Here is a 72,089-nt window from a genome sequence, read left to right as displayed (position 1 = left end):
GTATGTTCACATGATAGGATATTGTGAAGCTACTGAATCTGATTTACTCAAATAAAATTTGCACAAGAGGGTAATGAATTAAGTGAGAAAAAAACAGGATAAATTTATGACAGCATCTGCTAAGTGTTAACCAAAACCCACTCTATCCTCTTTTCTGGTAACACAGCTAGAATATATTTGTAGTTAGGTAGGTTCAGGTAACTAAGCTCTAATGGAATATTTGTAAAAATTATTTTCTTATCCCAAAAGACCCCCCAAGAAAGATGATCTGTGCTTTTTCCCCTTCCACTGAGTAGACAGAGGTGACCATGGTGACTTTAGAATGGACTAGCTGATGATGGAGAAATTTGCCCCTGAATGACCACTCTTCCTACACCCCAAACACACACATGCAGTCACTCAGGACTCTGAGCAAAAAAATATATTTTACAGCTGTTGTTACAGACTTACGTTTTGCTTTTTTAGGTAGCACGGGTTTTTCTAAAACTTACCAAGGGTACAGATGGGGAGATAACTTTAAGAGCAATAACACAATTCTCCTGTATTCTTTCCATATTTGCTTATGGAAAGGAGAATGCTGCTCATGTATTTTTTGAAGTCCCCTGGAGTTGTCTTCACCAGTGTCCTGTACGTAAGCTGTTGCTTCAGCTATAGTGGCATCATCCGTTTAGGCCCTTTTTGGAGCTCTGGGCATCTTCAAAGTGCATTGCCATGGCTACCAGGTACCCTCATCTCTCTTAGAGCATCTTTGAGGTTCAAGAGAGTGAGGAAAACTGAAATGATATTCAGGTACAATCTTTTTATTTTATTCTTTCAGCCTCAGCACTGCAAATAAACCAAAACATGGTTTACTGTTTCAAAGATGGTATCTTTGGTACACTGAGATGTTTCTTTATTAAGGATTTAATTTTGCCAGACAATTATTTTAATCAAATTAGCTGCTCAGTTAATATAGTGTGGTGATTTTATTGAAACATATCCAAGACTTCATTATTTCTACTTGGAATTAAAATGATTATTTAAAAAAATAGCAGTACTAAAAGTCTTTTTAATGAAGTAGAGTGAGAAAATTTCATTGTGCCCATTTTATTCTTCACATAATTAACATCTATGTTTTATCACATTTGATCTTTATAATCAAATTTGGCTATATTGCAATATGAATTGCATACTATTCCTAATGATAATCTGTCTAATACTTTTTAGAATTTATCATTTTTATTATAACCTGAATAATCATATTCTTAAGCAGCACAATTATTCTTAGGGTACACATTTTATAGAGAACTGAGGTCAAATAATTTTTTCTCAACCAAGCCTATGTAATTTTGGTAAAGTCAAGCTATGATCTGTATTAAGCTGGCTCCCAAGGGGAAGCAGTTAGCATACTTGGAATAGGGTGATTCACAGAGAGGTTAATTATTAAAGGGGCTTTTTACAAAGACATGGGCATAGATAGTGCAGGAACTGGAACTGTTACTTCCTCTAGACCTGGAGGGGTAAGAAGAGGGTTCCAGTTACTGGAGCCTGGAAGGAGAGATTCCTGAGGAGTGAGCTGCCTTGAGAGAATCAGTAACCTTCAGAGAAGGGAACCTGTCTGCTCTCAGAGGGAAGGTGATGGGAAATAAATACACGAACCTCATCTTCTCCCTCCATCTGATCTCCTGCCAAGTTCGTCTTTGACCAAACCCAACCAAAAGCCAGGGGAAACTTTCATATGGTTCATATAATTCAGCCCACTGAGGTGGGAGGAGCAGGGCATCTGCTACCAGACCCCAGGCTCCATCTGACCAGAAGCTGGTCCTTCTCCCTTCACAGCAGAGAAGATCTTGTCCTGTTGGCTATCAAGGCTTAAGTGATGATTCAGAAAGTCTCTGTTTCGGTCCTTCCCCCCTCAGGTCTTACTGCACAGCCATTGGTAGAAGAGGAGATGAAGCCTAAACTGCTGGCCCCTGAGGGTTCTGCTGAATCCAGTGTTATAAGTAATACTAAGTAACCAGAGATTGAAAAGAACTTTGTACTGTGTATTTGTTATTTTTTGGCAGCTCAGCTTCTAAATATCCTTGCTATACACAAGGTCTAAGTCAAATATATGCTTCCACCAGACTTCACATCTGGAGAAGGATACACACACACACACACACACACACACACAGAGTCATAGGAGAAATTACTTGAAGCCACAGCAGTGGAGTCAAGAGTCCTACCGCAGTTGCCGTGGCTATGAAATGATGTTCACTGCCGGTGGATGACAAGTGGGGACAGCACAGCAGCTGTACCTTAACCAGACAGTTGCAATGGCATGACCTTGACTTTCCTCTCTGCTACCCAGAAGACTCCCTTAATTTCTGTTACTTCTTTGCTGATTCCGTGTGATATCTGGTATCCTGTTCATAAATTCATTTTCTACTTAAACTAGCAAAATTATCTTTCTGTTATTTTCAACAAAAACTCCAGTGGGAAAAAATCCTCTCAATGCAAGCATTATTCTTCAAACTGCAGGTCGAAACCAGTCGTGAAATAATAGGTAGCCAGCAACAGTTAAAAAAAGAATTAGAATGTAATAGATGAGAAAATATAATGCATCACTTCTATTAAATTTAAGTATTTTTTCATTAGAACTTTGGGGGTTTTGTATGTGTTTGTTACTGTCTGTATATATGTGCTGAACTAAATGTAAAATCAATTTTTTAACATGGGAAATGGTCAAAGAAGTTTGAAAATCATTATTCTAGAGTATATTACAAGATTCTGGTTGTCCTTTTTTTTCAGCCATGATAGGTGAAGGAATTCATGGCCTCACTACAATGTAAACAGAACATCAATCATTTTTGAATTAGTGTTCACCACGAGCCAAATTGAAGTCTTAGATTGTGTGCTTTAAAAAAAAGTTGTATCCTATGCTTTTATGTGGCATGGTAAATCTGTCTCCAGCATCAAAAGCTTTGAAAGTAGGGCTTACCTGGTAGCGCAGTGGTTGAGAGTCCGCCTGCCGATGCAGGGGACGCGGCTTCGTGCCCCGGTCCGGGAGGATCCCACGTGCCGCGGAGCGGCTGGGCCCGTGAGCCATGGCCGCTGAGCCTGCGCGTCCAGAGCCTGTGCTCCGCAACAGGAGAGGCCACAGCAGTGAGAGGCCCGTGTACCGCAAAAACAAACAAACAAACAAAAAAACCAAAAAAAGAGTGGATGGTGGTAAAGAGCAGGAGTTTTTCTTTTTTTTGTAAAAAGATCATAGAGAATTATCTGCTTTGTAAGAGACTTGTAGTGATTTATCTTGCAATTCAAAGAAAAGAAAAAACGTAGATCCTGTCTTCTGATCTTGAGACCCAAGTGTATGACTTCACCAAATTTCAGGGGATACTGTGTTCTCAGGTTCAGTTAAGACAAACCAGTACAGTAAGTACTCTCTGAAAGATGAAGATGTTTGTGGAGTTTGCTGATAATGGATCTATATTGGCCAAGGCACAGTAAAAAACTTTCCAAAGGGGTGGTTGAGTCAGAAGCAAGAATATACAGAACTTAATTGGGAACAGAGGTGTGGATAAGATCTAATGACCAGGGATTATGATGTAGGTGTTAATGGATAAAATTAGTGAGGCTGCTGTGGAGTCGTTTCAACAGCTCACTTGAAAGAGAGTGAGCCCCAGCCCTTGACCAGGGTTAAGTAAAAATAGGTATAAAATTTAAGGAGTATCTTTCTGTCAGGTTCATGCACATACGGAGCTGGCACTTGCACTGCCCTGAGAGTGAGTGCTTCCTTAAATTTTATGCTCTAGATTCCAACTCTTTCTTCACCCTAGTCTTTGTCAACGTGACTTCAGAAGAATTATCGCGCTTGACCTGCAACTGGGGTACTATTTGTCACAGTGGTTACAGTCTCTGCACACAAATGTTAGCTACATTATGAACAAGTACAACAATCTGTGTATTTATCGTCTGTTTCGTGCCACTGATCTTTTTGTGTGTGCTAGTATTCCACTGTTTTGGCTTCTATAGATCCATGGGGTGGTGCAAGTGATTTCCTGTCATTATTCTTCAAAACTGTTTGTGGCGAGGCTGATTCTTCTCAATCCCAATTATCTTTCAGATGGTTTTGCCAAGTCCTAAGTGCGATACCACTGAGGGTATTGACTGGGATCACGATGAATTTGTAAACAATTTCATAGAGAATGTTTACCTTGCCAAGCCTGCCCATCAAACATGACTTCCCCAAAACATGGAAAATGGTTTTCCATTATTTAGGTGGGTGTTTTCTGCCTTTAGTAAAGTTTGGTAATACGCTTCATATGGGTCCTGAACATTTCTAGTTGAATTGATCTCTAGACATTTTATGTATTTTATTGCTCCTATGATGGAATAATTTTTCTATCATATTCTGAACATTTTTGGCTTCTATATAATAATAAGCATTATTGCTGCTTAATTGTACCACTTCTCCTTACTGAACCATGTTATCCATATTAATAACGTGTCGATAGATTTTCTTGTAATTTCTCAACAGATAATAACTTATATATATATATATATAAAGGATAATAATTATTGTCTCTTTCCAATATTTGTACCAATGATTCAATTTCATTTTCTTTGTGCCCTGGACAGAATATCTAGTAAGATGCTCAACAGTAATGGCAATAGAATGCATTCTGCCTTTCTCTTGATTTTATGTGAATACTTCTGTTTATCTAAGTTATGTATCTCTGTGTCTTAATTTCCTCATCTGTAAAATGAAGGTAATAGTACCTAATACACAAAGTTAAAGGAAGATTAAGTGAGATAATTATAAATTATTATTATTTACACATAAATTGCTAAAAGTGTGTCTTGGCCTCTTTGGAATTCAAATAGTAGAGATATCTAAAAGTGCAGAACAAAGCTTCAAAGAAATGGAAACTATGTTGGAACAGATCATAGCTTTGGAGAATAGATTTAGGAGACCTGGAGGAAAATCCAAGGCAGATATGGGGGAGTTCTTCTTCCTTTTTCTTTGAAACTTTACATGTTTCATTAAAAAAAGTTTTAATATGAAACATTTAAAATATATAGAGAAGTAGAGAGAATAGCAATAACTTCTATGTTCCTATATCACCCAATGCCTACTGTTATTAACATCTTTCCATTCTTAGCACAGTATTGTAAATCAATTGTACTTCAATTTTAACAAATACATAAAACTGAAAAGCAGAAAAACAAAACAAACAGCTTTCCATTCTTGAGAAACAGTCTCATCTTTATCTTCAGAGACATAGAGAATTTGTCATGAAGCAAAAGCTGATTTTTTTTTTTCCACCTCGTGAAATTTTAGTTAAATTTGGCTTTTGTGTCTAGGCTCAGAAATCAATTGAGCTGGTTTTCAAGGAGGTTAATTTTAGACACGTCTAGTGTTTCATCTTCCAGTCACTAACTCACTGACTCAAGCTGAGTTTTCTGCTTTTCCTCCTTGTCTGCACAGGGGCCCGGTGCAGATGTAGCAACTTTTTCCCTCAGTGTCCTTCTCTATGAAATAGTTGTAGTAGAACTTGGCTCTAAGGCCAGCTAGGTAACATTCTCCTGCCTCAGGACTCCTCAGAGACCGTTATATATAATCACCAAGTGTCACAGGCATGACATGAATGATTATGCAAAACTCTATGCCCAATTTCCAAGTGGCTCCATGATTTGATAAAATGATGTGGCCATTTGTGAAATGCAAGCAAATGAGAGGAAATGGAGGGTATAGGATTTCAGAAGTGACAGAGTTGTTCTTTACGGAGTATCTAGTGTGTGTTAGATAGTGTGTCTGAACAACAAGACCATATCCCTGTCCTCCTGCAGCTGACAGTCAAACTGGTAAGTAACACTCAAAAACTTTCTGTTCTCTATTTCTATGCTTAACTGTAATACACTACAAACAGGAATTAATTTCATCACTGGACATATTTGGGCACAGTAAAAATGAATTCTCAAGACTTATAAGCTATATTAAATAGAGACATAAATACAAAAGTATTTCATTCATAGAAAGATATAATTCTTGTCTCTGTGTAACACTTTCCTTTTTAATAGTCAAATTCAGGGCAAATGAAAGGAAGTATAACTTTGTATAGCTAGGAGAAATTTGAATACCAAACCTATTAAAAACTGAAAATAATAATAATATGTCTAAAAAGATTTTAATAAATTCACTGATATTTGTTCCTAATAACTTCAGGAAAATATTTTAGTATACTTTTTTTTACTTTAACTTTAGAAAAGCAATTTTTGTTGGACTTTAAATGCCTTTAGGTGATTCTAAATCTAAGATGAAAAATGATGATGAAAGATAAAGGAACTACCAGCCATGTTTACATTCTTAGAATGGTTTTCTTGTACACAGATGTTTTTAATTTCTGAGAATAATTCCCTTGAAATCATGTAGAAAAGATACATTTAACACTTTTTATTTCATATAGGTCATTATGCAAAAATCTATTTATCAGAGAGGCCAGTTTTAGTGAGTCAAGAACATGTGAAGATATAACCAGCTATTGAAACTTTTAAATTGATGTTTAAATTACTAAAGTATTCTAAATAGTATTTTAAAATAAAAAGTATATTATAATATGCAGACATAACTCTTAAAGCTAAAGCTACTCTTTTTTCCCTAGAGATAACTTCTATTTTAAGTATGGCATTCCAGAATTTTTTCCATGCATTTATACTACATGAATTTACACATAGAAATATTTTGTGTATATATGTTGCATATGCTTTACATAAATGATGTCATATTTTAGATGTTATTCAGCAACTTCCTTTTGCTTTTTACTGAAATATATCCTAGTGCTCTTTCCAAGTCGGTATCTAGAGAATCAACTCATTTTTAAAATTACAGCATCATACTCTATGATATGGAAATGCTAAGTCTAGAATCTTTGTTCTTTCTAGATCCTTTAAAGCTTCTGTAGCTACTGATGATAATTTAGGGTAGAGCCATCTTAAAAAAGAAAAAAACTTCACTTAGCACTGAATATTGATTTTTCTCTTCCATGGTTGTATTTGACAAGCTTGTTAGCCATTCTTCATCTTTTAAAGGCATTACTTTATTTCTGGTGAAACAAAATCAAAATGTTCCCAATAATTAATCATCTAAGGTAGGAGTAACTTTTCTCTGGAGTAAAAGCAGCAGAGCTTTTAGGATCTTAAGACTATGCTGTTGCCAGTTAAGTAAATGCAGAAATAGTTTTTATATGACCACAGAACTTTTCTCTCTGTCTGTCAAAGTCCAATCTTTCTAGAGTAGAAACAAAGCAGTTCTTTGCAAGGAGGCCAACTAAAATTACACACAAATGCAGAATGATTGGGTTGCCTGGTATTTTCTGTAATTTAATCTGAGCATCAGATCAGGGTGGCCTCCAAAGCTGTCCCAGTGCTGGTCATCTGTGAAGGGTGATGTCAGAAGTGTCGTTTTTCTTATCTCTTTCTCTCACGTGCTATGCATTCTTAGGCTTTTTCTCGTTCTCTTTCCCTCTCCCTTCTGTTACTGACGGAATACATACTTTAAAGAAAAAGATTGCTGTACATTTCCTAGTTTACAACCTACCTTCTGCACTTAACCATCAGATCATATGTTTACTCAGAAATGTGATGGAGATTCCTTAGAAAACCATTTAACCATTTATTTTATCAGCTCAATTCTCTTCGCTTTGGAACTTTTGGGAGTAATAGTAGCTAACATCAGTTTAGCGTTCTCTATGTGCCAAGTGGTGTCACTGTGACCCCACGAACAGATTGTGACATTATCCATAAATTATAGATTAAACAAATGAAGCACAGATTGGTTAAATAGCTTGTTTAAGGCCACACAGCTAATAAGTGGTAAAGATAGTATTTAAATTCATATTTTGTTTTTCTCGGAGACCACATATGCAAACTTTGCATTTTATGACTCTACATGGGATAAAACTAATGGATGGAGTTACAGTTTCATAGAGACATTCCTTGGAAACATAGATGCATAAATCTGTATTTTTTTTTCCTACATGGAAGGGCAATATAATACACATACAAATTTTTATGAAAATATTCTCCTAGACTCTCGCCAGTTTAACAACCCAGGAATGCCTTTCTCAAAGACGTGGGAGCCTTCTCTAGAACGTGTAATCACCAGGAAAGGTAGAGTCCCCATCTCCCAGTCCCTACAGGGGAGTAGGGGCCGAAGTTCGATATTTGCAAACACACATGGCCTCCACACTGAATTATGTCCTTCAGTACTTTCCCATTAGCTCACCTCAGCATTTAAAGTTCCTCCTGCCTTTTGTTTCAGCAGAGTTAAGTTCAACCTCTCTCCCCTGTTGCAGTCATCTTGACTCGTTGCAATCTCAACTGTCTTGAATAAAGTCTTCTTGTCTGTTTAATTCGATCTGGTACAATTTTCCTTGACACCTGAAGAAACTTCTTTTTGAGAGGAGATGGAACAAAATGTGGATTAAAGTCTTCTGCTCTCTTCTGTCATCCACTGAGTAATCTATGAAACATCAGCAAATCCACTGGCCCATGCACAGTGCCTCTTGGCCTATACCTCTATTACTCATTTTTCCACCCAAATCTTAAATTTGAGGCTGGCGGATGTTCCAAACAAGTGCCTATAAAAGGTATTCTGGTGTGATTAGCAGTAGAATCAGAGGTTTCAGGTCCATCAAATATTCTAGTCTCTGGATTTCCCTTTTCTCTGCAGTTGGCTAGAGTAAAAAAAAAGTAGTCAACTGTCTTCTGTGTAATATTCATTGCTGTTCATGCTGCCTGTCTTACCATAGGCTTTTTACATCCTTCACTTTCTAAATCCATATAGTTTCCCTGACAGTTGGAGAGAGTATGATAAAATGATCCTGTGGTTACTGCTGTAGATTACAGAGGCTGGTCATAAGAGCTATCATATAATAAAAACTAATTCTGTGCCAGCCAAGTGCTAACCACTTTACACAAATTAACATATTTAATCCTTACAAAACCATGTGAAGTAAATACTATCACTTCCCTCATGTAACAGATGATGAAACGGAGGTAATAGAAGGTAAATAACTTGCTTGGAATTATAGAGTTAGAAAATGGTCCTTTTGTGTCCACCAAGATCTTTCTTTATCCAGCGTTCTTACAAAGAACCACTGCATTTCAAATCCTGGCTTGTCAGTTATGAAAGTTTTGGGGGAGGTATTTATCCCTCTTAGTCTCAGTTTCTTCATCTTTAAATGTACATAAGAAATGCCATTAGCATTTTGTTAGCTTTAAAGGAGTCATACATATTAAGTTTCTAGTACAGTAATCAACCAAAATAAACATTAATGGTAGCATTTAACTTTTCAGTATTTTGGTTTATTTAACACATTTATTCCAAAATACTACAATATTTTCCCTATATTAGAGGTCCAAAAACTGTACACTCATATTATTATTCACCCGACTCTTATTAACCAGAATGGGCTTTACCATGCCAAATCTATAAAAAACTGTCTTAATATTTGAGTTAACAAGCCATGTAGAAAACTGGAACTAAGAATTTTTTAAAATAAACTACTTTTTTTGAGAAGGCAGTCAGGTGAAGCCTGGGATGCTTCAGAGGGGAGATTGGGACAGAAAGTCAGATACAATCCACCAGGCAACAAAATTCAGTGGACCTGATTCCAGTGTTTGTGATTCCTGTCTTCCTGAATGCAAATGGGAAACTTCCCACATTAATTGATGAAGGGATTCCTTCTGGTATGGCTGAATTCCCCATTATTGGGCTTGACGTTAACTCAAACTGGAAGCTTCAGATATTTTAAGAACTAGGGAAATGTTTGTTCTCTTACCAAATGTCAAGCCTCTTGCTGATATGTGAATTCCAGTTTTTCAAAGCATACTTTTCCTCCTCCTTTCTCAATGTAGTCATTCCAAAGAATGTACTTTTGGTTTTCAGTGCTGCGAAAATGCCATCCTGAAGGAAATGGAGACGTTATTTCAAATAGCATGAATATTACATCAGAACAACATTGCACAAAATGGGCTTTTCTCGAAGCTTTCTTTTCATTTGCTTAGGAGCTGAATATATGCTTGATTTTTTTTTTTTTTACATCTGCAAGTGACTTCAATAATTAAATGTCTTTTCTTTGAACCTGTGATGCGGGATGTAGTTGAAACTCTGCTGCTGTTAAGTAGCACTCTATTTGCCTGTATCTGATCATTGAAAGAAGGAGGTTCACTGATCCGATGCCATCTGTTTCCTTGTCTGTTATTCAAAAATATTGTACATAGATGGGTTTGAAAATGTCTTTAAGTGCCTTCAAAACACACATACAGCTGTTTAAAATAACCTGCAACACACACACACACACACGCACGCACGCGCGCACGCACGCACACACGCACGCACACACGCACGCACACACGCACACACACACGCACACACGCGCACACACACGCGCGCGCGCGCACACACACACACGCGCACACACACACACACGCACGCACACACATACAGTAAGGAGAAGTGAGGACAGAATCTATTTTACTATCTTTATATCACATTCTATTGCCCGCATCTACTCTACAAGACCTTTGCTTTCTGAGAACTTTGGTCTCAAGACATTAACTTAATGTTTGTGTACACACATATTCATAATTATGTACATTTGCATACATATATGTAGACATACATTTGTGTATGTATAATGTGTTTATATATGATTTATATATTCATACATGTTTGTACATAGACCTAATTTTTCAAATGTGTGAATTAAAGTGTTTCCTTTTATTCATAAAAGTAACACATGTTCGAATGTACAATTAGGAAAACTATGTTATTTGTTAGTTAACAACATACTCTGGAATCTGGTTGACTACATCTAGAGTGACCTTCACTAGCTGTGTGACTTTGAGAAAGTCACTTCACCTCTCTCAGCCTTAATTTCCTCATTAAAATGCAAATAATAACAGGACCTATCAAATATGGTTGTTGGGAAGAGACATTGTAATTAGATTACCAATAAAAGCATAATATTCAATGAATGTTAGCTGTTTAAAAAAATTACCCTTATTCATAGACAGCTATGAGTTGCCCACATTCATAGACAGCTACTGTTAATATCTGGGTAGAGATATAGTTATAGCTGTCAATACAAACATAGATATATAGTGATAGATTATTTCAACTGTATGTCCTTAAATTTTGCATTTGTTTGTTTGGCATCCATTCATCACAGGCTCAATTATATTAACTATATTTTCTTATTTTCTGTATTCTTGAGATTCTGGCATTTGTGGTCTCCCTGACTGGGGAGAGTCTGCCCCTCCCGGTGCTAGCCAATTCTTAGAGATAGCAAAAGGCTAAACCCAGAGCATGCCTTTCATATGCAAACTAACCAATAATTTGATGCTAAGCTCCACTTTTATAATAATTTCTATACCTCTGTTTGTGCAAGTTCAAGCTGAGTGACCTGGAAATTGTTTCAGAGGTTGAGCATCAGAGGACTTTTTCCGTCAGGTGTGTGTATGCACGAGTGTGCACTTTTTAATAAAACTCCCTTAATAAGTTAGGCTGCTTCAGAACTATTGCCATCTAGATACTTTTAAGAGGGTAACAAACCAGGGTTGTTGTATGTATAGGCTTGGAAGATAGTAACAGGCCTTAGAAGTATAAAATTCCACTTTTAATACAAATTTATTATTATTATTTTGGATAGGTTATAGCAGGAGACATTTAACCTAGTGCTATTGCAGAAAGGAGGCCATAAAGCATCATTTTACTTTGGAGAAGGTCTCCCATAACATACTGTATGTATGCTGATCTGGGTAGGAAATTTTGACACTTGTCACCCCAGTGACTGTAGTCAGCCTGAGCCTGCAGGGGCCATCTTGTCTGGGTCCTGCACTGGGGACCCATCATTGGTGCCTGGAAGCTGATGAAGGGATCATTCCCCAAAGAACCGTGAGATCATGTCTTTTTTGCAGGCATGATTATCTGGAAATGGTGAAGCGGGAAGTACACACAGAGTTTTATTTTGCCACTAGAATTTAAATATGCTAAATGTTTGTGTGTTTTTTTAAATCATAAAAGAAAGTCTATTTTTTTCTAAGTTTGGAATTCCTTTGCTTACTTTATACTTTGTTTCAAGATGAGTAACACATCAACTCATACAGTTAGGAAGTAATTTTGCAGCATTTTAATGATTCATACTTTTGTTTCTCTTATCTCTGTTTTTATCATCTACTTCTCCTCCATTCATTGAACCTTTGGTTAAAGCATAGATCACAGGTTCTACCAAGACTGGGAAAAAGGTGTAATTCAAAACACCTTGCAGAGAGATTTGCAACAATGATCACCCATAGATTCAGTTTATTCCCATAGGTAACAAGGGGTGCTTTAGCAAAGTAGAAAAAGAAATGTATTTCATATTACTTATTAATAACTTCCTTCTTCCACAAAGTATTTAAGGGAGCATATACATGAACACATATACTAAAACATAGCTAAGAATACAGAATCAGACTGAGAGTAGAAATGAAGATCTGGGAAAGAAGCACATACCTGGCAGCCTTAAATTTCACATGACTGCTGCAGGCAACTTCAGATTTATTTTTGAAGAAATGGAAACACTACTGTCTAAGTCCCATTAACACAGAAGAAGGAACATACCAGTTCATCAGATGCTGTAAATTTTAAAATCAGTCTGACTCACTGAAGAAAAAATTCCTCAAAACAATTAGCCTTCTGGCTGAAGCTGGATTGACAAGATAGCGTGCACGGTGCAGGGACGTTTTGGAATTAGCAACTTGGAGGTTTTGTCATTAGGCTGGCAAATTTTTCACACACATCACTGATGCATTTTGGTATTGTTCTTAAAGAACGTAATAATAGCATAACAACACCATCACCACTAACAGTAGCCCTTTCATAACAATTACTGTACCAATACATTATTCTAAGCACTTTACATTTTTTAAATTTGTCAAACTCTGTCACTGACCCTATGATATAAGTATGATTTAGAATCCCTGTTTTATGGATAAGAAAACTGAGGCACAGAAAGGTCAAGTATGTTGCAGGAGCAATCACTCAGTGAGTGACAGACCTGAGATCTCAGTTATTATTTATCATGTCCATAATTTACAGAACCACTCTCTGGAACATGCTTGACTTTTACAGAATGGAGATGAAAGAGAAGATGAAAATGTACGTTATTGTTTACATTATTGTAGTCACTACCTTGTAGAAAACAAATTGAGGGAAGAAAAGTGAAGGTAAAGCCATTGTCACTCAGCTTGGGCACCACAGAGCACAGGTTGTAGGGTCTATAATTGTTGGGACCAGTTAGCATTGTTTTATTTTCTAAACTGCCTGGAAGGGGATTGTATCGAGTGAAGAAACCAGTGTGTATAGAGCATCCCCAGGGAAGGAAAAATTCAAATTGCATTCCTGGCTGTGAGTAAGCAGCATCTTCCTCATGGATACAGTAACATGTACCATCTATGACTTTGTGTCCTAAGTGTAGTGTGGCCCAATCTTTTGTCCACAGGTGAGCATTAGATCTGTTACAGCAGTGGTGAGACAGTGGGAAATTATAATATGGGACAAGAAAGTGTGTTTGTAACAGAATACTGAGGATTATTTTATTAACTAGCTTGCAGGTAGCTCTTTAAAATGAAACTAGGTCCATAATAAAGAGCATTGGGCTTTCTGCTTAATTAAGGCAATAGATTTGCCCCTCTTAGAGAAATGAGGTTGTGGGTTACTGCCCTTATTACTCTGCCACTGAACAGATTATATAAATTATACATAATGCCTCACATTTAGTTTTCAGCTTTCATTTTTTTCCTATCTTTTAATACTCTCCTATTTAGAATATACATGAGTTTCTGGAATGTAATATCACCACTAAATACTCATGATTTTGTCTTTTTATCCTGTAATTGTAAGAGAAGTTTAAAAAGGCAGGAAATATCTGGTAAGAAATTTTGTAAGTTGTATATTTTTAATGCAATGCTTTAATTTTGATTTTACAGAAAAAAGGTATATGACAGTATGAATTAAAAAGTATAAAACAGGTAAAGTAAGACTGGGGGGAAAAGAACAAGCAAGTATGCCTCTGGTAAATGTTAATGTTGCTATAATTGAGCACAATTAGCTCTTACCTCCTGTAGCTAAGGCAAAAATGGAAACGTAATTACTTATAGAACTTATGTTCTTGTTTCCATAGCAACTTATGTATATCTCTTGCATTTAATTTATTGCATTGCTTTAGAATTAGCTTTCTGAGACTCTGGTTCCCACTAGACAGAGTTCCTTGAGGTCAGACACTCTGCTTACCCAAAATAGTGGCGCCAAAAAAAATCCCTACGTTTTTACCCTCACAAACTGAAACTCATTGTCCGGAAAGACAGAAATAATCCAAGTTTTCACAGCAACACAGATTTTTCATTTACTAAATCTGAAGGGGAATTTCTCGCTTGGGATATCACGAGAGGTCCATTGGGTAGTACATCAGAGAGTGTCCTCAACAAGTTTTATAGCAAATAAGGAAGTGAAATCCAAATATCTATTTCCTGTGGTGAAGTCTGATTAATTTGAGAGCCTAATATTGAAGCACCCATCAGTGTAGTGACCTTACCAGGAGCACGCTTAGGAGTTGCACACACGTAGACTTCCGGCAGTTTTAGTTAATTCAAAGGTGAAACTGTGTATCTAGAGAATTGTGGGTTTTGTATTTACACATGTGTTCCATGGACCCTGAGGGACTGCAGGACTTCAGAATTCACTAAGGAGTAAGGAAGAGATGGAAGCTTTTGATGTTCTAGATCACAAATTATTTTTTAACCAGAAGGCGTCCTCTTCAATCTGACTAGCATATTGTTTCTGTATAAACATAACTACACAAAAGTGCATTGCTAAACAAACATACAAACAAATAAGTTTTGAAGATAATGGGCCTAGATAACTAGATGAATGCTGTGCACCTTGCATGAGTCTCAAACCTGTCTGGTCAATCTGTTCACCTGGGGTTCTTTCCATAACCACAAGTATGAAGGTCCTGACCTTTAGAAATTCTGATCTATTAAGTACAGGGTAGAGCACAGAAATCTGTCCTAAAAAAAAAAAAAAAAAGATTCTGTGATCACTCAGCTTAGAACCCACTGCTTCTACCGTTTCCTAATACATAGTCTTTCTGTAAAACTATGGAAATAGTTGTAAATACAATGTCAAAACTATGGAAATAGTTGCTGGTACACAGCAAATTTAAATTTTGCTTTTTAGAATTTTATGGAATGTTTTTTAGAATATTTTTGATTTATGGTTGGTTGAATCCAAGGATGCAGAACCCTGGTGATAGAGGGCTGACTGCATATTCTATCTTTAATACCCGATGACATAGATATATTATAATTCCAGTAACTTAATGATAAGGAAGTTGACCTTTATAGAAGCTAACAAATAAATAGCAGGCTGGGACTTGAACCCTTGCAGTGACTTAAAAACTCTTTGATCAACTCATAGGGCAAAAATAAACACCTGAATTGAACCCTTTCATTACTGCTGTCTTTGGAAAATGTAAATGAAAATGCCTAAGCTGTTGTAGATGCCCCTAGAGTAATGCTCTGAACAATAGCAGTAATGGGTTGAGAAGGATCTGCTGTGTTTTTTAAAACGGTAATTCTGCAATGTCTATGTAATACTGAGCAGTCCAGTCCTTCACTGAATGATGTTTATTGTTTGATTTTTTTTTTTTAGCACTTTGGAGAAATAGAATTTCTATTCCTGAAAACCATCTGATGTCAAGTTTCTTTAAAATAAACTTAAAATTAATCTTCTTTTGGCTTTTGATCTTAAGTTTTAAAATGCCCTTGGAATGAAAATAGGACAACTTTGAGTACATGAGACGCATAATCAATTGAATCTAACCTGGCTTTTTAATTGTCCTTCTCAAAAGGGAGAACCAATTTAATCATTCAAAGTGGGCCAATTTTGTGTTGAGACAACCTTTAATCTTTAAAGAATTGAAAATAGGGCACTGATGAACGAATAACGCAGTGTATTAGTGTAAGACCAGTTATAAAGCAGGTGCATATGCAGAGGATCTCTCGGATCAAGTGAATCAATGGGGAAACATAAATAAACATAAATGTCTGTAGAAGACATTTAATAAATATTTGTTGGATGATGAATTATTTATCTTATAAGCATGACTCAGCTATGTGGTTTCAAAATTTTCTGTACAAAGTCATACTATTAACATAGTACAATTACTCACTTGGCCCTTCATGATATAACGGAGATGGGAAAAATTGGACATAGTTAGGGTAAAACAATTGAAAAAAAATAAAGGAATACAAACAGAGATTTTAAAGGAAGCAGATATGTTTGGTAAGTTAAGTCAAACATCATATTCGCTAAATATGAAAAGCTGTTACCTGTCTGGGTGGTGGTCGGTTTCCCCAAAGTGTGCAGTACAGGGGTGAGTTAGTAGCATAGGAAGGATTGAGTAGTGGAAGCATCCTCTTCATCAGTGCTCATGAGAGCCTTGCAAATGATGAACTTATTGGATTTTCTGACTAGAAGGAGATCTACCAAAGTGATTTGGGATGTTTGGAGAGTTGGTAAACATGATGTTTCAATCACCGCCTATTTATCCCATCAGTGAGGGAGGGATTCCTCCACTAGAGTTATGGGGATGGCTGAACACATGACACCAGACACTGGATGGATGAGATCACAGCAGGTTATTAATCACAAACACTCACAGCCTGGGGGAGGAGGACACCCCAGCCGGGCAGGACCACATTGGGCTGCACTTGGGAATAGAGCAATCAACAAGGGGCTGGAGGAGATGGGCTCTGGACCATCAAAAAGGTGAGGTGACCCCTGGTTCCCACTCGAGGATGTGATTGGCTTGTTTGAATAATTCCCAGCTAGCAGCAAACTGAAACCCACTACAGTACTCTTGGATTAAGCAGGAACTGCTCTAGGTCCCTCTGATAAGGAGGGTTGTTTAGCTAGGAGACCTTATCCTCAGGAGCAAGTAAGGAGCAGTTGGGCCATTCAGTGCCCTCTCAATTTCACCAGATATCAAGGTAGCACTCGACATTGAGCCTTAATTTTAGGCCTTATGCCACATGATGATGCAAGACATTATCAAGGAATGAACATTTTATTCCACAGTTTTACTAATACAGGTGAATTGCAAAGTGGCCTCAGTTGGATAGGAAACATTCCTTTTTCCCTTTGAACAGAGGTGAGGTGAAGGGAAATAAAAATAGTTTTTGGCATCCTGCACCCAAAAGACACAACTGACAAACATGGGCCTGGACAAAACAGGCAACATGTTTCTTCTGATATCTTCCTTGTCTGCTGTGTCATTCCTTTATTCTCATAGACAAGTGATCCTAACTACAAGAGTGACAAGAACTCAGAATTATTTTTGCTGTGGAGTTTAGACGATAGTTAAACTATTGGAGATAGGTCCAATCTCAACAAAGCAGAGGAAGAAGTAACCTTTAGCTTTCCTCTGTGTCCCATCGCTGGACCCCTTTGACCCGTTCATCTTCTTCAACTGTTTCCCCTGTGTTTTCACGCTATTTCTCTGGTTTACTTTGGCCCCCTAGAAGGGCTAGCTTTAATCAGATGTTTGTCTTTCATCCAAATGTCATTCCATTCTTTATGCTCATCAGAACTTGGATTTTCTTGGGTCAGCATCTTCCATTTATGTGCTGTGGTGTACGGAGAGTGAGATTTTGAACATCTACATCTGGACTTGCGTACTAAGTCCGCTATTCACTGTGTCAACTTAAGCGACTTCATTCGTTTCTCTGGCCATGCGTGCTTTCATTTGTCAAACTCATTAGTTAAACTGTGATCTCTAAGGTACCTTGTAGTTTTTTCATCTCAGGCTTCTGAATCTATGTGTCAGAAGTCTGGCTCTCAGGCGTGGTTTAAAATAAACGAAAAGCCTGGTTCCTGTGGTTCCTGTTCTGTAAGAGTGAATATAAGAGGTTTCCTTCCTGAGCTGAGGCTTACTCCAGTTTTGAAGTCTATGTGCTGGAGGTGTATATCTGCTTCTGCTGACTACCTGGCCCTCATCTTCGAATTCATTCCTTGGATCTTCCACTCTGCCTTTAATGAACACCTGGCTTTGGTTTTTCTTCTGGAATTCTTCTTCCCCCTGCCCCCAATGCCCACTCATTTAAAAAAAAAATTATCTTTCCTCCTGGCTCAGGTGTCTCATTCAGGAACTTAATTGGAGCCCATGTTAGGAAGGGCAACTGTATTAACTGGTTGCTTGGAGGAAAGGCTCTAATTAAACCTTGTAGGCATGAATAGATCTTGAATGGGATGTCATTTGAAGTAACGTCACATAGGTGATTGCCTGCTTTGCTTCCTAATAAATTCATTGGTACTGGCAGTCATTGTGGGGAACCAATTTTCTTTCTTTTTCTGCATAATTACCATTACTGAGAGATTTCACTAAATGGTCCTGGTTGGATGTAGTAATAACCTTCGTATCTTCTATCCCTGGTGGCTGAATTCTACTCAGCCTTGACTTCAGAGTAGATGGTTTTAAAGGGGCTTGTATGAGGAACTAGTCTTGTTTAATATTCTTTTTATCTTTTATTGATCTAGAGAGGAAGCCCAACAAGGGAAAAAACTAGATGTGATTAAATAAATTCTCATAAGAAGCAGTTTTAAAAACTGGCCATTCTTGATAAAATGTTGAGATTTAATTGTATGTGTTTCCTTAATATTAGCTCATTATGATTGGTGCATTGGGATTCTTAACTGGATGTAATTGATTTAAGATTTATCACCATGATTTCTTATCATTATTGAATAATTTAATAATGTTTTAATGCTATTAATGCAATAATATAATGAGTCAATAATAATTTTCCTCATTATTTAAGCTCTAGAAAAATTAATCCTCGACCTCAAGTGTTTTACAGAATTCTTTCTATAAAATTTAAAGCTAAGGAAAAGAGCTAAGTTTTTTTTTTTTTTTTTTTTTTTTTTAAAGAGCTAAGTTTTAATTTTCAGGGGCAATGAAAAGTTTTGGAAATACAGACCATTATTCTGATCAATACGACTCGCAACTTCCTGCTCTGAGAGGAAGGCGGAAGCAGCGTTCAGTGAGCAGTTTGAGTATTTATTAAGACTTTCCAGGTGAACAACAGTCAGGTGGTATTATAAGTATTAAGGTCATTCAGAGTGTTTCACATTAGATTCTAATCGGCCTATCTGACTTCGGACTGACTAGTGAAAAATGTACACATATTTTGCTTTCAGAACAATTCAAAAGAACAAAACTCGTGCTTTTCAAGGGAAGGACTTGACTCTCTCCGAGGCACGTTAGAGTTCCATTGCTGCTCTGTATTCCTGCTGAGCTTGCCTCAGGAAGTCAAGGCAGGACTACGAACAGACACCTTTGTTCCAAGGCACCAGCACAGGAACAGAGTATGCGCTTTGCAGTTGAACGGACACATGTGAACTCCGCCTTCTCTATTTACTCTGTGCCTTTAAAAGTTCTACTTGATCTCTCTGAGTTCTAGGTATCTCATGATACATATCTCAGTATATCATAAGGTTACCCTGTGAGATAAATAAGATAAAATGCAGGCTTTTTTAAGGCTTTTACAAATGGTACTTAATATTATTTTATTCATAGAAATTTTAACTATGATACTCCTCTCCATGAAAAGCTTAGTCTGATTATCTTGTATTATGAGGATGATCTTAGCCTGCTGTGAAGCAGTAACCCAGCAGGGCTGATCATCATTGCTAGATGGTTTTCTCCCTCATTAGAAATTCAATCCCCAAGATCACCTGGGAGGCATCTGAAACAAAATCTGAGGTTAGAGACTCTTAAGTTAGTTTGATTTTGAAAATGGTCAAGTTACAAGTTATAACTTTATAAAGACCAAGACAATAAACATTTTTCTAATACAACTATTGTTTACTTCCTTGGTCTTTTAACATTTTTTTATGATAATTCAACAGATTTTACTGTCACAATGAAACAAACTATGCTTTGCATGTAGGGCGCTTGCTAAGTTACTATCTTTTTTCAAACAGATTAATGCAGTATTAGGAGGTCAAGAAAGTCATAAACATTCATATCCGTTCAAGCACACCGTAATAAAAGCCATCATCACTTTTTAAATTACTATTTTATAGAATAAATTCATTTCGGAAAAGTTGACTGTTAATTAATGCTTAAATAATATAAAATAGAATAATTCAAGGAAATATTGGGCATTTAAAGTATGACATAAATGTATATTGTTGACATAAAAATGCTCACTGTATATTTTTAAGTTAAAAAAATCAAGTTTCAAGACAGTTTGCATATAATTCCATTTAGAAATTCTTATCATAAAATTATTGTAATACATGGAGTGATAATTTCTCTCTTTGTGGTGGAGTTGGCTATACAGGGCGGTAAAAGTTAAGTATAATGAGAAACACTCTAATTCCTGTATTGGACAAAATACATCTCTATTAATTATGATTGTTCTCACTTTAAATTCAGAATCTCTCCCTCAAATAAGTCCTGCAATCCTACTTGAGTTTCCCAGTCAATTCACTCTCCCACTTTGCTATAAACTATTCATACCCTCTCTGTCTCTCATCAAACTTTCAATAGCTCCTCTTTCCTTTCCCCTCATTCTTTGCTGATAACCTTCTTTGTTCCCTAGAAATTGAAAGCATTTGGAAAATAACTTCTACCTGCTCCCTCCTCCAAATCTGCCCTCCTTACAAGCATCTGTATCTATACACTCCACCTTGCCTCATGTTTCAAGGGATAAACCATGTGTGCTGTTGTCCAAGGCCAACTCCTCTCGAATCTATTTTGTAGCTGTTTTCTTTTTCTATCAGGATTTCAAAATGCTGTAATCGCTTATTGATTGTAAATCACTTTAAAGCTACCATTCCACTTCTCTGCCACTCTTTATAGCAAAACTTTTTCAGATTGTCACCTCATTATTGCCTCTTCTCTATTCTCTGGGACCCTCTTTAATCAGGCTTTTGTCGCCATAGCCGTTCCGGCCAAGGTCACCATTGATCGCCCCCTACCCCATGGTCAGTTCTCAGTCCTCACCGTATTTTCTCAGCAGTATTTGATACCTGAATCATTCCCTTTTATTTGAAACACTTTCTTCATTTGACCTACTGTACACCGCTCTTTCGGGGGGTTTCCTACTGTTGCACTGACTGCGTGCCCCTCTCAGTCGCTATTACTGGATTCTCCTCATCTTCCTGTGTTTTTTTTTTTTTTTTTTCGGTACACGGGCCTCTCACCGTTGTGGCCTCTCCCGTTGCGGAGCACAGGCTCCGCACGCACAGGCTCAGCGGCCATGGCTCACGGGCCCAGCCGCTCCACGGCATGTGGGATCCTCCTGGACCGGGGCACGAACTCGTGTCCCCTGCATTGGCAGGCGGACTCTCAACCACTGTGCCACCAGGGAAGCCCTTCCTGTGTTTTAAACTGTGTAATTCTACAAGGATTAGTACACATTTCTCTTCTCTGACCACAATTACTCTTAGGTGATCTCACTCATATATTTAATTATGATATATATGACACATGTATACATAAAATATCATGAGACTATATATATTTCATTTTGTATGAATATACATATATATATTCAAAGTAGCCCCTTTCTCAACTTCTCACTTAACTCCAGACTAATATGTCTCCCTTCCTATTTGGGTATCTATAGATAAGTCAAATTCAACATTTCTAAAACTGAACCCTTGATTTGAATTTTCATCATCCCACTCACCCCCATGTGCACATATCCCACACCTTGTTCTCATGCAATCTTTCCCACCTCAATTAGTGGAAACTCCAATTCATCTGTAGTTCCAGCTTTAAAAAAAAAAAAAAGGAATTCTGACTCCCCACTTTCTCTTACATCTTGTATTGAATCCAGGAGGAACTCCTATTGGTTCTCCCTTGAAAATGTTTCCCTAATCTGACACCTTCTCATACCATCCTCTCTGACCATTTGAGTCTGAGCACATCATCTCTCTTGGATTACTGCAACAGAATCCCAACTCCTGTTTTTTCTTCTGCTCTTGCCATCTTATGCTCTTTTCTTAACACAGCAATCGGTATGATCCTTTTAAAACCTAAGTCAGTTCACCTAACTTCTCCACTCTGATGCCTCCCCCATGACTCCATCTATCTTAATGAAGGTAGAGGACAAATCCTTACAATGGCCTGTAAGCTTCTATGCAATCTAGCCTCCTGTTGACCTCATCTCCTACTCTCCCCGTGGCTCCACCCTCCCCACTCACCCTGGTCTCCTTTGAGGATCCTTGAACACCTTAAGGAAGCCCGGACATCAGGACTTTTGCTATTTGCTCTCCTAGGATTCCTTCACTCCACCCCTTCCAAGTAGTCATATCACTTACTTTCTCACTTCATTCTGCTGTACCGTCATCTCATTAGAAAAGACTGTCTTGATCACCCTGTGTAAAAGAGCGCCACCCTCCCTCCACCACAATCCTCCTTATCTCACCAAAACTTTATGACTTGCCATCACCTGACATAGTTTGTTATTTATTTATTGTCTGTGTTCCTCAGCTAGAATAAAAGCTACGTGACAGCAGGAACTTGGCATATTTCGGTCATTGCTGTATGCCCCATTTTGAAGTTGTAATCTACTCTTCATTCCAGGGCCAGACCACCTGCAGTTTGGCCCGTGCCCCAAACCAACAACTCCATGCAGATAGGCTCTGCCCAAGCCCAGCAGCAGGATCTGTGAGTCAAAGGTGACCCTGAGACCTGTCCCTGGAAGGCTGGGCCACCAGCTTCCCTTCTCTGACTCTCAGGGGTCCACTCCAGGGGGATATCCGCTCGTTTAGGCGGTGCTCTGAATCCCCTCTCCTCGCGCACCCTGATACAGTGGTCTCTTGCCAGACTTTTTCCCGGACTCCCTCCCGGCCAGCTGTGGTGCACTAACCCCTTCAGGCTGTGTTCACGCCGACAACCCCAGTCCTCTCCCTGCGATCCGACCGAAGCCCGAGCCTCAGCTCCCAGCCCCGCCCGCCCCGGCGGGTGAGCAGACAAGCCTCTCGCGCTGGTGAGTGCCGGTAGGCACCGATCCTCTGTGCAGGAATCCCTTCGCTTTGCCCCCCGCACCCCTGTTGCTGTGCTCTCCTACGCAGCTCCGAAGCTTTCGCCCTCCGCCACCCGCAGTCTCCGCCTGCGAAGGGGCTTCTACTGTGTGGAAACCTTTCCTCCTTCACAGCTCCCTCCCACTGGTGCATGTCCGGTCCCTATTCTTTTGTCTCTGTTTTTTCTTTTTTCGTTTGCCCTACCCAGGTACGTGGGGAGTTTCTTGCTTTTTGGGAGGTCTGAGGTCTTCTGCCAGCGTTCAGTAGGTGTTCTATAGGAGAAGTTCCACATGTAGATGTAGTTCTGATGTATTTGTGGGGAGGAAGGTGATCTCCGCGTTCTACTCCACCATCTTTAAGGTTCCTCCACCATGTCCTTTTTGTGTGTGATTCAAGACTTAATTTAATAGTTACCCTCTTAGCAAATTTCAACTATGCAATATTGTATCATTAACGATAGTCACCAGGCTGTACATTAGATCGCAAGAACTTATCTTCCATAACTGAAACTTTGTGCCCTTTGACCAGCGTCACCCTATTTCCCCTTCCTCCAAGTCCCTTGCAACCACTATTCTAGTCTCTGTTTGTATGAGTCTGACTATACCAGTCCCCACTTATCTGAGGTCTCTCTATCCGCAGTTTCAATTACTCTCAATGAACTGTGATCTGAAAATATTAAATGGAAGATTCCAGGAATAAAGTTTTATAATGCATGCCATTCTGAGTAGTGTGATGAAATCTCGCACCAACCTGCTTTGTCCTGTGCTGTGAATCTCCCCTTTGTCCAGTGTCTCCAGGCTGTGCATGCCACCACCCGATAGTCACTTGGTAGCCGTCTCGTTATCAGATTGACTGTTGCAGTATCACAGTTCTTTTGTTTAAGTAAACCTTATTTTACTTAGTATTGGCCCCCAAAGGCAAGAGTAGTGATGCTGGCAATATGGATATTCTCTTATTGTGCCTAATTTGTAAATTAAATTTTATCATAGGTATGTGTGTATAGGGAAAAACATAATATATATAGGGTTCGGTACTATTCATGGTTTCAGGCATCCACTGGGGGTCTTGGAAAGTATCCTCTGTGGGTAAGGGAGACTACTGTATTTTAGATTCCATATCTGAAGTGAGACCATGCAGTATTTGTCTTTTTAAAGTTAGATACAAAAATAGAACATAAATTATCACGAAATATATTTTGAACTAATTAACTCTTGAAGTTTACTCTCTACTACCCTTCAAATTTCAATCAGCTTCCATTTCATATTATTTCAGTTGGCATAATATTTCATATTATTTCAATTTTAACCTCCCAATATTTCCAACCCCAAATATATTCAAGGTCCCTGGCAGAAAGGTGGGGCTGTATAGTGGACGATCTTATAGGGGTTGGGCTTCTACTATTATTTCAGTATTTTAATAACCCGTATGATATTTCAGAAGCGGTTGAATATGAGCCCTGATTATCACCAATATTTCATAGAGAAATGTATGAATTTGAAACAAGCAGCAGGAAAGACACTGAAGTTTAAATTTGTTCAAATAAACCTCAAATGTATACAAGAAATCCTAATGAGCAGTAAATGGAGGAAAATAAAATATCTGTGCAGATGAACAAAATCTTTTCTCATTCCTATTTTGAAATTATCAGCCGTATTTATATTTTGTAAACTTTAGTCTATAAATTTTCTGAGAAGCCAACACATTTTCAGTCACAAGATATTTAGTTCTCTCACAAGAACGGAGAAAATCTTGACTTATACAAACATGCTTTTTTATTTATCCTTCTGGAATCCAAAGCCATCAAGTGTTAGTGTGTAGAATTCAGGTAACCAAAACAAGGAAAACCTGTAGTAGGAAAAAATTAGTGCTTATAAGAGAAAAGTGGCTGGTGATTTGCCATCATGAATTCAGAAGTTTCTTTGTCCAAAGTCAGAAAGTAGAAAATAATTACATCATCAAGAATAAGATTCACAATTGCCCATTTTTATATTTTTAGATCAGATTACTGCGAGTAGAAAGCTGATTCCTAGGATGAAACGCATAAATGACACAAATGTCTCTAACAAAGGAAAACGTCAATTTCCCTTTTTTCAATATTTAGATATTGCCCTTTGATGGAACTGAAGATTCTTGTAAGTTAATAGAAGATAAGCAAACTGATTCTATTCATGAGGTTTCCACTATGTCCTTCAACTGAAACAAACTAAAGGCCAGTCTGTCACTGACATAAAGCAACCAATAACTCACGCACCCGGAAATAAAGAATACAGTTCAAATAATGTTATCTAGCATACATTGTTTCAGAAATCAAGATTATTAGCTGTAGATGGAAAGGTCAGCAGGCAGTCAGCAATGGGCATGTTTTCGGGATAGAACATCACCCTCATGCTCTGTGCTCTTAACTCATACACCCTGTTTCCTGGAATCGTGTAAATGCTGTATATTTATTGCCTTTGAATTTGTTTTTGTGAGCTGTCATCACTTGTGTTCTCTGAAATTCAATCTTAGTACCATCAGTTTCACCACATTAGGGTGATGAAATGGTTTCTGCTACTTCTCATCTTACTGCTTTACCCAAGTGCATTACCGAAGGGTGATATGCCCCATTTATGAATATATATACTCATATAAGCCATTAGCCATAGAGATAAAATGATTAGAATCTTAGCATAGTCCCATTCACTCACTTCATGGGTTTTTAGGTCCTGTAAATATCAAACTGTTTTCCTTGTAAAAATAATTGTAAAGTTTAGAGAGGCAAAGCATTTTTGTTATCAATGACACTCCCACAGAGTTGTCAGTTTCTTTAAACTTGAGCAGGGTGCATCTCCCTTAAAGGTAAACAGTCCAGGCATTCACAGTGGCTTAAAAGAATGAATGGGTCATACATGTCAGAACCCTGGCCACTCATCTTTATGCATACAACCATTTCTTTCCCGTGACATCACTGCTGGACAAGGACATTAGAAATATGTTCCCCTTTAATGATATGTTCCCCTTTAATATAGTGCTTTGGATTTAAGCAAACTAGGATTTTAATCCAAGCTCCACCCCTTACTTACGAGAATATCCCCATCTTCTTTGAGCCTCATCTTTAAAGAGGAGGAAAACTGGCACCACTCTTACAAGATTGTTTTGAAGGCTAATTGAAAGCCTAGGGCATGTGAAAGATATGCTCCTCCAAGTAGTGATGGGAAATGAGACACAGTGCGTGTGCATCCGTAATATCACGAAAAAAACGTATCCACATTATCCCTGTGGCAATGAACCTTAGCCAGTCGCCACAGGGCATGTCTCCTTTCTACACTGATTGATGCACAAGTTCTTAGCATATTATGATAATTACTACAATATATAGGAAGAATAAAGATAGGAAATTGAGTTCTACTGTGTGCCAGGCATTGTTCAACGCTTCTTCTATTAAAAGTGCACTTATAATGAACTTCCATGACTTTACTGTAGAAAGAGCAGTGTCAACAGTTAATGTAATTTACTGTCAAGGGAACTCCAACTATTCATGAGGAAGAGCTACCTTTTATTTCTCTGTGGTCTTTAGCTGGCCTACACCTGGTAAATGCCCAGGGCAGATCCTGAAAGAGTCCCAGGAGGTGGCAAGATTTCATGCTTTGCTTTCCTTTCCTCTAGAGAACCTTACAAACAGAGAAGGCCAAGATGTGATGTAAACAAGCATGACAATGTCTGGGGTGTGTGTAACTACCAGGTAAACTTTGGTAGCGCTCCGGTGACATTTCTATCAATATTCGGGGAATCTTTTCATTGTTCCTCTACCTTCTTGCCCTTGAATATCATACTTATATCACAGGCATATATTCAAATATAATGATTATTTTGTATCAATTTAGTGGAATAGTTTATTTTTGGATGAAAAAGTAAATCCTCACACATTGTCCATTTTAGTCATAGAAAAGTATTCAAATTTGCATTTTTCTCTACTGAATTGTGTTTCTTGGCTTCTAATAAAAAAAGAGAGAATTCTAAAATATAAGGTGGAGATCATATATATTACATTGTATGATTTTTCCTATTAACTAATAGTTATTTGCTAATAACTAATAGTTATTTATTAATAATACTGTTATTTAAAGAATCAATGATTTAGTTTTTATTACTGTTGCATATATTCACTAGAATGTGAAAGAATAAATATCAATGTCTCCAGCAAAACATAGGACAGAACCAAAATGGATCCTGTCCATTACAAATAATAAAATGATGAATAAAATGTAAAAACACTTAAAATATATAGCTGAGTTATAAAGAAAAAACATTTTTGAGTGCTGGAAATAGATAAGACCCTCAATGCCAGGTCAAGAGATTAGAGCTGATGATTTTACAAACCCTGAAAGTGGGAAGAAGAGGCAACAGAACGAGATGTAAAGCCTAGAAAATTTGCAGCAGAGGTTCTGACTCCACATGGGGCTTTGGACTTACTAAGTCTTAGGTCCGAAAATCCTAAATAAAACCATAAGGCCAGGACTTTGTGGTGCTTCCTCTTCTGTGAAAATGAAACTGGAAATAAATCTTCTTACCAGCCTAGGAAAGTTGAAAGAAGCTTGTAATTTGCCCCAGGTACAGGCTGACACTGGGGAGGGGAATGGCTTTTAAAATTGAAAACTCAAAAAAATGTGACTCATGAGTCACTTACGAATTCACAATATCAATCAATGTCATATATTTTGTTAACAGAATAAAAGGGAAAAAAATACATGATTATCTCAAAAGCTACAGAAAATCATCTGACAAAAATCCAACACCTTTCATAATAAAAACACCCAGCAAACTAGGCATAGAAGAGACCTTTCTCAAACTGATGAATGTCATAGATGAAAAAACAAACAAACCAACCCACAAAAACCACAGCTAATATCATACTTAATGGTGAAAGACTGGATGTTTTCCCACCTATATCAGGAAAAAGACGAGGAGTTTCACTGTCCTACTTCTGCTCAATAATATACTGGAAGGGTCTAGTCAGGGCAAGAAAAAAACAAACAAAAGGCGTACAGATTGGAAAGAAGAAAGACTATCTCTACCTGTAGATGACGTGACATGATCTTGTGTATAGAAAATACCAATGAATCTACCCTCAAAAGTCTGTTAGAACTAATAAAAGAGTTCAACAAAGAAGCATGATACAAGATCAATATTAAAAAATCAACTGTATTTCTATAAAACAGCAATGAACAATCCAAAAATAAAGTTGAGAAAATGATTAAATTTACAATGGTATCAAAAGGAATAAAATACCTGGAAATAAATTTAACAGTAAGTGCAAAATTTCGCATTGAAAACTACAAAACCCTGTTGAAAGAAATTGAAATAGACCTAAATAAATGAAAAGTTATTGCATGTTCATAGATTGGAAGACCTAATATTGTTAATAAAGCAGTACTCCCAAATTTACCAACCCATTTAATGAAATCCCTATAAAAATGCCAGTTGGAGTTTTTTGTTGCTGTGGAAATTAATATTCAGATCCTAAAATTCACACGAAAAGACAGGCAACCTAAAAGAGCCAAAACAATCTTGACAAAGAACAAGGAGTAAACTTCACATTAACAAGAATAAAGGCTAAAAACTACCTATGAATATATAAAGGAAGTTTTAGTATAATAGAGATAGCACTACAAAAAATAATGGACTAGTAAAAGGATGAATGTTTTTAAAAAGTGGTGTTCACTACTCAGCTATATATATGATTAAAAACTTAAATCAGATCCCTGCTCACAGCATGGAGAACACTTGAAGTCTGAAATGTAAAAAGCAAAAGTTTAAAACTCAGAGATAAACTAACAAGAGAAAGGCAAGTCAATTATGAAATGGATAAAAGACAGGCAGTTCACTGCAAGGGAACCCCAAGAGCCAATAGACATACGAAAAGTCTCATTATTTATCAGGAGAATGTAAATTATAACAACAGTGAAATACCGTTTTACATGATTGGCAGAACTTAAAACTCTGATAATACCAAGTCTTAGCTAGAATATGGGGAAACAAATTCTCTCATGCAAGGCTTGTAGGAATCTAAGTGTTTGCACTGTTTGCGGGGAGCAACAGGCAATTTCTAATAAAGCTGAGCTGTGCCTGTGTTTTGATCCTGCCATTCTACTTACAGAATTAAAACCTATTTAAAAGACCTGAACGTATGTGCAGGTGAGCATCCTAGTATAGTCATTATAGCCTTGTTTGAAAAAGCAAAAACAAATGAACAAACTAACAAATAAATGTATATCAATAGGTACAAGGAACACCTTACTATGGTGCACTTATACAATAGAAATGAATTTAATTTGTTTCAATCAGAATTGCTAAATCTTAAAACCTAGTGTTGAGTTTACAAAGAAGGTAAATAATAATTATATTATGGTGTGAATTTTACAAATACGTTGAGGAATTATATTTGTTGTTTACAGGTAGGGAAATACGTTATAAATTTATAAATTATAGAGAGAAGGATGTACATGGCTTCCTCGTGAGAAGGGTGTGGGGAGAGATGGAGGAGAGACTTTTAATCTTTTTTGTAACACTTTATATAAACTTTATTTTTATACATTTAAAAATCTACATATAATAAAATACATTATTATTTATGTATATACATTTTATAGCAAATGTATATATATAAAATCCTGAGGTAAACATGGCAAAACAATTTTAAAATCTGGGTAGTGAGTACATTGTTTTATTGTTCTCTGTACTTTGACTGTCTTTGAAATCTTTCATAATTAAAAATAAATATATGAAAGCCTTCTTTTGAAAGTAAAAAATATCACATGGTTTTGGAACTATCAAGAAGTGTGTAAGCATAGGGCATATTTTGGTTAGTTTAGCATATATACGTAATTCAAGGAAGGGCTTTTTTTTTTTTTAGCTCTGAGGAAGCAGTTGAAAACTAAATGAATTGATTAATAATATGTTCTTATCGTCTTAAGATGCTCCTAAAATACTGGAAAACCAAGTATCTTTAAAATGGCCATATCCAGAATAATATTTATCTTCTCTTTCATATATATAAGATTTAATTTCAAATTTACCCCTTTACTAAATCTCTGGCCCTGAGTTTATGAAATCAAGATTATCAGTTTATACTTTGTACATCCTAGAAAAAGTGTTTGTCTTTAGGATGCACATGTAAGCACTATAGGGAAATAAATTTGCAGTTATAAATAGTTATCACTGCTATTTACAGAATGAATACTCTTCATTAGTAACTCAACAGCTGATACACTAATACCAAGGGATTTAAAAAAAACAAAACAAAACGACAATATCCCTAGCACTTAGAATGGTGAATAGCACTTAGTAATTACTCATTAGTTTTTTATTGAATGAATGGGACAATGAGTGTGGAAATATTATTTCATTTGATCTTCAGAATGATCTTTAAAGAAGGTATTAATCTCTACGAGGTTAACAAGGTTTTCTAACTTACCCAAATTCACACCATAAACCACTGTTTTTTTTTTTTAAAGGAATTTTGCCTTTTTAAAAAAAATTTTTATTTATTTATTTATTTTTGCTGTGTTGGGTCTTCGTCTCCATGCGAGGGCTTTCTCTAGTTGCGGCAAGTGGGGGCCACTCTTCATCGCGGTGCGCGGGCCTCTCACTGTTGCGGCCTCTGTTGCAGAGCACAGGCTCCAGACACGCAGGCTCAGTAGTTGTGGCTCACGGACCTAGTTGTTCCGCGGCATGTGGGATCTTCCCAGACCAGGGCTCGAACCCGTGTCCCCTGCATCAGCAGGCAGATTCTCAACCACTGCGCCACCAGGGAAGCCCAAACCACTGTTTCTTGAACCATCCTCCAAGTCGGGAACAAGAGTTCCTGTCGTCACAGAACAGGGTTGCTGTGGATGTGTCGGCAGTAACATCTCTGATTGCGCTGTTTTTCTAGCAGGTAGAGACACTGTACCTCCAAGGTTACAGGAAGTGGGTTCTCCTACCTCCTTCCTATGAATTAGTGGTGAGAGGATTTGAAGATTTCTTCTTTGGAGAGAGAGTCTGCACTCATTTCTGTATTGTTTTTCTTCTCGGTTAACAGAAAACTAAACACAAAGTTCATTTGCTTCTATCTGCTATCATATCATGGAAATATATCTCCCTCAGGAAGTCAGTATGTATGCGCATGGGGCGTAATTGAGGCCCTGTGATATGGGCCAATAACTTCTCTTTAGCTCATGTGTGAATCTCAGGTTAAGTGTTACTCTGTTAAATGACATTTAAATTATTAATGTAACTTTCAGACATTTGTATTTTAGTAGTGCCCTCTCTATTCTCAAAGGCTTTAGGTAGAAAATCATATATTTACCTTACCTAGTGAGGACCAGCCCAGGTGAAATACCAGAGTGAGATGGAGGCCTCTCGCCTGGTGGGAGAGGCATGAGGACGTGATCACAGGTGGAGGGTAAAGGATGCTGAAAATGGAAGTTGTACAAAGTCTGTTCCATTTCCCCAAGTAGGGCCTTGCCTGGGCCTTTTGTTGGGAGGCCTCTCACCTAAGTCTGCGAAGCACAGCATGCTGACCTTGGTTCTGGGTTCTCTAGACTGCGGCTTCATGACTGTGGCTCTCAGGAGTCTAGTAAGAGGGTGACACATGCTCACAAATAAACTGTGATAGGTGATAGAATGTCCCTGTGAGAGAAATAAAGAAAATGAGTAGATTTCCTTTCAGGAGAGAATTTGTAGGTCATAGGTACCAAAAGACTTGGGGATTAGGGTGGAATTTTTCATGACTGTTAATGACTTGGCAGCATTTTTTGATGTAAGGAGAAGAAATGGGATAAAAAATACACTCATCTCAATCAAAGGAGTCAATTAGATTTCTAACACCTGCATCAAAAAATGAGTGTTAAAAACAAACTGAGGATTACTGAGTGTGGATAAAGAAATAATTTCTCTTATTGTGGGAGTCCTGGATTAATCACATCTAAAGCATATTGCTTTTCCTTAAATTTGACCTCTCCAAGCTAATACATATCTTCCCCAGAGCTGAAAAATATGTACCACCTGACATTATAAAGCTCTCTACCTGATTTTTAAAATAATTTTATTAATGATTTTGTTGTATTGTAAGGAAATTCCTGTATGAACAATACAACAATCTGATTTTCTTAATACACTGTAAGAGGAAAAAGTAGCATTTTGGACTATCAAATATTTAAAAAAATACTTTTGTTTTCTAGTCTGGTAAACAAGGTGAGAGAAACGGATCCTGCTGAGTTAATTCCTTGAATTTCATCCTGCACAGGCTACCTCTGTTTTTAAGTCCAACAGTGCCCTCTACATCCCATTCTCTGTACAGAATTCCAGCGTTTGAAAAACACAGAATGATCAAGATGACAAAACTGCCCTCAAATTTATGAGTGTATCCTCAAAATAAGTATAACAAGAAAAGTTTACTCATATACTCTTTAATGTAAAGTACATAATTCTCAATATTTTCTACTTCTAAATCAGCAATATCTTCTGATCTTCTAAGAAGACAGATGTCAGGCATAGGTTGCTGGAAAAATATTAAATCTTATATATTATATTCACATATTATTTATGATATTTTCAAAGCCATATTTGAATTATCAGTAATTTTAGAATTTCTTTTTTAAAAAATGTGATCTCTAAGGGTTGTCACTGCTTGAAACTAGATTTCCAGAAAACTGGCTCCTATTCTGTTTGTCTTTGAGATCAAACAACTCTCAAGTTGCCAGCTATTAAACTGTCATTAGTAATCTTGACTTAATAACTTGATATATTTAGAAATAGCATGCTTTTCTAACTGATTTCTCCTAATAAAAGTAACAGCAATTTCATTTGATGGACTCCATTTTTATTAACAAATGTTCTTATTCAATTTGATTTTTAAGGATTTCGATGTGTGATGAAGAGGTTTGTTAAGCAGGACCAATTCAGTTACTTCTGAACTTGGCGCACTGTCACTGTGGCCTAATTTATATGTATCAACAGAGTTTCCATTAGATGTAGAATTTTACTTTGTGATTAAAGGTGCTATTTCATCATAGGTAAACATTTTGAGTCCTGAAGAAGAATTTCAGGAATGTAAATGTTTTTAAGAAAAAACAAATAATTGATTTATTCCAGATCATTATTAGCTACTTAATATATACCACTACATCTTGGGAACCAGAGATAAAGGTGAATAAATTGAGCACATCACTCTCATGGGGAAATTAGAGGAGGGTGTCCAGACAATAACACTGTCAAGAATCAAATTAATTTTATACTTGCAGATAGTTTTTTTTTTGTTTTTTTTTTGCGGTACACGGGCCTTTCACCGCTGCGGCCCCTCCCGCTGCGGAGCACAGGCTCCGGACGCGCAGGCTCAGCGGCCATGGCTCATGGGCCCAGCTGCTCCACGCAAGGCATGTGGGATCTTCCCGGACCGGGGCACTAACCCGTGTCCCCTGCATTGGCAGGCGGACTCTCAACCACTGCGCCACCAGGGAAGCCCTATTAACATATTTTGACAGAAGCATATTAGCAATCATTAACTTACTTATGCATTTAAAACAAGCATTTTGTTATTAAAGATTAATTTAATTTAGTTTTAGGTTGCAGATCCAATGTGTAGTTGAGCTATTAGTGGAATATAATTCTTATGCCAATAATATCAAATTTTTTGGTTTCTACATAATTTCCTTATAAACGTTCTGTAATACTGTTTCATGTACAGAAGCTTTTTACTTTCCCTTTTCCTTGTGCTTTTTGTTTCCACTAATTATTTTTAAAAAGTAATGCTTTTAAAGCTTTAGTACTTTAAAATTTACTTATTATCAATTATTTCTCACTGTCTATAGCAGTGAAACTCGAAGAAAGCAATTTTCCTGTAGAAAAAAAATTGTACAAAGTATTAACCTAATATATGTCTACTGGGTCAACATGTAATATGGAAATTTGTTTTTAAGTTCACTGCATTCTTTGCAGATCATCTCACATTTCTGTAATTTCTGCTCTCTTTTCTTATGCACAGTTTTTTTCATGTATCAGGTTTTTATTTATGGAAAAAGCTATTATAGAACACTTCTATCTGTCATACATAGACATTTAAAATGCTTACGTTTTATCAATTGATAATTGTAGCAATGCTTAAAAATTAAACCAAATTAATCTTGCTACAGTTTTAACAAATGTAGTCTGGATTATATAGGGAAATAGCTTATTTTACTTTAAGAAAGATCCATTAGAACTGGAAACAATACTACTAAGCTTATAAAATCCAAACTACAAAATTTAGCCATACATCATTTTCTGATTACTTTGTGTTTTTTCTATATAGCTATAGGTAAACAAGTTGATTTTATACATTATAGTTTGTACTTTCTTTTTTCCCATACATTGCCCAGAACATAAAATGATGCTTAACAACGAATTACTTGCTTGATTGGATATCTGGTTAAATACTTTTATTGAAGAAGACCTCAAGACTTACTATTTTCAAATATTAATTTTTAAAGAGGATAGATAACTTAATGGCGTTTCGATTCAAATACCTGTCTATAAATTCTAGTTCCACCGTATATAAAGCTATCTTTGTTAATAATAATAGTTATCTACATCATAAGCCTATGCTATAAGGATTGAATAGAATAATACATGTGAGATACTTAGAACAGTTCCTGGGCCATAGTATGTGCTCAACAAGTGTTAATTATTATTATTTCTTAACTTCTTTAAATCTGTTTATGTGCATACTGGGAAAAATCTCTTTATAAGGATTAAAATGTGCGTACAGCACTTAGGACTCTTAGTATGTAGTAGAATTTATAGTTAAATGCTAATATGTATGCAAGGCACTTCAGGATCTTATATAGTAGGCATTGTTATTTATAGTTAAACATGATAGGTCTTAATTACTAAATTACTAATCCTCTACACTAAACTGATAGGAAACTAAAGAGCCTTACGTAACTTCAGTAGAGCTAATGCTTCTCTCCAGTTTACACCTCTCCACCAGAGATCATGTGTAAATAAAATTTCTAATGTTATGAATTTTTTGCAGGCATACATTTGATTACAGATAAAAGCAGTAAATACATATTATCAGCGTGTTTTAATAATCACAAATAACTTTCTTTCTCAACTTAGATAGGAAACAGATGAGAAAAAAATCTGTCTATCCATTTCAATCAGCTGACAAAGATGCAAAAAAAGAAGCTCACACTGAGAATTTAATGACTAATTTATCAAATGCTTATGCTTCAGGTATGGATGCCATTAACAAATGTTACTTGTTTTCTTTTTACAAAATTCTATGTCATCTATATATTTATTGAAGCAATTATGATTTCCTTAAGATCTGATTCTTCAACTTACTTTTAAAAGCACACTTACCAGCTCAGTTTTTGACAAGACAAATAAGGTCCATCTAGGAGAACTTGAAGGGACAATTCTTCTGTCCAATGATGTTAATCTAAAATGGTCTATTTTTTGGTGAAAACTGTTATCCAGTGGGACTTTGAATGAAGATTACTTGTTGGATTGGGACAAATGCTGCTTCATTTGCTATTTGACATGGCCTTTTAATATCTTTAATATTTAATGATCAAAACTCAGTCTCATGGTGATTTTCTTTGGCTCTTTAGTTACTGACCCTGCTGTTTATCTCTCTCTTTTTTTTTTTTCTCTAGATTTGTTGCCATCCAAGGATGGCAAAGATTTAACAAAATGTTTTCTGCTACAAGTGGTAAATATTCTTCTGCACTACATCGAGAAAACTTTTGACGTTAAGAGTAAAATATTGGACTTTTCATCATCCTCATCAACTTCTTGAAGGTTTGGATGGGTTTGACTTAATAGCCGTCTGACCATCCTGAGTCTCTGGAGCAGTTGCTTGGTTACTGCACAGATACCTTAAAATATGGTGTTAAAACAGGTGATTTTCAAATTTGTGTGTCTGAACTGAACTAGATGAATAGCTTTGAGTTTACATTTGTGTTGAAAAATACTCCAATTTTATTCATTTTTATTTAAAACATTTGGTTTATTTTAAATTGGTATTGTCATATATGAATTGCTTATTAATTAACAGAGAAAAGTAAAAAAATGATTTTGATTTGGAGAGTTATATCTCAATGGCAAATAACATAAAATTTTTATTTACCTTTTTCATTTTTTTGTTTTATTTGATAATATTCATTATTGATGCTTAATTTATTGTCTCTATACATCAATAAAACATAGAGTGCTAAAATTAGATATATGTATAATTTATATATACAGCCTACATTTTAGAAAGTGTTTTCTGAATAAATTAATATCGTTGTAACTTGATTCTTAATCTCTTAAAGCAATGATACTTCCAGGAGCAAACGATATTTGAACAGGCTCTAGAGGCAAAAAAGAGATTCAAAAAGAGCTATCATGCACATCATCTTTAAGATATAGTGTAAAACCAGTGCAAAGAACAATCCGTTTTGGAGCTAAGGAGGGGAAGATTAATTTAAACTGAGCTGAATATAGATTGTTCAGTTTGACAAGTAATGTTTGGTGATCCTTTCTTAATATAAAATTTCAAAACATCATTTTAAGAGGGACCTGGTTTTTTTCATAGTTGAAATTATCTATTTTTGGTGTTTTTTTATTTTTATTTTTTCACATCTTTATTGGAGTATAATTGCTTTACAATGGCGTGTTAGTTTCTGCTTTATAACAAAGTGAATCAGTTATACATATACATATATTCCCATATCTCCTCCCTCTTGCGTCTCTCTCCCACCCTCCCTATCCCACCCCTCTAAGTGGTCACAAAGCACCGAGCTGATCTCCCTGTGCTATGTGGCTGCTTCCCACTAGCTATCTATTTTACATTTGGTAGTGTATATATGTCCATGCCACTCTCTCAACTTCGTCCCAGCTTACCCTTCCCCCTCCCCGTGTCCTCAAGTTCATTCTCTACATCTGCGTCTTTATTCCTGTCCTGCCCCTAGGTTCTTCAGAACCTAGTTGAAATTATTTATCTTCTTTTGGTGCTTTTTAAAAATTATTTTCCATTATGGTTTATTACAGGATATTGGATATTGTTTTCGGTGCTATACAATAGGTCTTGTTGTTTATCCATTCTATATATAATAGTTTGCACCTGCTAAGCCCAAACTCCCACTCCATCCCTCCCCCCACCCCCCTCCCCCTTGGCAACCACAAGTCTGTTCTCCGTGTCTGTGAGCCTGTTTCTGTTTCATAGATAAGTTCATTTGTGTCATATTTTAGATTCCACATATAGGTGATAGCATATGGTACTTGCCTTTCTTTGAGTTACTTTGCTTAGTATGATAATCTCTAGGGACTTGATGTTTTAATCAAAAAATGGATAAGGAACTTCGGAGGGAAAATTGTTTTACCTTTTAGGTGGTTGATCCCCCATTCACTGAGGTAGCTTTACACCCCGCATCCTTGGTCTGCTTTAGGTGGGCTCCTCACTCTGGCATTGGCATTCAAGCCCCTTCTCAATTCAGTGCCTTCTCATAGCTGTTCCTTGTGCTCAAAATAATCCTCCTTCACTGTTTGGAAACCAACCAAATTGTCCCTGAAAGATCACCTCCTCCAAGAAGCCTTCTCTGGAGATTGCCTCTTCTGCTCCCCTGACTGCTGTGGATGCCCTAGGAATGGTCTTATAACATCCTGATCCTTTCCTTTGTAGTGATTTTTACTGTAATTAAACACATTTGTGTCATTACTTGATTATTGTCTTTTTCTTCCACCAGTCAGTGAGATCCCCACGGTAGCAGCTATGTCCACCTTGTATGCCCACTGGATCCCAATACCCAGCATTGTCCCTGCATATGATAATTGCTCAGGAATATTTACTGAATGAAATAAGTAAAGTGTGCTTGATCCATAATACCTGTTCACTGAGAAACTGCTATAAAATTTAACTACTTTTTAGCCTTGTGTTTTTACTTTGACCCATTTGCAATTTTGTGTTTTTACTTTGACCCATTTGCAATTTTGTCTTTTTTTCTAGGACATCCATGCTATTTTAACCAGCTCTCCAGTGGGCTAGATGTGATTGGACTTGCAGGGGAATGGTTGACAGCCACTGCAAATACCAACATGTCAGTATCCTTCTGGGTCTAAGGAATGTGAGACTATTAGACACACAAGCAAGAGTGAAGATGTCAGTTGCGGAAGTTACATTTTGCTGGATAGGATGTTTGCTATATCAGAAACAAATAGTTGATACCCCGAGAGAAATGCAAAGAAGATGGTTCCTGTTCCCTGAGTGACATTTTGACTGGTCCTGTGGACAGTCTCTCTCTAGAAAATCTCAGGATATGAATTTCCTGGTAAGTAGTAAAGTTCAGTTTTTTAGTCTGAGTTATTAGTGTGCAGATTGGGAGCCCAGCTCCAGGATTGGAATCATTTCAACACTACCCAAAACAGCCCAGAGCACGTAGTCGAAAAAAGACACAGACAAGTATGTGAAAAGTTTCCTGAATATAAATTAGAACTTCAATCTGCTTGAAGGTGAAGAAAGTAAACTATTAAAGGAAAGTTAAATTGAACTCCAATGTGATTCCTTACAAATTTTGAACTTTGCCACAGCAAAACTTACAGTTATAAGAAAATTAGATACACTGCTGCAACGTTTTGAAGTAAAATTAATTTTAGGGCAATATATTTCAAGGTTAAAGGGATAGGGAAATGATTAGATATGAAATTGAAAGGATCAGTCTGTGTCAGATGTTAATATAATTTAACTAGCTATCAAAAGAGAAAGGTGGTAGAAATTTAAACTTTAAAACCAAGAACTAAACATTTATGAGAAGTGACTGCTTTGCTATGTGGCAAAACTGTGGTTTATTTTAACTATTTAGTTGTCATTGGGATTTTAATGATGCACAGGGATTTATAGATGTGAAATGCATGTAAAAATAACCTGCACAGTTTACTGCTAGTTTTAATTTTTATTGCTTGATTATGGCCCTTTATTTAAACATGCATAGAGTAATACTTTAAAAAACATATCTTTTGAGACTATATGATGCACTTTATATGTTATATAAATTATCACACAAAAATCATTTTATAAATCTTGCTTCATTATTTGGAATCCCATTATTATGAAACTTAATCATTTTTTGTGTGAAGAAAATATAGATTCTTGGTTTAAACAGAGAAATAGTGGAAAGAATACATGGAAGATGCAAAGACAAAGGATTTAAGAGAGGGTTCTTTACCTTTGAATTTTTCTCATTTCAATGAATGGATATCTCCATTGGATAGCTCCATGGGTATCTCCTACCATAATCTGAGATAATGGAAAAGCATGCGAGATGGAATTAACGAGAACCAAATTTAAGTCCTAATTCTACCATTTAATGGGTCTCCGTTGTCTGAAAATAATAATGTCTACTCCATGGAATTGAAATAGGATCAAAAATGTAATGTGTGTAGAAGCTGAAATTGACAGAACACTGGCAGAAATGAGCCTCATTGAAATGGACATCCGTAGGCTTGCTATGTAAACTTTGTTCTTCTTGGAACGAGAAGCCTAATTCTAATAGGTAATGGATTTTCTTAATCTGTGTTTTTGTGCAGAGCCTGGGGCCAGAGTTTATAGATTAACACTTTATTAGGGCATGCCCTGCACAGGAGCAGGATTGGGGGAAATGAAGGGAGTCAGGACAGGGCAGAGGGTAACATGAAGGGCATTTTAGACCTGGCTACCACTTAGTATAAACAGAGGTGAGTGCATGATCTCCTGGGATATACGGCCCCCTGTAAGTGACTGCTTCTAAGATCAGTCCCTCTGGAGGGAGCAAGGGGAACAAATTTATTCTCAACCAGGTCTCTTACAGCCGAAGGACTGCACGATGGGATGTTAAGTTCCCCACACATAATAACTGGGCATTCTTGGCATTACCAGCTGATTCCATGACTTGTGATACTAAGGGCAAAAGGAAGACCCTGGGGCTGAAGGTCAGAGACTGCAAGTGTGGGTGGGAGGCGACTCTCCATTGGGTTGTGGGTGAGTCTGAGTTAAAGTGGTCACAGTGGTGGCTGGGCCTGAATAACATCCAAAGGCCTTAGAGACAGAGAAAGCTGAGGACATCTGAAGTGGCACATACGTGGTCCGTGATACCGGCATCATATATAATTACACTTAGAGAGATCTTTACAATTTTTTTAAGAACAAATAAAAGGATTTCTTGAGAACAACTGAACCCATTTTTTGATTTCAGAGCTCACTGCACATGCATCACTGTTTATTGCATAGGATACATACAGAGAAAAGCTTAGAGCCTTCTTTTAAATCCCAGCTTCTTTCTCTGGAGTTAATTTCACAGGGAGACTCAGAGGAGACTCCCCGTAACAGTGCTCTCTGAATTCTTTTCCATGGGGCCCATGTGGTTCCTGTAACGTCTGCTTGCTTCAAGCTGTTATTGAAAACATAACCGTATTTAGCCTTTTTTTGGGGTGTGTTTGCTCACAGTACAGTCTTTAGGTGAAAAACATTTATCAGTTTTTAGAAAAGGCTCTTTCAGGTTCTGCAAGATATTGTCTGTAGCTCTAGATATCTGTCTTTCTAACTTGTCCCCTAGGAAATGTGTAAATATTTTCTTGATAACTGGACATTTTCTGTCCCAAACACTGTTGTGTGTGTGCTGAGGGGATGGAGCTACTTTCAAATTCCTTTTGGTGGAAAATGAAATTCCCAGCTACCTCACAAAACCATGGAAACCTTGATACTTCCTTTGTAGAACTAACGCACTCTAGATCTGGAAGGGACCAGTCAGAACATATAAAACTTAACCATTTCTTGCACAGTCTATTATAGCATACAGAAATGTGTAGAATCTTATCTAGCACATGATTTTATTTGTCCTCTTCCATGTAATATAATTCACAGTAGAATTTCTATATTATAGGTTTACCTATGAAATAGCTCCAGTATTTACTGTCATGGAAACAAGTCTTCTTAAGAAAATGTGTGAAATTATTGGCTGGAGAGAAACAGAAGCAGATGGAATATTTTCACCTGGTAAGAAAAATGTTTGTTTATGAGCGAAAAGAAATATCAGGAGACACTCAAAATGTATTTCAACTAATATGACTGTTTTCCAGAGATAAATGTTCATAAGCCGTTGTGTTGGTTATAATTATAAAGAAAGTTTTTAGAAATCTTAAAGTTGTGAATTGTGTTGTTTGAGCTTTCTCTTAACACTTTCAAGGAAGGCTATTTTAAAAATGACATCAGTGATTTGGCACAATTTTAGTTTCAGAAAACTCTCAAATTGTCATGATTTCAATCCACATTTCTGATTTTGGAAACTAGATTAACAGTCATGATTTCTCTTCCATAGGTGGCAGTATATCAAACCTCTATGGTGTATTAGTACCTCGTTATAGGCAATATCCAGAGATAAAAACAAAAGGCATGACAGCACTTCCATGCCTTGTATTGTTTGTTTCTGAACAAGTAAGTATAAAGTTTAGATTTTTCCAACTTTTAAGAGTCTTCTAAGATACACTGATCAAGTAATTGAAAGACTGAGAATATTAGCTTCATTTTTCCATTAAATATATTCAGTAATCTGTCTGGATCTATGGATTAATATTGGAAAGGGGAAAAACAACTTTCCAGTTGGTATAGACTCTATAGATTAGCCATACAGATAAGTCAGTATTAAAATTTTATTTCAACATAGGAGAAACTAACAGAAAAAATGTGATTATAAATATAAAACATTTTGCTACCTATACCATAAAAAAAGCAAGACAGAAAATTCAAATATACAATGGTTCACTTTAAAGTTGAATTAAAAGAATGAGAATGTGTTTAATGTTTTCTTTTTCCAGTTAGGACTGTAAGAGTCGGTTGACAAGAAAGCTTTATTTCTATAGGTCCTCAGCCAGATGTTTCTGATACTGACAATATATCCATTGAGGTCTCCTTTAATTTTAATGTTCCAACCCTGTGTCTAGTAACAATACGTATTTTTAAAAAATCAATTCATCCTCTAATAAATTCGATCACTTTTTTCTTTTCTACCATGGTAACATTTATAATCTTAAAGTGTAATTGTAGTCCCAGCTTGAGAATTCTATCTAAAAGTACTTGGAAACACAGGGTTTTCTTTAAAATGTCCCCATGTTTGCAATGTCTTTCCTTTGCCAAACTCAAATTGGCATTATATAAATGTATATTATCAAATTAGAGACCACTGCTGCATATTTGATGTAATTTACTATAAAACTTAATACAATTGAAGATGCTTGTTTACAAATGTCATTTTCATCATTTCACATATACTTTTTAAATATAATGAGCAAATAAGCTGAAATTCCACAATACAGATTAAAAAAGAACATTTCCTATTTCATCTATGCATTCTCCATTGAAATGAAAATATATGGTTGGGATTTTAAATTTCTCTACTTGTTTCTCTCATATATCTGGTCTTTTCCGGGCAGCTAAAAATAACCCAGGCCAAGTTTATCTTTGAGCTGCCACCTCCATCTTACTGATACTGTTTACATTATGCAAATGATACAAGGAGATAGTAGTCACCTAGAAGGCAAGAAATCAAAGTTGATGTCAAAGTCAAAATTAAAAACTGCAAGCAGAATAAGAATTGATTCATTTCTTCAGGCCTCACTCTTTAAAAAAGATTGTAAATTCAAGACTTAAACCTGTCCATAACATGTAAGGATTTACCTGGAGGATATTGTCACTAAATTTATAAATGACACGATTCATGTGTATACAGAGAACGAGAATATTCAAACTCCTGCATTTAAAGAGTCGTGTTCTGTGACAGTGCCTCCTAGAAAGAGGTACTACAACCTTCTTCATCTCAACAAATGTAATGATAAGGGTCTGGAACTATGCCTTAAGAACTCTACTTGCATGTGTGTGTGTGTATATATATATATATATATATATATATATATATATATATATATCCATGCACAAACCCATGCAAAGCTATGCGTATAAGCCCTAGTGTGAGTGATGCACTAGTGTAAGTGATGATTTAAGGCGGGAGAATTAATACCTTTCTTGTTTTCATTTTTGCCCAAGGGTCAATATTCAGTAAAAAAAAGCTGCAGCAATCCTTGGTATGGGAACTGATAATGTAATTGAAGCAAAATGTGATGAAAGGTACGTCTTTAATACATTCTCAAAATTTTTTATTATCATGCTTGGTATGAAGATTAAAATCCCATTTTTCTATTATCCCAATTTTTAGCAAGAATACTCTCCCATATTAGTTTCAATAATTTTAACTAGAAGTAATTATGAAACAAGCACCAAGGTATCCTATCCTACTGTTAAGACTTCTTTACTAAGTATAGTCCTAAATCAGTGAGACTGTCACATATCCGTTCCTTGTTTTAAGTAGATCCAGTTAGCAATATAATGATGTTTAGAGATGAAAAATTCAACTGCATTAGAAATCTACAGAGTGAAAATATATTTCCATTTGTCTTGAATCCTACTTTTCATAAACTACATTACAAATACATATATTCTGGGAGATCATTTTGATGCATATCAAATGTATTTATACATTTATGCATATCAAATTCTGTGTTATAATCTGCAACTTATTCTTTTATTTTTTTTGGCTTTAGAATATATCTTAGGAATCTTAGCCCATGAATTTATACAGACCTTCCTTATTCTTTTTTAATTACTTCGGAGTTTTCCATTTTATAACTGTAACATAATATCACATATCTTATTTAAAAGGGTTTTCACCTAGATTTTAGTATTTAAGAACAATGCTTAAATGAATATAATTATATAAATATATTTGAGTGTGTTTTAATATTTCTCATGTGAATCTCTAGAAGTTGAATTATTGGTTCAAAGAATGTCTGCACTTACAATTTCATAAAGATTTTTATTTGCCCTTCAAACATTTTTCAGTTAATTGATACTCTTGTCTACGTTGTGAAGCCTGAATATTATCAATACTTCTATACTTGAAAATTCTGATAGACAAAGATGACGTTTAGTTATTTGGGACAATGTATAGCCAATATATGGACCAGCCAATTGTGTATTACCATGATCTGTCCATGTTTTTTGCCCATATTTTATTGGTGGTTTATTATTTATTGGCTTGTAAAAAAATATTTATATATTGAAAAGTTTTGAAATATAAAATATATGAATATAAAATATTTTGCAAATATGTTTTATGTTTATAATTCAATACTTATCTCAAGTCATTTGGTTTTCTTTATATAAATCCTGAACATTTCCTGAGAATCCCTCCCCCAGATACTTTATATCTTTTTTACTGCTATGAATAGGATATGTTCTATGTTTATTCAGAACAATTAGTTTTAAAAAATAGGAACCTAATTTTTGTAACCACCCATTTGCTCAACATTCTTATCATTTTCAAGAGTTTTTCAATAAACAATGTTAGGACTTCCAGGTATACAACCATATGTACTCAAATTAGGGTTTTTTTCTCCTCTTCTTTTTATCTATCATCATCATTATAATCATCTAGCTAGCTAATAGGTATTTCTTCAGAAAAAAATACTATAATATTGATGGTAGTGAGCATCCTTATCTTGTTCCTGACTTTAAGAGAAATGTTTCTTCTGAATTATCAATAGACAGGATTTTAGTCTGAAAACTGGATGGAGTAGGAGAATATTGGCTTTTGGGTTTTTTTCCCAGAAATTCTCTGTGAAGAAATGTGAGGCCACCTGAATTTGTGTCATGTTCTTCCCCCACTCCCCCAATTTGGATACTTGATTTTTCTACCTTGATACTAAGAAGTCTTTATAATTAAAGGTTAATAATTAGATAGATGAAAGAAAGAAAGAAAGAAAGAAAGAAAGAAAGAATCATCTGTATCTTTCTTAGAAAAATCAGAATCTTCTGATTTGTAAGTAATGCTGATTTTAAGATGATTGAATAGTAAATTAAGCATTCTTTAACTCAAATAACATGATATTTAACATTGGTTTTAGACAATTACACATTTACTTAATAGTTGTTTTTACACCTATAAATACCTTTGGGAGACAATAAAAACTAATTTTTTAATCTTGAATATTATGTATTCTTCTAATTGGTAGAATTGGTTTGTTTATTCACTGATAAGAAATCAATGTGTATTTGCATTTTTAAGGGGAAAGATGATTCCAGCTGAGTTGGAGAAAAATATATTACAAGCTAAAAGGAAGGTATGTTCTGAAGTTCCATATTTAACACACAAATGCATCTTAATTTTCTTCACCTTTTTTTTTTTTTTTGCGGTTTGCGGGCCTCTCACTGTTGTGGCCGCTCCCGTTGCGGAGCACAGGCTCTGGACGCGCAGGCTCAGCGGCCATGGCTCACGGGCCCAGCCGCTCCGTGGCACGTGGGATCTTCCCAGACCGGGGCACGAACCCGTGTCCCCTGCATCGGCAGGCGGACTCCCAACCACTGCGCCACCAGGGAAGCCCTCTTCACCTATTTTTGTTAGTGGAAAACAATTGATAATTGCTAAAGGAAATAAAATAATCCCTAAATGTAGGAAATTTCTTCTAAAACTGAAGTGAAATAATTAACATTGTAGTATTTCCTGATAATTTTGTTTCTGTTAACTATCAAAAGAAAAGTTATCAGGATATTTACTAATAAAGGGGTTTGGTCAGCTCTATTGTTGTGGTATGATTTTCTGAAAATAAATTCAGAGAGAAATAACAATAAATGAGACTCAGAGGTAGTGGTATTAGTTCATCTTATGGTTAAGCTACTTTTTCCATTACTGTAGGTACCTTTGAGTATTTGAAATTTTTAAGTACTTAATGCCCTTAGTCAAAGTTATCCAGCTTCCTGATGTCCAGAAGTGTAACGGTTAAGTAACAATATTAGCATAGGAGTGGACTTCATGGGATTGTAAGAATGATGCAGCTTTTGTCATCAGCAGGGCCAAACTCCTTTTTGTGTCACTGCCACAGCTGGCAGCACAGTGTTCGGGGACTGCGACCCACTCCACGACATCGCAGATATTTGTAAGATGCACAAGCTCTGGATGCATGTGGATGTAAGTCACGTCCTTGAGTCTGGATCATGATTCACCTTTTTAAAAAGATGTATCCTATGAATAGTCCTTAAAATTTTTTAATTGACATTGCAGGCAAGACAAAAATTTCTGTAACCCTAATTTTTATAAAGAATAAATATCAAGAAAGAATAGTCTTATTTGCATAAATTATCTTAAATTAGACTTAATACACTATCATGGAATGAGCTACAAATGTATCTAGTGTTTAAAAAAAGTCTAAACCTCTATTAATATTCAACCAACAATTTAGAAAATCAGTTTAAAGAAATAGTTAAAACAATTTTAAATCAAAAGGACTTAGCCCATTACTCTAATATACGTTTCTTAATTAATAGCTATTATGGAAATCAAAAGTTTTGATGCTATTAGTTTGGTACAGTGACTTTGGGCAAAAATGTCTTTGGCTTTGACTAGAGTTGGACAAATTTAAAGTTATATAATATGGTAGATATTTTAATTTTTCTGTAGTATTGCCAAATCTGATTCCAACTTTTAAAAATTTCTGTCTCTGGAAATTACACAGAAGGTATCTCTTTGAATTAATTAGAAAAAAAACTTTACTATGTCATGAATAGACAATGAAAACTAATAGGAGGAAATTTTTAAATGCATTGTTCTTCTAAGTAGGATAATTATAGCCAAGTTTATAATTATCTTGAATAACAATTAAATCTTCATCAACTTTTGAAATAAAATTAACATAGGAAAAAGCATTCAGTGCTATGTAAAAAGAAATAGAGGGCTTCCCTTGTGGCGCAGTGGTTGAGAGTCCGCCTGCCGATGCAGGAGACACGGGTTCGTGCCCCGGTCCGGGAGGATCCCACATGCCGCGGAGCGGCTGGGCCCGTGGGCCATGTCCACTGAGCCTGCGCGTCCGGAGCCTGTGCTCCACAACGGGAGAGGCCACAACAGTGAGAGGCCCGCGTACTGCAAAAAAAAAAAAAAAAAAAAAGAAATAGGAACACAAATCCTTTGTATCTGTTACAGGCAGCTTGGGGAGGTGGATTGTTGCTGTCCAGAAACCACTCCTATAAACTCAGTGGCATTGAAAGGTGAGACCCGGGCCATTGCTTGTGCAAGCGAAAGAACCTATTTACGCTTCTATTTTCTTTCATTAGACGGTGAGCACTCACTGGGGCTGTTTTGTCACCTAGGGCCAACTCTGTGACCTGGTATCCACATAAACTCATGGGTATCCCCCTTCAGTGCTCTGCTATCCTGACTGGGGAAAAAGTAAATAATTTCTATTTTCAAGTAGGGACATAATGGACGTCTTGGTAATGATTAGCTTCATTGTGAATGTTCAAAACGAAAATAATTGTGGCCTCATTGAATTAACGTAGTGCGGCACCATTTGCCCTGTTGAAGAAAACTGATCCTTCCCTTTTGATCTTTTTATTTTTTATTTTATGATATAGTCCTTTTATTTAAGTTAAAATATTGCAATTATTTTTTCCCATTCAAATACTAACTGCTTTCTTAGGGCAAGTTTGAATTGCTCTTTAAAAAATCTAATTAAGATATTCAACTCTTCTTATTTCTTTGAACCTGCCTTCTCTGTCATAGTGCAAGTTTTCATCATCTCTGATTGGAATTGTTTCCCCTCAATATCTTTCAGCTTTTAGGTAGTCCTTCATATATGACCAGTGTCATTTAGCAGGGAAGATGGACCCGAGTGTCAATCTCATTCATTTTCAAATCTTTGCTCTAACATGTATGAGCTTTGTGATCTCTAACCTCTGCTATACTCTCCAACTTATCTATTACAATTCCCTCTTTATTCCCTTATAAATTATCACCAATTAAGCAAGAATTGAAGAATTATAGGTTTACAGTCCCTTATTTACAATTTTAAAATTTAAAGACATTCTGAACAATTAATTTTTTTGTAGTTCATCAGGTGACAAAACCAATCCTGACCTGTTGTGAGGCTCATATTGACTCTATGTACCCACTTAATGTAGATATTCATACTTCACTATAGAAATGTTAATGTATTTGATAATGACATACAGCCCCAGACCCCAATGAAATGCTGCATTATCTTCTATATATGGACTAAACTACTTATTATAAAAAAAATCTGTATTTTGACACCCACCTGTTGGCAAGGTTTTCAGAGAAAGGATGTGAATTTATTTATTTATTTATTTATTTATTTAACATCTTCATTGGACTATAATTGCTTTACAATGGTGTGTTAGTTTCTGCTTTATAACAAAGTGAATCAACTATACATATACATATGTTCCTATATCTCTTCCCTCTTGCATCTCCCTCCCTCCCACCCTCCCTATCCCACCCCCCCATCCCACCCCTCTAGGTGGTCACAAACCACCTAGCTGATCTCCCTGTGCTATGCGGCTGCTTCCCACTAGCTATCTATTTTACGTTTGGTAGTGTATATATGTCCATGCCACTCTCTCACTTTGTCACCACTTACCCTTCTCCCTCCCCACATCCTCAAGTCCATGCTCTAGTCTAGTAGGTCTGTGTCTTTATTCCTGTCTTACCCCTAGATACTTCATGACCTTTTTTTTTTTTTTCCTTAGATTCCATATAGATGTGTTAGCATACGGTATTTGTTTTTCTCTTTCTGACTTACTTCACTCTGTATGATAGACTCTAGGTCCGTCCACCTCACTACAAATAACTCAATTTCGTTTCTTTTTTTTTTTTGCGGTATGTGGGCCTCTCACTGTCGTGGCTTCTCCCATTGCAGAGCACAGGCTCCGGACGCGCAGGCTCAGCGGCCATGGCTCACGGGCCCAGCCGCTCTGTGGAATGTGGGATCCTCCCGGACCGGGGCACGACCCCGCGTCCCCTGCATCGGCAGGCGGACTCTCAACCACTGCGCCACCAGGTAAGCCCAAGAGCAGCATATATTGTCTCTCCAAACACTATGACAACAGCAGGACATGTCTACACCCTCATTCTGCCCCTTATTTATAATTTTTAACTACCCCTTATTTAAAATTTAATTTAAGTAATTGACATGCTTTTAGGAAGCTATTCCTATCACCTTCTTCCCAGTACTCTATAGGAAGATGGGCATTAGGTTCTGTTCAGATGAAAGCTTTGCCATGAACTAACAACATCTTTAATATATTAGGGACCTGGTCCTCTACATTACATTACCCACCCTGTGGACCCTAAGGGACTCTCTCAGATGTCAGTATCAGAGGCAGTTAGAGCTGGTTAGATTTTTATTTGGTAGATATGGAATTCCTAGTACAAAACACTAATAGAAAAATACGTTCTGTAACATGAATCACAGAGGCAAATTCATGATCCTACTTTGGTTAGTCTATAATATATTGGCAATAATATATTGGTTAGTCTATAATATATTGGCAATAATATATTGGTTAGTCTATAATATATTGGCATTAATATACTGGTTAGTCTATAATATATTGGCATTAATATATTGGTTAGTCTATAATATATTGGCATTAATATATTGGTTAGTCTATAATATATTGGCATTAATATATTGGTTAGTCTATAATATATTGGCAGCATTTTCTCTTCTAAATTTATCTCTTTCATCAACTGCTTTTTCCTAACCTTATAATCACCTAGTTCAAAACAAGCATTAAAAAAACCACTTTGAATAGTGTATCGACATTGGTAACTCACCTTAAATTCTTTTGATAATGAGGCATTGAAATAATGAATACATTCATTCAATAGTAATGGATCTACCATTCATTGAACATGTATTAGGCTAGAAAGCTTTACGTATGTTATTTAGTTTATGTTTCCCAACAGTTGTGCTGGTTATATCTGTTAAATAGGTAAAGAAATTAACTTGCTAGTGGATGAAGAGAACTACATCTAAGGAGCAAAGGTGACCACTCACCTAAATCCAAAATATATTTTTTTCCACAAATTCATATTGTCTTTCTTAATACAATTCATAGCACCATGGGAATGCCAAAACTCACCTGGGTAGTGATGAAAAGCAGGCCCATCATCTTTTGCATATGGAGACTACTTCATAAAAATGGTGTATAAACAGCTGTTATATAAGTACGGCCATTCCTGGGAATAGGAAAAAAAATTCAGCGTACCGTGAAATGGGAATTCTTTTATATTATAGAACATTTTCATATACAAGAAATCAGGTTCAGGTAAATACCCATGATGGGCTTGAATGGGAGGAGTCGACTTGCAAGTTTGTAGCATGAGTTATAACTAGTAAATATTTAAACATCTGCTATGTGAGTCTCCATCAGTACTCTTCACAAAATAATGGGCATTAAGAATGAAGTCCAGAGATATAAATGAAAGATTTCATCGTTTTTCTCATTTGCTATAATTACAGAATGAATACTTCATTGATAGTAGGAAGAGGAGCCACCTTTAATAATTCATATTTCTTAAAAATAAAATTAGTTACATAAAATACTGTGATAGGTTACAAAAGTAAGTAAGAAGAAAATCATATAGTAATGTAAGATTCTACAAACATCGATTATTATGCAGAAGCAAATCGAATGCAAAAGCTTCTGTTTGGTTGGATTTTCTACATGGGTTGGACTGGTTTTATATTCATAAAATGACTGTGTTTGGCCAGGAGAGTGCTATAGGGAGCTTAATTGTCTAAGAGCCCATCTGCTTCTCTTAAATTCATAACTGCATTTGCCCTGAGGCTGTGCTTTCCAGAGTTTTCTCTCAGTCAATCACTGATTGAGCACGGCAGGGATTTTAAGGCATTCCCATTCCTGAGAGACACGAGACTCTCTTGATAGCTGAGTTGGTGTGAAGAGTTCCCAAGGGCCTTTCTGAATTTTACTTAGATTTCATCATACTCCAGGACGCTTCTTCCTCACTTTTCCCCACCTGTTTCCTTCACTTAGGGTCAGACTTATGCACAGTCTGAAAGCTCTCCCAGTCTGACTGGCTCCTTCCCACTGTCTTTCACACAGGTGCTTCACTAATGAAGTCCTTGCACCTTTAATCTCATCTTGGTGTCTGCCGTTTGGAGGACCTGGGCTAACAGAGTCCAATTAAGATCAGAATAGAAGTGCCATTGTCTTTACTATTCAATCTTTGTAGATTTTTTTCAAGAAACTTAAAGATACATTCACAAGGAAGATGCATATCCTGATACTTTTCATTGCCAATTTAGTATGCATTGAATGCCACCAAAAGCTCTATGTGGAAAATTGCTGAAGAGTAATAAACTCTATGCCAAGTATTTCAATGATATTTAGCCCCATTTCTTCAGAATTCAGAGTAGGAATATTCTTCATCAATAATTTCTATTAACTTTTCTGCAATTTTTTCTTCCTCTAATTACTTACAGCTTCTCCCTGAACCAGACTGCCCTCAAAGAAAAATATCAAATGATAAAGTGGTTAGCTCAAAATATTAGTCCACTGCTATTTAATCATGTCTATTCTTAAGCATTTCAAAGACTACTCATGCCTTCTCCAAACCAATATTTGTTCAAAATTGTGAAAGTTGGGAGCATCTGACCAAATGTTCATACAATCAAAGCTTTTTACACATTTTGATTCATATATATTTCTTGTGGAGAAAAATAAGGCTTTGAAAAAGGATAAAAAGTTGCGTGCTAGGGTTAAGTATTTATAATTTTAAATACTGGTAATTGTCGATAAGAAGGTTACATTTGTGCAAAAATCTGAAGAAAGTGAAGAGGAGATCATGCTAATATTTAGCTGTGTAGCAAGAGGGAATCTCAATTTAAAATCTTTGAGACTGAAGCACACCTGTTGCATCTAAGACACAACAAGGAGATCAATGTGGCTAACATGGAATGAGCTGTTCATAGGAGGAAATAATGTAAGAAAGAAAATGAAAGGGTTCCTCCGTCATTACTCTTTCTTAGAACTCCATTGCCTTCGATCTCTGTTGAAAACAAGTTCTGATTTAAACAGAAAGTGTAGCCTCTTGGGGGCTCCGAGCATCCCCGCTTACTTAGTTGTAGGTGTAGCATCCTTACCTCGTGCTATTTGCATTGTCACTGAGTTGCCACATATGGTAGGACCAGTGGAAGTCCATGCTCATTGTGCAATGCAAAGGCTATGTGTGCCTGGGGAGGCAAGGAGTGGCAGACATACATGTTGCCTGTATCTCCTTAGCTCATAGGCATAATCCATTGTCCCACTGGACTTCACTTTCAAAACACAAGTCCAAAGAATTTCAGGACAGCGACAGCAGAGCATTACGTTAAGCCTGAAGCCCTTCTGAATATGGGCCCTGTGTGACTGCACAGGTTGTGTGCTCATGAAGCCAGCTCTGATCACAAAGGCTTAAGTGTTGAGAAGACACTGAAGTACCACCTCATATGGTTGTCAAGGCTCTACACTACACAAGCCTAGAGTAACTATGAACACATACCCTCAGCATGGACATACATGGAACGTATGGACAGAAGCGAAGAGACCAGTTAGGAAGCAATTTCAGTAATGCAGTGGACAGTGATTGGGCCAGCATAGTGGCAGTGAATAGGTTAAGATATATTAGATTCTAATTACGTTTTAAAGAAAAATCCTGTGGAATTTTCCAAAATATTAGATGTGGGGAGTGAGAAAAAGAAGAGGGTCAAGGATAAGAAAACTTTGATGTTTTGGGCCTTAGCAACTAAAGGATAAAATTGATGTATTACTGAGATTGGGAAGACTGGGAGAAACAAGTTGGTGCAGACAGGTCAGGAGTTCACTTTTGGACATTGATTTTGAGATGTTTATTAGTTATGTGAAGCAGGAGACTGAGGTTCAGAGATGAGGTATCAGATGGAAATGAAAGTGGGAGAGTCATCAACCTGTATATACTGCTTAGAGCCATGAGACAAGTGGAAATCACCAAGGGAAAGACGGTGAGTGGAGACAGATTGGTCGATTTTTCTGTGCCTCCATTATCCACTTTATAGGATTCTTCTAAGAGTAAATTAAACTAAGAGTACAAAGCACTAAACTACATACCTGATATACTGCTGAAGCTCAACAATTGTCAGTTTTAAGATGCACTATGCCAGCCAGTATGTCAAGGGCTTTATTTGTCATATTTCTTATTTTAAAAATTTGCTCTGCATACTAGACAGATAAAAAATTCATGTCAAAATATTTATCAAACATTTGTAGATCTAGGCAACCAAACTTAGAAAGGCTGAGTAACTTGCCTCAAGTTCCACAGACAGTAGGGAGTAAAAGCAGGTTGAGGGGATAGAAATAAGAATGCAGTGAGAATATATAATACCTACTGTTAGTAAGATAATAATCACATTTATTTAAATAAGTACATTTAAATAAATTTAATACATTTCAGGAACTTCTTCAGTGTAATTTAAAGGTACTTACTTGAATGAAGCTTTTGATTTTTTTTAACTACAGGGAACCTATGGCTTTGAGGCACAGATCAACAGATATATGGAACTTGCAAAATACTTTTATAAAGTTTTAAAGAGAAAAGATAACTTTAAGCTAGTATTTGATGCAAAGGTAAGGACTCTATTAGTGGGCTTTTTTTGTGAGAGTGAGTTTAAAGTATCTATACTTTCTTTGCTGAGTTTTTTTTTTTTTTTGCGGGACACAGGCCTCTCACTGCTGTGGCTTCTCCCGTTGCAGAGCACAGGCTCCGGACGCGCAGGCTCAGCGGCCATGGCTCACGGGCCTAGCCGCTCCGCGGCATGGGATCCTCCCGGACCGGGGCACAAACCCGTGTCCCCTGCATCGGCAGGCGGACTCTCAACCACTGCGCCACCAGGGAAGCCCTTTGCTGAGTATTTTTTTTACTTGAATATGTTACCTATCCAATACTTTGAGATAATTTAAAAGTTGTATGTAAAAATTATTTTAAATATTTTATCTAAATGCAAAACATTTCGGTTTTAAAAACTTTTCCATTTGAGTTCTCTTTCTTACAGGCCGAGGGTCCAAAAGATTAATTTGATGATTATACTCAATTTTTAAATTTTTGAAATGAAACTCTGGTTATAATTGCTTTTCTGATTTTGATGGCACTGAATTAAGAGTAATTTAATTGTTCCTAGGCTTTTTCTTGTATGTTAGAGAATGCAGTTGGGTTTCTGGATAGTAGATGACATAAGAAAAAGTGGGCTTTAAATTATATGATAATCCTTGGTTAATCATTATTAAAGTACTAAGTAGATATTAATGAAAAATGGAGAGTTCTGCTAGTATTCTATCCATCTTCCTCTGCAAGGCCCAGTCAGCCAACCCAATGGCATGCTTTAAGTCATGCTAGTAAGAGTAACTATTAGGAAACAAAGGTGCTTGGTCTTTTTTCTACATTGTCTCCCTCTGATTGTATTATTTCTATTTTTGGTTAGTCTTGCTCAGGCTTAAGTGGAAACTAGAAGTAAAGAAATCTGTTTGTTTTTAATACTATACATTCTCTGATCATTTATCTGCCTCTCTGAAATGAGCTTTCATAAATTGATTTAAGTAAAGTTCTCTTATACCCCTTTATCTATATAAAAGACATCTAGTCACTGAAGCCAGAACCTTGAATTCATCTTGAAGACCTAGCAAAGATCAATTCTATCTTTTGAAGATTTGGGAAATTTAAATTCTTCTATCTGTACCCGTGGCCACTGCTTCAGTGAAGTCCTCTCCATTCTCTCCTGAATTACTATAACATTCTATTAACTAATATTCTCCTCCCCTCAATTGTTCTCTCCCCTAATTGATTGTCCTGAATGACCTTACTCAAATATAAAATTGGCACTGCCATTAAAATATTTAATATATTTTGAGGAATGGGCATGGGATGGATGGCTGAAGACTGGGCACTCTGTGAGGACACCATTTCCTTTATCTCTGTATTTGGTGCCTGATACATGTATTAGATCCTCAAAAACTATTTTAAAATATATTAAAAGTTAAATTAAATACTTCTGGGATAATTAAGGAATTAGGTAGGGCTTTAAGGATACTTATAAAATTACTAAAGAATTAGGTAAAACTTTAAGAATACTTGTAAAATTTTAATTTTTTTTTTTTTTGCGGTATGCGGGCCTCTCACTGTTGTGGCCTCTCCTGTTGCAGATGTAGAGCACAGGCTCTGGACGCTCAGGCTCAGCGGCCATGGCTTACGGGCCTAGCCGCTCCGCGGCATGTGGGATCTTCCCGGACTGGGGCACGAACCCGTGTCCCCTGCATCGGCAGGCGGACTCTCAACCACTGCGCCACCAGGGAAGCCCTAAACTTTTAATATTTGATTTAGCCTGAGTTCACCAATGTCTGCTTCTGGACTTAAACATATCCCAAAAAGTTTGGAAGAGATCAAGAACTGCAAAAGGTAAGTTTGTGTGTATGGTGTGGTATTTATCATTTTAATATTGCCTTTTAAATAATGTGTCTGGGCTAGTTTGATTGGTTAGTGGAAGGCGGTAATGTGGTCTTAAGCCATTTTTTAAAAATATTTGTATGGAACCAAGTGAAATCTCAACCCACCAGTCGTTTTGCAAATTAATCTAGTCATCCTTTATATAATTGAAAAATATTTTTTGAATGCTAATATTCAATCTACTGAGTTTTCTACCCTTTGGTTAATTCATTCATCAGTTAATGCTTGCCATATGTTCCAGAGGATTTAGAGGTATAAAATGAATAAGACAGAATCTGAGTTCTAAGCTAGAAGGCTTAGTGGGGAGAAGATAAGAATAGAAATAATTACAATTTTTATGAGCAATAGAAGATGTACTTGGAGAAGAATCATCACATTTGAAATATTTATCATAAGGTCATCTGAGCAAGAATCTAGGAGAGATTTTATTACAGATCAGTGATCAATACTGAAAAAAATCCAAATAAATGTCATAGCAATGAGAAGATTTAATCTTTACCCTAAGAATATATATTAAAATAAAGAGAATTGCCACTATTACATGTTATTTAGCTATACATTTACTGTAAGTTTTTAACCTATCTTAAGCATGCATTATATACATACATTTTATAATAGTATCACCACCACTTTTGAGTTGACCAACATCACAACTACTTATCTTAGGCAATGTGATCCGCCCTAGGAGAAGTTGAACATAAACTATCTGATATCAGTGTTTAAGGGCATCAACGTTTTATGTCATCAGAAAATTTCACTGGGCTTATAAGTCTTAAGAGAAAATAGAGAATTTTTTTGGTTTTGTTTTGCTTTTTGATAATACCCCTTGTTTAAATATTTTGTGGTTTGAGGCAAGTATTGAGTGAAGCTCTTAATTTTTTTTCTTAACATGTAAGTGTTACCTTTTACTAGGGTAATTACTACCAGCTGAGAGTTAGCGGAGTACACGTTTACAGAGAGCGAGCTATTTCCTGGAGATACACACACTTACTCACCAGAGAGCCGTCCCTCTCAGAGATCTGCGCATGCTCCTGGATGGAGGGCAAAGGGGAAATATAAAGCAGTTTTTAATAATATTGCAGGCAATAACTAATACCTTTTATTTTATGGTCATGTTGGTTAATTAAAATATTAAAGAAGGACATTAAATGAAATGACCATATAATGACTATATAAGCAAATATATATATATATATATATATATATATATATATGTATGTATATGCCCTGCCCTATATAAAAACTTATGGGAAAGTTAAGTAATGGAGAGCATCTGTAGCATTTTAAAGGTAAACTGTGCAGGAGTAGAAGTTTCAAGAAGAGGAACACATTCAATAGTTATAGAATGCCCTCCTCTTCCTTTCCCGAGTCTCAGTACCACTTTGTCTTATAATAATAACCCAAGGGCGTAATGTGATCTAATGTCACGTGCATGGTATTGTTTTAGGAGCTGTGCAAGACAATTAAACAGATAGAATTTGTCTCTGTAAAATTTACAAAGAAACTATGTTTTGCTGCAAAACAGTGACCTTGTAGAAAAATTCAAGATGTATTGTAATGATTCAAAGAGCGGAAGTTAGAATACCGAAAGATACTACTGCTTTTCCATTTTCTATTTCATTTTACCTCTCCCAGATACTTCTACTGAATTGCCATATAAATAAAATGTCACACAACCTTCTTTAATGTATTCTAGCACACCTGCATTATTTTGTGAGTTTGGTAATCGTGAATCATGGAGTAACAAGAGCTACAGTATGAATATAGAACGTGCTGCCTTTTCTCTGTACTAAGCTGCTTCTTAAAAATTATCCCTGACAGTTTTAAACTGCCTGCAATTTACTTCACGCTAATGATAGTTATGTAGCCATCTAGGATGTGGAACAGTATTTACTTGTAAAATTTCCTTTTAATGAAATTTGCATTTATACACAGATTGCTCCAAAGATTAAAGCACAAATGATAGAGGAAGGCACAGCCATGCTAAACTACCAGCCTTATGGGGACAAAGTAAATTTTTTTCGAATGGTCTTTTCTAATCCTGCCACAAGATAAACTGATGTTGACTATGTTATTGATGAAATTCAAAGACTTGGGAAAGATTTATGATACTGCAATATGATTTTGAATACCAAAACTAAACACCAACTTTAAAGATTTACTGCTGAAGATAATAAGAAAGGAATATTATAAATGATATTCTTTCTTCAGAACGTTTGATTCTCTTTTATCCTATGTTATACAAGATGAATAAAGAACAGTGGGTCATTGAAGACTGATAGATAGATAATAGATTCAATTTTGTTTATGTATTTGTTGTTTTCATTAATTCAATGAAAGATTATTGAAAATCCATTAACTATCAGGGACTTTTCTTGGTGTGTTAGAATACGTCAGTAAATAAGAAAGACAAAAATCCTACCTCTTGTAAAGAAAGAAGTTCCATTGTGAACATTTGGTAAGTTAACATATATTTACATGCTTGAGTTAGTTGCATAAAGCCTTCCCGAGGTGAAATCATTTTCAGTAACATATGGTAGTGTTCTGTTTCTGTAAAAAATAAAATAATACTTATGATGTTTCTCTATTTCAATAAATCAGATGAACAAAACGTTCTGTATTTTGGAGCAGAGAGTCAGGGACGAGAATGACAAGGGCTGACATATTTAGAAGGAACTGTGGCTTCTACCAAGTTTCTATGCAATGATTTAATTCATTTTTTTCTGCAGTGCCATTTTTAATGTCTCTAAAGGTCAACAACAGTGGCATCGTTTTATAATTCTCCAAAAGTATATTGGCCATAGTTCACAAAATGGAATGAGGTAGCTCCACAGTGATGATAAAATTAGTATTTTTCAGCTCCTTTTTTGAGATAATAGAGTTAACATTGAGCACTTACGGTATGCTAAGAATCTTAACTTGCATGGTTTCCTTTATTTCTCTCAATATTACGATTTAAAGTGATTTATTATCCCCATTTCATGAATGAGAAGATGAAGATTTAAAGAATTTAAATAATGTGTCTAACAGCATGCTGCTGCTAAGTAATAAAACCCAAATTTGACGCTAGCCAGGTTTTCTCTCAAGTGTGTATGACAAAGAACCTGCTAAATGCCTTGATGCAATTCACATACACTACTACCAGTCGAGCCATTTGTCAAATCACTTGAGCTATGCAGATCTCTTTCCTCTTCTCTGAAATAGGAATAATAATTGTGCCTATACTGCAGGGATGTTGTTAGAATAAAATAAAGTAATTGTGTTACATATTTTTTAAAACTTTGAATCACTCTGTGTGTGTTAGTTTTATTCTTTCATAACGTGTACATATATCAAACCATCATTATGCACGCTTTAAATACCACAATTTTAACTGTCAATTATAATACAATAAAGCTGAAAAAAATTATTTTCTCAATATAGGAAAAAATCAAATAATTTTGTAACTTCAAAGAGAGCTGAGACCTTAAAAATTATTACATCATGAGAAAAATAAATGGAAATATAGAATTGAATTTAGAGAAAAATACAGAGAGGAAAAGGATTTAATATAGTATATATATAACTCCTTCTTTGTAGCCCATTAACAATTATTTCCCACCAATAGACAAACAGAAAGGCAGACCCAATAAGAGCTCTGTAGTCTTGGCTGTGTATAGGCTCAGTGCATAATCGTTAGTTTTGCATAATTAATTTTTTATTATGTCAAATAAAGCCAGAGATTTAAAATATTAAAATCTCCAGCACGAAAATTCACAAACCACTTTTGACACATTTGATCCATCACAGCACCTTCTCCATACACTAAACAAATCTTTTGTGTTTCGGTTGTGTTTTTACCTTTCTTGAAATAATAAAGCGTAATATGCTGAAAATGTTGCTTTTTCTCTTCTATATTCAATATTAAAATGGCTACACAAAAATTCACCAATTTTGATGTTTTTTTAAAAATGCACACTGATACGACACCTGTCACAATACAATCTAACAAAATTGTTTTGAATGAAGTTAAAGACAACTAAGCACTACTAGAGCCATTTTATGGAAAAAAAACTCAACGAACTTCTTGGCCAACCCAGTAGCTAGACAAGGTAAAAATGAAGTTCCATAACATTGGTTTTATCTTATTAATCATTCAGGGTGCAGTCATTACAGAGGAGACTGCACCCTTCTGTTTTTCAAGCTCTGTTGCATCCATTCAAGTTAAATGTCTGAAAACTTTTATATTTTAGAAATAAAGACACATGAATTGGGATAGAGATTCTTTTCAATTGTTCTTCTGCCATATAACTAAGACATTTCATGTCCAAAGTTTTTCTCAGAGGAAACATAAAATTGATTATGCTACAGACTTTGATAGTTTGTGTCTTTGTGAAATACAGGGAAGAGCAGTTTAATTATCTTAGTGCAACGTATCCTTTAATAAGAATTACTGCTCTATACGGGAGGGTTTGTTCCAAATGCGATCTGGTTTGTCAGACTTAGAAACATAAATCTGTTTCTTCCCTATGCATTATTCATAACTGCTTATCATTACATAAAGTTTATCACGCACAGATTAAACATTTCCTTTTCAAAAAATATGCCTCAAGTTTCTTTGTCCCTATAGCCACAATTTTAGGTATTGGTTTTATTTCTTAATCAACACTTTGAAATAAGAATATACTAAATCATAAGAATAATATATATTGCATAGGTTATATAAATTAGTTAAAACAGTGCTTTCTTCCAATATCAGTTCTGTGAATTAAGCAAGTATATGTTGTAGAGTTTTGAGAAATCTACAGTCTGCTTTATTCAGCAGTGTCTTGTTAATAACAAGGAACCTAATAAGAATTGTTCTATTTTGAGGTATACAGCATTTTCAATTATTTGGATACCTGTTTTACACATTGTTGAAAAACTGTAACATTTAAATTAAAGAAAGGATAATACTCATTAACCTGTGTCATCCCCCCACCCTTGAACTTGGATTATTTTTTATTTCATGGCCAGTCAAAATTATTTTAGCTACAGAACACTGTTGCCTTTGCTGTGTTCTCTCAACCAAGGTTCTGACACAAACCTTGTATTACATGAAATAATGTGTGAGTTTTCGTTCCATAACTTACAGGAATTCTATAAAATGGGCTCCTTTCTTGCTGTTAAGAGACTTAGTTTAACATAAAATTCTTAAAGGGATATTACTAACTTTATCTTTTTCTTTTGAACTTTTCCCAAATATATGACATATAATAAATAGCACTGGTTTAACCAACAGAGATGACTTCCAGAGAGACTGTGTCTCCTGAACTTAGGGTAGACCAAAAAGTGAAAATAATGTGTTTTTAAATTTTATTTTCAATTCAAAGTGCTAGTATAGAATTGTGCATAACATATAGAGGACACTTGAAACATATAACAACATCCAAAAGGGGTTCTGAAATATTTACATTCTTACCAGGCAGATAACGTGGAGCAATGGTAATCAGAGTTACGTGGAGCGTCAAAAATACTTTAAATAAACAGTTGGATATTGCTGGAGTAGAGTATAAAATTACAGAGTCTGCTTCAAGTAGCTGGAGAATTATAGGTCCTTAAATTTAGCATTTTGCCATTGTGAAAACAACTAAAGTGAATGCAATGGGGGTAATAAAATAAAACTTGTATTGATGAGGGGGGAAAAGACATTGATTTTGATGGCAGTTTCAAGGACTGATTGGAGGAAGAGCAGGCCTTAGAGGCCACTGCAATAATCCAAGAAGAGATAAGAATTTAGCAGTGCAAGGTAATAGGGAATTAAGTTTCGGCAGTAAATTTGCCAATGTGCATTGAGAAGATAAAAGTCCACAGAGCCTGAAGTTTCTAGCTTGAGAGACAGCTTAGATCTCAGTAGCTCAAGAATCCAAAAGGGAGACCCATATTAGCACAATGTCATTGTCTTATTTAAGACATATTGTCTTATTTGCATATAGAAAACAAGATGAAATGTATGGATTTACAGGGCTTAGCTCTCTGGAAGATATCACACGAGTTATATAGCTACCTGAATATAAAGTAGAGATGTTTCATGACTGAAAAAGCTCCCTTCCATGTAATTAATGTAGCATCGTACATTACCTAGAGACTTCATATGTTAATGTAGTCTGAACCAGCAAGAAAGGACCTGGGCAACTCTTTGACAATCCCATGCCTCTCTCTACTTTGTGCTTCGCAATTACGTGTATCCTAGAAATTCTTAGTAAATCTTCATACTGAACAAGATCTCTGAGTCTGATTTGACAATTCAGATCCTTTGTATTAGCTCAATGATTATCTGACCCAGGAGACTGAGAAGAAATGCTTGAAGACCCTGGTCTAAGTTAATTCCTTCACTGTTTCCAGTGCAGCCCTATAGAAGTGGGTCTGGAATGGAGAAAAGTCACAGTGGCACAGGATTGACTTTAAACAATCTCTCTTTTGCTGAATCATAATTGCTTTATATTCTTGGGGTCTTCAGTTTTTTGTTTGGCATTTGAGCTCAGTTGGTCCCGTAATTACTTTTGAATGAAGGGTCAGGCTTTTTTTTGCTTGTTTGTTTTGTTTTGTTTTCCCTCTAATGTCTGGCTTTCACATTAGTCCTCCATCTAGGACACAACTTTTAATGTTTATTCTGCCCAATCAGCCCCTTGCTCTTCCCCTGGGCTGCTTGCCCAGCCTTCACCAAGAGATGAGGAATACTGGCTCCACCCAGAGGCTATGCCCCACTGTCACCTTTGTTTGCTATATTTCGAACGGTATCCAACCCTTTCCATCTAAATTGTCCATCTAAATATACCTGTATTTTCCTAATCTAACCCCCCCATGGAATGTGGGTAAAAATTCAATAAATATTTTTACAAGAATATTGGAATTTTTCCCATCTCTTGTGAGATTTCTTATGTCTAGGTTCCCATTATAGTTTTCCTTTCACAAATATAAGAATGAATGGGCATTAAATCTTTCTGATCTTCACTCCTACACAGAATGTCTTTTCACATAGAAAAAATAAAAAAAACAACTTTGCAAGACACTTTCTTGATAAAGTGATGATAGTGGCTATGCTGATACGTTATTTAAGCTATCTATAGGAATAATAGATATCCCACTAAACCATACCAGCATCCTCTCAAACTAATGAGCCATTTATAAAGAACACTGTCGTGGGACTTCCCTGGTGGCGCAGTGGTTAAGAATCTACCTGCCAATGCAGGGGACGTGGGTTTGAGCCCTGGTCCGGGAAAATCCCACATGCCACAGAGCCCCTAAGCCCGTGCACCACAACTACTGAGCCTGCGCTCTAGAGCCCGTAAGCCACAACTACTGAGCCCACGTGCCACAACTACTGAAGCCCGCACACCTAGAGCCTGTGCTCCGCAACAAGAGAAGCCACCGCAATGAGAAGCCCGCGCACCACAACGAAGGGTAGCCCCCGCTCGCTGCAACTAGAGAAAGCCCGTGTGCAACAATGAAGACCCAACACAGCCATAAATAAAAATGAAAAACAAAAAACAAAACAAAACAAACACTGTTGTGCCTTCAATTCTACAGTTCGTTGGATATTCAAACAGTCTTACCATCTCCAAGATTCCTCTCAATACTCTGAAATATCCTGTTAAGAATAACTTTAAAATTTCTTAAAGAAGCATCTTTGGTACATCTAGTTGCAAACCTTACCATGTTTTAAATTATAAAATAATTAAAATAGCTTTGGTTAATAAATTCTAGCAGTACTTTATGAGCCTATGGTCCTTGAAAGGCTATGAATATTTTTGCTACTTTTACTTTGATTACAAATAGTCTAATTGGGTTCTATAACCTCCTAAGTTTAAATCACTGGAAAACTCCACTATGAAAATCCTATGAAAGCATTTGTTGAAAATGAGATACTAGCTAGTAATAATCTAATTTTTGATAGCCATTTTCTAGCTTAAAATCACTTTGGCGTATTTTGTTTTAGCTGATTCTGTTTTCTAAAGAAGGCATAGTCACAAACTTTGTGAAAATAAAAAGCATGACAAACAGCTTAAAGAGCATAGATGCTGGAACCAGGCAAACTGCCCCTTACTAGCAAGTTCCCTGGTCTTCCTGTAGTCACTTTCCCCATCTCTATAATAAATAATAAGAATTCCTCACAGGTAAATGAATTAGTTTGTTTATATTAAGTTCTTTAAACAGTGCCTGAAGTCTTAAATATAGATCCTAGATACATGTTAATATTATTAATACTACAAACACAAGTTTTAAAATTGTTGTTTTGAGATAAGTTTCTGAACTCAGCGTTCAAAACTCATTTTCTTTCTAGTTTGTCCTTCTGCCTTTCCATGTGCAAAGGCTTGTGTCAGAGGCACAACACAGAACAAATAGACAATAGTTGCGCCTAAAGTGTGTGTAGATGTTTATGGGGGCAGTAACAAGAAAGGTATGATCTGAAACTATTTAAAGAAGAATGATATAAAGATTATGAATCTATTACTTAAGTAAAAAGTATTTCAAATAATTTGAAATGAAAAATTTCATTTTTCATAAAATGAAAAAAAATGGAAACATTTTTCAATTATACCCTGGTTTCATAATTTTATTTCCTAAGTGCAAAGAACACCACCTTTCTGATAAAATGACCAGACTTTATCAGAAAATGTAACATTAATCTAGAAGGAAGAGTCATACCTTTATCAGGAAAAGAAGTTTTATATAAATTTTATCCGTGAATTATCCCTGATCCACGGTCGGTCAGTTTTCCTGTCTGTGTCCTATATATAGCATGCGCCTGGAGCTCAGTGTCTACCAGGCTGAAATACAGCAAGGATAAAGGTTATTTCTGTGGCTCCTACTCTCCATGTTTACCAATATAAAGAGATACAGAGAGAAATTTATGAGAGTCGGAAATTTTTGAGACAGCAAGCAACACATTTGGATCAAAACGATAAATGTTATGTTTGCTGAGGTTTCCCAGGCAGACCAAATAATCTTGGCTACAGAGACCTCGCATACATTTGGAACTAGTACTTGGAGCTGACCCATGATTTCAGATTTTCTCTCGGCAACTCTGCAGCCCCGTCTGAGAGGATCTGATCACTGTGGTCCCTTGGGAATATTTTATGGCATTTAATTTTCCACAGGTAGTAAACACAGTATTTCTAAGTATCAGCTCCCCGTTTCCACTTGTCAAATCATTTCAACGTAAATAGAAATAGAAGTGAAGCCATACATATGCCAATTATCTCTGATTTAGCCAAGAGCTAGAGGTATGACATAATTCATAGTTTCAGTTAATTCCCTTTGCCCAGATCACATAGCTCAGGGAATAATCGGCATAATTAAAAGTACAACTTCGTTCAACAATTTAACTTTAGTGTATGCACTTCATTTCAGTGATTTATGGATAACTCTGAAGATGAACGTTACTCAGACCCTCTCAAATGCTATGGATCGATCCATGTATAATTACAGCAAATGCGTTCGTTAACGGTGTTATAAATTAAAATTTTTCCTTTGAACAGATGATTTATTATGATCATTCAACAGTGCTGCATTTTTGTTACAATGACTGTATTGAAAAGTTAAATGCCTCCAGGAAGTAAGATGACAAAAATATGAAAATGCCAACTATATAGAGTGGTTTTACAGCTTTATTAAATTTGGTTTCTACTTTGACCTTGACTTTTAAAGCAAAGAACATTTCTGTGGGTTTTTTCCCCTTAAGTTAGAAGAGCAATTTTGCATCATGTTGCTCTAAATTTTATGCTTACCTTTCACCCCCTAACTCCAAGGCCATTAAAGGTAGAGACTTTCTTAATTGAACATTGTGAGGCAGGGGTCAGTCTAGGACCTGGTATATGTTAGGGACCAAAAGGAGCTGGATTATTTGGTGATTGATTTATACATTCACAAGTCCTCACAATAACGCACATACCAAATGAGATCACATGCAAGTAAAGATAGTTTTGTGAGACCTGGCTAAATGTTACTACTTATTTGTGACATTTAGAACTTGTTATGAAAATCAGAGAAATTTAAGTTGTTTCTGTTTCAGTAATCAAGACAGTGTGGTATTGGTGAAAGGATATACATAGATTATTGGAACAGAATAGACAATACAGAAATAAACCCACATAAATATGGGAAATCGATTTTTGACAAAGATCCAAAGATAAACTGATTGAGAAATGATATCTTTTAAGTAAGTGGTGTCAGACACACACACAAATCTTGACCCATAGCTCACAGCTTATACATAGAAATATAGAAGAAAAAACTTGTTGGGTCAGTCAAAAAGTTTTTAGCAAAATTCATAAAAGAAAAATTGGAGCTTTATCAAAACTAAAAACTTCAGGTCCATGAAAACAGTTAAACGAAAGAGAAGACAAGCTATAAACTGGGAGAAAATCATGTTTCTGACAAAAGGCTTGTTTGCAGATTATATTAGAACTCTCAAAACTCAGCCATAAGAAAAGAAACAACCTGATAATAAAGAATAAGCAAAAGAACTGAACAGGCACTTCATCAAAGAAGATATGTGGATGGCAAATAAGTGCATGAAAATATGCTCAACGTAATTATTCATTAGTAAAATCCCCGTTAAAACCACAATGAGATATCACTGCATACTTATTAGAATGAAGAAAAAGAATTTGGCAATACCAATTGCTGGCAAGTATGTAGACCAGCTCTAACTCTCCCACCTTGGTGGTGGGAATGCAAAACAGTGCAGCCATAGCAGAAAACAATTTGACCTTTTCTTATAAAGTTAGAGATAGACTTCCTATAAATCCCAGCAAATTCCACTTCTAGTTATTTGTCTAAGAGGAATAGAAACTCATGTTTGTATAAGTCCTGCATGCAAATGTTTGTTTATAGTAGCTTTATTTCACCGAAAGCAAGATACAACCTAAATGTCCTTCAGCCAGTAAATGGATAAACCAACTGTGGCATATATTCCACTGTATACTCTCAGTAAGAAGGATAAAATTTTGACTCCCGTAACAACATAGATGACTCTCAAATGCATTCTGATAAGTGAAAGAAATTATGCACGGATTGTAGGAAAAGGCAAAATTACTGGAGACAGATCAGATGAGTGATTCCCAGGGGCTGCAAGTCAGGGGGAGGGATTGTCTATAAAAGGGTAAGGGATTTGGGAGGTGATGGAACTATTTTGTGTCATGACTGTAGTGGTGGATATGTTACTCTATGCCTTTGTGAAAACCCACAGAACTGTACACCACAAAAAGTAAGTTTTACTGTTTGTAATTTCTAAAATAAAACACAATAATTTGGAAAATTAAAGCAAAGTAATGATTACTTTGTTCTCAGTTGCACTTCCTCTGAAGTAATACAATGATTTGATTCAATGGTTAGAGAGCTGATTTGAGACAAGTAGGAGTTACAAAATACCATGCACCAGTAAATATTTCGAAATATTTTCAAAATATTTCAAAATATTATCCTGTTACTATACTACTAAAATTTGGGGATTCACCATGTTTGTTATAATCGTTTTACCAAATGTATTAATTGTTGTAGCTTATAACGTGGATGGACTTTATTTTTACTTCGTTCCATTGGCAGAAATTTCATTGTGCAAAAAAATGTTAGAATCCAAAAGTTCATGATGGATTCATCCAGGAAGTAATATCGATTTTAGGTGCCGTTTCCATTGTGTTTGGGGCAAAGATGTCTATAATTGCGTCTATTGCTAAAAAATGAAATTTGCAATGATCTATTGATAGGTATTCCTTCATAGTAGAATCACTAATGATAAGATATATGGAGACAAATAATTGACTTGAATACATTCATGAGACATAAATCAAGCAGAGAAAGATTTTACAAATATAATTAAAAGAGCCTATATTTTACAACTAGAGCCACATGAAAAAATTCTACCTTGGCAGAAAATCTGAACATCTACTTTGACAGATGATCTGAAGTCTGAAAATAAGAGTGAGTCACAGAAATTTGGGAGAAGTCAGTATTTAATAGGATCCCATTTAATGGGCTTCTGTCTGGTTCTTCTCAAGCAAAGGAAAATAGAGAAGTTCATATCAGACTTTCCTTCATTTCAGGGGACTGATCACTCAGTGGGTCTTCCACATTTGTTGCCATGACAACAGAGATGTGGAGATAGAGAAACTATTAACTATGGCTCTTTAGAAACTCAATTATATGTTTGATAGGATGATGTGGCTGATAAAAGATGACAGTGCAGCACATTGCTCCATAGATTCAATCTGAGTTTTCTTTTTGTACAAGCTGTCTTCTGAACCATCCCATCAATTTTATATCAAACCCTGGTAAGCTGTTTTCTCTTGATCCAGTGGTCCTCATAGGCTATTGCTTCTCCCACCTACATATATTTCCACAACATTGTCCACTGACAACTCTACTGTTGCGCCCAATATACACTTATTACCAGTTTGCTGGTTTTCCTGTTGCTTGTTCATCTACAGAAGAGAAAGTTCTTGCCCAACTGGCCTGTGGACACAATCAACTGAGTTATAAATCTTAACTCTGTCTTTACATATATATCCCCACTCATAAGAAATTTTTTCTGAACTAATAATGCCTCCTTCAATAATAGATACTTATATTCAGTTAGACAATTATCTCTACAAGGATAGGGACTACTTATGGGACTACCATTTTGTAACCAGGGCCAGTGACATGAGTGTCAACAATACAATTAACGTGTGTTTACTGACGTGGATAGTACATTAGTTGCAATGACATGCTTGGCAAACTGGCTCTCTTGCTGGACAGTAACCTCTTCTGGGCCAGGGATGATTCTATTCCTGGCAAATAATGGGTGTGCAGTGATGCCTAGTATATCACTGAGTGTCATGCACTTAGCTCTACCAATGTAATGCTTCAAGGTTTTGATAGCTATAGGATGAGGGAATTTAGAACTGTTGTAATCTATGTTATAACAGGTGTCATTTCTCATTCCCTGTTTACAGTAGAGAAATGGTACTGAGAGGGAAATGGTACTGAATAATTAAATCAAAGAGCATATACCACATAAACCACACACACATAAAAATGACATAAAATCAGGAGCAATTACATAAAACAAAAGTTAATTGTTTCGTTATTATATATGGCCCTAAGCAGGTCATTAGTATCCTGAATCCCAAGGTTTTAGGTGGGCGTATCATGAGGAAGCAAAAGCAGATTTTAAAAACACAGTGACATTGTTCAATTACTATTCACACATTATCTTGCCAAGGTCTTAATGGCATTCTTCTCAGTCATTAAGCAGTCTTCTACAGTGTTCTACTAGAGAAAGATTACTTGGCTGGAACTCAGTGCTTTGGGTGTTTGAAGCTTGTTTTGTCTAGTAGTTCTTAAACTCTGGGTCATGACACCATATGTTGGCCCATTTCAGTGGGTCTCCAAGGGATCTTTTGAAAAAAATACAAATGCATGGACCCGCCCAGACAAATTAAATCAGAATTTCTGAGATTGTGATCAGAATATTTTTTTAAAGTATCCCCAGTGATTCTGAAAAAAAGTTACAGTTGAATCACTGGCTTATCAGCCAGTAAAGTTAAAATAGAAAAGTCTGGCCTCACTGAGTTCTATCCCCTGAACAGCCATCAATAAATTGGCTAGTTTTTTGAAAGAATGAATGTTCACATTTATTGTACACAATGTTTTGCTCTACCACAACATTTGATGAAAGATCATATATTTACTTTGAGCCGAAATAAAATATACAATTGACCCAAAGAGCTCATTATCTGAGCATTTAATATATTAATAGTATGATATACGTTATTTGGATAGATATTCTAAGTAGAAAAACATGAGATTGTTGAACAAGGCCTTTTGATATGGAGAGAAGCAATTATTCATTCTGGAATGGAAGTAGCTGAATTTATTTTAATCACATCTCTCCCCAAATAAAAAAGAATCATGCAATTTGTAAAACTACAGAATATAAGTAAAAAAAATTATTTTAAGGATACTTAAAGGTCTGATGTAAATGACTTCTAGTTCAGTTACAGGGATTATAGATGACCTATTTTATTTCTGTATAATCTAATGTGTATCAATTAAACTGAGACAACTTAAAACCAACTACTTAAAATAAAAGAGATTGATGTTCTTAAGGGCAGGGAAAGAATAAGAAAGTAGCAACAACTCTTCCTCTTCTCTATAACTTATTCACCAGGTAAGGATGTCTCAGGACTGGTTTTTCTCTCCCTCTGGGTAGATAAGGCATGCAACAAAAGAAGAGTTAATCCGGTCTCTGATTTCAACTAAATACAGTTAGAGGAGCTTGTTGGAAAACATCCTTCTATTTTCAAGGTATAAAGAATAAATCTAAATTGGAGAAGTCTGGAAGGTATGTCATCTGTCTGTATCTAAAGGTCAAACCTCTAATAATATGTCAGGCTTTGATAAAAGAAATGTTTATATAAAAATTTTGACCTCCCAAAATTCTTGACTTCTATGTTGCTGATATAAGCATAATATTAAAAAAAAAGAAATTCTCTTGTCAAACGATGTATCCTCAAGATATTCTAAATAAGTAAAACAAACCTTTGGCAAAATGATCAATAAAAAGATAGAAGTACAAGTTAACACTTAAGAGGAAACAGGGCTTTTAATACAGATTCTATAGAGATTTTTAAAATCATAATACAATTCAAAGCAAAAACTAATGCTAGTAATTTTGAAGGACATACTACCATAATTTTCTTAAGAAGAAGTAGAATAGAAGAAAATGAAAACATTAAATGAACTGACTCAGTAACTTTGCTGTCCTATAATAGAGACATACAACAGGTCTTGGTAATTTTATAGATGGGTTTTATACACCCTCAAGGAACAGATAATACCAACTTTATCACAGACTAAGAAAAGAGAGAGACCCCTCAATCCATTTTATATATGTATTCTAACTTTTAATAAGACCAAAACAGAATAGTATAATAAAATTACATTTTATACCAAAACGCTTGTGAACACTGAGGTGTATTCTAAATAAAACACCATCAAATCATAGTAGGGACTTCCCTGGTGGCACAGTGGTTAAGAATCCTCCTGCCAAGGCAGGGGACACGGGTTCGATCCCTGGTCCAGGAAGAGGCCACATGCCACGGAGCAACTAAGCCTGTGTGCCACAACTACTGAGCCTGCGCTCTAGAGCCCAAGAGCCACAACTACTGAGCCCGTGTGCCACAACTACTGAAGCCCACACGCCTAGAGACTGTGCTCCACAACAAGAGAAGCCACCGCAATGAGAAGCCCGTGCACCGCAACGAAGAGTAGCCCCCGGTCACCGCAACTAGAGAAAGCCCGCGTGCAGCAATGAAGGCCCAACACAGCCAAAACTAAATAAATAAATATAACTTTAAAAAAGAAATCATATTTAGCAGTGTATGCCCATCTAAAAGAAGACTCAATATCTTAAAATAGAATACTCTTTTAATTAATCTTTACATTCAAAGCAATTTCGATCAAATCTCAGCAGGTGTTTTGTGTTTATTTCAAAAATTCACAACCTGATCTCAAACTTCTTATAACAGAATAAAGAACCACAAATACCCAAGTCATTGTGAAGCATAAGTACTGGGAAGGAGAACTTGCCTTACAGAATATCAAAGCTTCCTGCAAAACTCAAGTAATTCAGACACGGGTACTGGCAGAGGAGTAGATCAATAACGTACTGTACGACTGGAACTGAAAGTGAGAATTCATATACATGTGACAGAAAAGTAACAATGTGGGTGAGCAAGATACACACCAATTTCAGGAAGCATAACTTCCTTCTTGAGACAGGAAATAGAATAGCATTTCAACAAAACATGGAAATTTACATTTCTTTTTTTCCCAGTTATATTGAGAAATAATTGGCATACATCCCTCTTTAAGGTGTACAGCATGATGGTTTGATTTACATACACTGTGAAATGATTACCACAGAAGGTTCAGCTAACATCCATCATCTCATATAGATACAATAAAAAGAAAACGAAGAAAAGGAAGAAAAATTTTCTCCTTTGATGAGAACTCAGGATTTACGCTCTTAATAACTTTCCTATATATCATGCAGCAGTGTTAACTATCGGAGGAAGGTGGTACAATGTACAAACTTCCAGTTATAAGCACTAGGGGTGTAATGTATGGCAGGGTGACTGTAATTAACACTGCTGCACAGTACATAGAAAAGATGGCAAGTCACATTTCTTTCATCTTAAGCAAATACAAAAAACAATATTAAGGTTTGTTTATGTGAATGATGGGTGAATGGATATTCGTTAAATAATCTTCTATACGATTGAAATATTTCATATTTAAACAAATGAAAAAATCATTTTTAGTGTAGTTGAGAAACGTAAACTGAAAGTCAGAAAACTGGAATTTTAGTCCCTTTTAGCCTTTAATCATCTCTATAACTTAACTTTCTAAGGATCAGTGTTCTTGTTTATAAAATAAAGCCACTAGAATAGATGTGTGCCTTTAACCACCAGATGGTAATGTCCCTGGCTGCTCTAACCCATGTAATTCCCAGGAATTTCAATGTGTTTTGAATTTCAGCTGCATTTATCAGCCAGCCTGTATTTGTCAAGTAGGTGATA

The 72,089-nt window shown here is 36.0% G+C and overlaps 1 long non-coding RNA gene and 1 pseudogene across 2 annotated transcripts; both read left to right on the top strand.

Annotated features, from left to right (window-relative positions):
• The first annotated feature begins 35,367 nt into the window (after window positions 1–35,367).
• On the top strand, window positions 35,368–57,612 carry LOC307196965 (glutamate decarboxylase 1-like; annotated as a pseudogene). The gene is made up of 11 exons (XR_013831778.1): window positions 35,368–36,011; window positions 38,100–38,190; window positions 41,008–41,120; window positions 41,443–41,558; window positions 43,164–43,244; window positions 45,241–45,623; window positions 45,912–45,934; window positions 46,024–46,140; window positions 47,149–47,213; window positions 47,316–47,394; window positions 57,439–57,612. The product of XR_013831778.1 is annotated as a glutamate decarboxylase 1-like (transcript).
• On the top strand, window positions 48,893–53,901 carry LOC307197326. Its single transcript, XR_013831369.1, has 3 exons — window positions 48,893–49,024; window positions 53,526–53,633; window positions 53,728–53,901. It is a non-coding gene; the product is annotated as an uncharacterized lncRNA (long non-coding RNA).
• Window positions 57,613–72,089: the final 14,477 nt, after the last annotated feature.

Source organism: Stenella coeruleoalba (assembly GCF_951394435.1).
Source record: "Stenella coeruleoalba genome assembly, chromosome: 14".
Classification (NCBI taxonomy): domain Eukaryota; kingdom Metazoa; phylum Chordata; class Mammalia; order Artiodactyla; family Delphinidae; genus Stenella; species Stenella coeruleoalba.
The sequence above is the reverse complement of the archived record's forward strand: the minus strand, read 5'-3'. Positions and strand labels throughout refer to the sequence as shown.